At 38.9% G+C, this 70,020-nt stretch overlaps 6 protein-coding genes across 8 annotated transcripts in view; 3 read left to right on the top strand and 3 right to left on the bottom strand.

The window, feature by feature from the left end:
- Window positions 1–15,930: 15,930 nt before the first annotated feature.
- Window positions 15,931–17,322, bottom strand: LOC102792514 (gamma-crystallin M2-like). Of its 2 annotated transcripts, XM_087849325.1 has the most exons (3): window positions 17,212–17,322; window positions 16,332–16,574; window positions 15,931–16,246 (listed from the first exon to the last, which is right to left on the bottom strand). In XM_087849325.1, the coding sequence occupies exons 1-3, from the start codon at window positions 17,242–17,244 to the stop codon at window positions 15,968–15,970; spliced, it is 555 nt and encodes a 184-aa protein (XP_087705451.1). In that variant the 5' UTR covers window positions 17,245–17,322; the 3' UTR covers window positions 15,931–15,967. The 2 variants fall into 2 exon arrangements, with proteins under 2 accessions (XP_087705451.1, XP_035769317.2); XM_035913424.2 differs by lacking the exon at window positions 17,212–17,322 and having other exon boundaries at window positions 16,332–16,625.
- Window positions 17,323–19,543: 2,221 nt separating this feature from the next.
- On the top strand, window positions 19,544–25,705 carry inpp5e (inositol polyphosphate-5-phosphatase E). Its single transcript, XM_006803831.3, has 11 exons — window positions 19,544–19,639; window positions 20,147–21,019; window positions 21,691–21,814; window positions 21,903–22,000; window positions 22,103–22,227; window positions 22,800–22,919; window positions 23,048–23,155; window positions 23,622–23,783; window positions 24,090–24,205; window positions 24,329–24,465; window positions 25,411–25,705. The coding sequence occupies exons 2-11, from the start codon at window positions 20,217–20,219 to the stop codon at window positions 25,541–25,543; spliced, it is 1,926 nt and encodes a 641-aa protein (XP_006803894.2). The 5' UTR covers window positions 19,544–19,639; window positions 20,147–20,216; the 3' UTR covers window positions 25,544–25,705.
- A 2,890-nt stretch (window positions 25,706–28,595) lies between these two features.
- Window positions 28,596–34,259, bottom strand: pmpca (peptidase, mitochondrial processing subunit alpha). Its single transcript, XM_006803829.3, has 13 exons — window positions 34,180–34,259; window positions 32,513–32,715; window positions 32,336–32,415; window positions 32,168–32,250; window positions 31,971–32,065; window positions 31,787–31,887; window positions 30,960–31,223; window positions 30,730–30,822; window positions 30,532–30,650; window positions 30,360–30,450; window positions 29,810–29,872; window positions 29,580–29,724; window positions 28,596–29,497 (listed from the first exon to the last, which is right to left on the bottom strand). The coding sequence occupies exons 1-13, from the start codon at window positions 34,224–34,226 to the stop codon at window positions 29,328–29,330; spliced, it is 1,554 nt and encodes a 517-aa protein (XP_006803892.2). The 5' UTR covers window positions 34,227–34,259; the 3' UTR covers window positions 28,596–29,327.
- Window positions 34,260–35,325: 1,066 nt separating this feature from the next.
- LOC148100281 (uncharacterized) lies at window positions 35,326–35,962 on the top strand. The gene is made up of 3 exons (XM_087848764.1): window positions 35,326–35,573; window positions 35,660–35,719; window positions 35,813–35,962. The coding sequence occupies exons 1-3, from the start codon at window positions 35,384–35,386 to the stop codon at window positions 35,947–35,949; spliced, it is 387 nt and encodes a 128-aa protein (XP_087704890.1). The 5' UTR covers window positions 35,326–35,383; the 3' UTR covers window positions 35,950–35,962.
- Window positions 35,963–42,839: 6,877 nt separating this feature from the next.
- Window positions 42,840–55,166, top strand: LOC102782773 (uncharacterized). Of its 2 annotated transcripts, XM_087848763.1 has the most exons (19): window positions 42,840–42,984; window positions 43,799–43,950; window positions 44,667–44,820; window positions 45,021–45,213; window positions 45,620–45,714; window positions 45,872–46,058; window positions 46,312–46,409; window positions 46,523–46,676; window positions 46,760–46,878; window positions 47,842–48,009; window positions 48,413–48,526; window positions 48,966–49,012; window positions 49,267–49,381; window positions 50,245–51,289; window positions 51,399–51,553; window positions 52,097–52,150; window positions 52,289–52,358; window positions 52,448–52,649; window positions 53,964–55,166. In XM_087848763.1, the coding sequence occupies exons 1-19, from the start codon at window positions 42,840–42,842 to the stop codon at window positions 54,453–54,455; spliced, it is 3,759 nt and encodes a 1,252-aa protein (XP_087704889.1). In that variant the 3' UTR covers window positions 54,456–55,166. The 2 variants fall into 2 exon arrangements, with proteins under 2 accessions (XP_087704889.1, XP_035769307.2); XM_035913414.2 differs by lacking the exon at window positions 52,097–52,150.
- Window positions 55,167–60,857: 5,691 nt separating this feature from the next.
- The window catches only part of ptgs1 (prostaglandin-endoperoxide synthase 1), a 9,721-nt gene continuing 558 nt past the window's right edge, over window positions 60,858–70,020 (bottom strand). Inside the window, exons 3-11 of the mRNA XM_006803828.3 lie at window positions 67,910–68,026; window positions 67,128–67,268; window positions 66,718–66,861; window positions 66,465–66,646; window positions 66,272–66,355; window positions 64,236–64,482; window positions 62,927–63,213; window positions 62,433–62,580; window positions 60,858–61,416 (exon numbers count right to left, since the gene is read on the bottom strand). Of these exons, the coding sequence (XP_006803891.1) occupies window positions 61,067–61,416; window positions 62,433–62,580; window positions 62,927–63,213; window positions 64,236–64,482; window positions 66,272–66,355; window positions 66,465–66,646; window positions 66,718–66,861; window positions 67,128–67,268; window positions 67,910–68,026 (1,700 nt within the window). The 3' untranslated portion in view covers window positions 60,858–61,066. The remainder of the gene's footprint in view (window positions 61,417–62,432; window positions 62,581–62,926; window positions 63,214–64,235; window positions 64,483–66,271; window positions 66,356–66,464; window positions 66,647–66,717; window positions 66,862–67,127; window positions 67,269–67,909; window positions 68,027–70,020) is intronic.

Below are 70,020 nucleotides of genomic sequence, written 5' to 3'. Positions count from 1 at the left end.
GTTTGAACACATGCGTATTGAGTTTCAGATAACGCTATAGTTGTGTTTACAGCTGAACATTAAATCTAAAAGGAGGCCCTTGAACCTGATACAGTGATTTCAAATTCAGTGAAACCAGTAAGAATGAGATCATATGTAACTGTGTATTTATGGAAAGACTGCACTCAGTGTATGCTTGGATTGTGTACAAGCATCCTTGATGCCATGACATCTGCAGAGGGTGGTGGAGTCACATAGAGAAAGACAGAAAAAGACAATGATTAGGAAGCAGGAAGAATATAAAAAGCAAAGACTGTAGCGTGATGGAGTTAGGGAAATGAGTGGGAGAAGCAGGGGTTCCAGTCAGCCGCAGAGAGTCCATGTTCAGTGGCGGGACCAGAGTTGGGGGAGGGTTGGGTGGAGATGTGTGAAGTTCCCATGCCCTGTAGTTCCCTGGGGAGTAGCGGTGGCAGATGTGACGTCTGGAGCCCGGCCTCCCTCCCTTCATCTGTGTCGCTCTTCCTCCCTAGCCTAGATGTTCTGGTTTCTCTGCTGCAAGTCTACTGAAGATAATCAGAATCGGTCACTCTGCCTTCGTTTACTATTTAATTTTTAAAAAGGCTAGGCGAGAATTCTTTTTGTGCATTGCTACATGTCCAGTCAGAGATGTTGTGCCAAAGGAATGGACCACAAACTTCTTTTTAATGGTCTTACTGACTTAAATTTGTTGATGATGAAGTACTTAGATTATTATTTTAAGCACTAAATTCCCAAGAAAGAGATTGGATTCCCATACAAAATAAATGTTCCTTTTAATTTACAATTTAAGGGATATTTTCAATAAAGTTTGAATTAAGGGGACTGTTTTCATACTGGGATGTGTTACAGAGAGGACCCAAATGCAAAGATGGAGCGAGTTGGAGTGCAGACAAAATCAAGCTGTTTGTTTAACCTGATATTGATCCATAGATAAGAAAAGGAAACAAAAGGATAACTATGACAAAAGCAATACTGGGAGACCACTTGGAAGGAGCTTGGGACACACAGGCTGAGTACACAGAGAAGGCAGACACACATCACAACAACGAACAGACAAAAAACGATGGTTTAAATACACACAGATACAAAGGCAATCAGCGAGGAGTGGAAACAGAAGGGTAACACATCTGAAACTAATCAGAGACTGAACAAATACAACTAAATATAAAAGCACAAAACACAAAAAGACTTAAAGACAAAATAAAACAGGACCATAAAGACATCAAACAGGAGATGGAAATAAAAAACACAGGAGAGGCAGCCATAAACGGTAACTCCAGGAATAAAATATAAATTAAACTATAACCATGAATAGAAACTATTTTGTAGATAACAGCAAAGTGAAAATGTAAGAAAACTGAGAGACTAAACTGGTTAAAAAAGGTTTTAATTATTGTTTTTTGTAAAAGAGGTGATGAATGTTAAGGGTTTTTCCCAGTGAACAAAGATAGCCAGTGAAGACAAACTGAGATGTCAAAACAGGAAGTAACCAAATAGGGACTCATCACTTATCATTGTACATACAGTTTTTATAACTAAGTTCTGTGTCAAAGGTCTTCTAATCTTAGTAACGTAGTTCTTCTAATTCATACTACAGTACCAATACAACCTACTACCCAAAATGCTATTTATCATTAATCTAAAATGAATGTCAGTTTACATTTTAAAGTAGAAATCCCTGCGTACATGCTCCACTGAATTGTAGCACAGAGATTGTGGTTTCACTGTTTGTTAAATCATGCGTCTGAGAAAAACAGACAAAATGTCTGAGGCTTTGCAGTGAAGTGAACAGTGTTATGAACCACAGCCACAAGGAGACCAATAATAAGAGAGATTTATGGGTAAAAAGAAGGCCAAGCTTAAGTTTGAAAGGAATTGCAAAGGCTGCAAGGCAGAGACCTGAAGAGGAGATACAGCAGAAAAGAATGAAAAGATCAGTTTCTCCAAGAGTCTGTCAGCATGAGACAGCTGTGAGGAGAGGCCTTTATCTCACTAATGCACTGTATTACAGCAGGCCTCTTGGAAAAAGCCCTGTGCTCTGTGCGGCTTGATGAAAAAGATCCGGATTGGATGCCTCCTTTCTCTGAACAGATTAGGACCCTGTGAGTAGTCACACATCTGTAGCCACCACGTTGCTCTTTGAAGTCCCGCGAGTGGCTGTCGACGCCCATCAAACATGGCAGCAGGAGCATGACCTCTGACGCCTCACCGAGGGACCAAATCTCTGGGTTTGAATACCAGCGGGCAGCTCTCTTTGAGCCTTCTGAAAATAAACATGTTTTAAGACCCTGAGTGATAAGAGAGCGCTCGCTTTGGGCCAGTTTTGCAATGGGAATTAGAAAGAAAAGGAGCAGAGATGACGGAGGCGTAACAAATTAAGCGGGGACTTCCTGGATGGTTGGAAAACAAATGCCGGGCCATTCAAGATGAGAGTTTCGGGAATAACAAACAGGATATGACCTCAGATCCTCTGTGAAAGAACGGACACGTTCATGTCCTGAGGGAAACCATCCTTCTAGGACATGAACGTTTTTTTTTATAATCAAACAGAAACATATCCAACGTTTTTCACACTAATTGATAAGATTTACATAATAGTGTGATGAAATGTTACAACATAATACAGTTACAGTTCAGGGAGCTCATAGACTTGAGCTGGTGGCTCATTGTTTACCAACCTTTGCTTTTCACCTCATCAGATAATCTTCATTAGGTTCAAAAGGATCAGTTAAGCTCAAGGGAAGTCCTAGAAGGGCTCACAGTAAAGTTGCCTGATTTATTTTTAAATATCTTGATATCTGATTACATTTATACCTCTAACTGATTGTCAAGTGATGGTTAAAATAACTGAAACAAAGCAACTAAGATGACCTTTAATGGAGATTGTTCTGCCAAAGGATTTCTGTAAATACCAAAATTACAATCACGGAAGTTTATTGAGTAATACTGCACGAAGATGAGTTCATTTTCTTTTGGAGTCAGACCACACATAAAGACATGTTAAATGCCATTTCCCCCTTGACCTTACCAGCTGGCAATTAATGATGAACTGTGAGAATATTAATTGTAGGGGAAGAAGTGAGAGGAGAAAGTGGGGCTGGACAACCTTGACCTTATTTGATTCTTAACAGACTTGCGATGTTAAGTGTAAGTTAGTATCATTTGGCCAAAAAGGTCAATTCATGTTACCGCCACTAATTACTGCCATTTTCCTGTCTGGCAGATAATCAGTATCACACAGCTGCACAGTCAAGCTATGAGCAGCTGTACAAGGAAGTGATCTTTGTATTACTTTTGATATGAATTTACACAAACACACAAATTAAATTTTAACAGCTACGAAGGAAATAAAATGTTGCTGATTACTTTTAGATAATACACATGTTCTCCATACTACACGTTCCTCGTGTACCCCCCCCCCCCCCCCCCCCCCCCCCCCATGTTCTTTATTCAACTGTGCACCACACAGGGAGAGCTCTTCCCTATTGATCCTTGGGGAAATCCCATCTGTGTGGCACCTGTTACATTTTTCAGAGAGGAGGATGTCCTCTCATCTACCAGCCCCTCACCAGCACATACAATACAGACAACCCTATACTCCTCCGAAACACAACACATGGATATACAGAGTTAAATATAGATCTCTCAACATTTGTCCCCGAGGAGCACCAATCTGATACCATTGTCTCTGGGTACATTACACCCCACACTCACACAAAGCTGAATCTATGAGCTCAGCTGGAGGACAAGGTAAAGAGCTAGACAAAGGGCAGTTTATACACCACAGTGCCTTCCTCTCTCCCTATCTGCCTACAGGGCAGAGCTTTCCTGGCACCTGAAGATACCAGAGGAAAGGGGAAAAATCCCGGCGGGGTCTCTGATCTGTTATCAACCAAAGGTCAGAGTTGACTCACGAGTCAGGTTTTGTTTCAGATGTTTCAAGCTTCATGAAAGAGATCTGGGCAGAGTGCTCTGCAGCGTTGCGCAAAGCCAGTAATGGTGCCACTGCCCCCTCCTGGCCAAGTCAATATTGACTCAGAAGAGGCAGTTTGACTTCTTGATGCAGTGCCTGCTGTGTCTGGAGATGCAGGGGTGGAAGCTTTACTGAAGTTAAAGTTATGATACAGCAAAGATCAGGCATTTTGAGTAGAAAGTACATTATATGACAAAAGTAAAGGCACTTTCTGCCGTGGATGATTTTATACTAATGGATCAGTGTATAAGTAGAATTATAAATGGAATCAGTGTATAATAGAAGTAGACAACTGTCACAGCTCTCATAGCTGTCAAGCTGCAAAAGCTCCTTTCTGTTGAAAACTAAGAGCTCATTTTAAGATGTTATGAAAATTGTTCCACCGCTGACAAAAGAGCGACCGTAAAGTCACTGACATTTTCCTTTTCAGGTCAAAGAAAGTTACAGAGACTGGTTTCACACCCTGGGCATGTGCGAGATAATCTTTCCAGTCTCTGTTTAATTTTTTGTGTGAAGCTGCCGGGCTGGCGGGCAGCGACGAGGTGCATCCTGAACACGTTAGTTTACGCCCAGACTGCAGCTGTGTCAACAGCATTGCCCACGCAAGATAGTGATAATCCGTCAGTGTATGACTGAGGGCACAGATAAGATGCATAACAAGTTTGCAAACTCTCTTAGACTTTAAAATGTAGAGTTTGACATTTGTGACATTAAAAAAGTGTTAATCTTGATCTTGATCTTTCTCCCACACACTTATGATGACGAATTATACCATCATCATTTACAGCAAAATAAATTCCTATCACAACCATAAGGTTTGGTATGTTCCACTTATCCAGACTTAAGTAGAGCTCTGAATACATTACTGTAAGTGGCATCTCTCTCTGAATCACCATATGGAACTGATCTGCTGGTTATATTAAAGGGCCTGGGCTCAGGTCAAAGGTCGCTGCAGGTCATTAGGGGTGAGTATCTTCACACCACAACTGCCTGAAGCCAAATCAGCAGCATCTGCCATACAACATGGATGTTGATTTACTGGTTAAAGAGGAGCTTTCTGCATAGAAAACAAAAGCCTGGCCAAAGTCAAAGGTCTGCTTTGTGTTATTAGAGGTCATATGAGGTCATTGAAAGTCTTACAGGGAACTCTAAAGCACACTTAACCCTTAACTGGAGTTCACTGCTGTGGAAAACTTGCAGTGAATTGGAATTTCATTTGTTTTTTTTTTATTCCAATGACTGAAACATTTTCTCAACAAATGAACTTGAGTGCTGATGTAAAAAGTGTTTACCTCATCAAAGGTCGTAAAGGCCAGAGGTTAATCAGATGAGGGAGTCTCTCAGCTCATAATGAGGCCCTCATTTAAACAAAACAAACATGCAGGTTGAGGTCAAAAGTAAAAAGTAATGGACACATAAAGAGCTGATATAGCAAAACCTGAATTTCTATTTACACAAATGGTGTTCCTTGTAGAGACAAACTCACGAAGAATGATCACCTCACTCAGTTTGCCCAGCATTTTATAGCATCTGTTTTGTATGGAAAAAAAAAAAAATAGCCACCACAGACAGTCAGAGTATAGGTGGTGAATGATGTTAAGGAGAAAAAGAAACAGATAGTAGCTGATGACATGAATGAAGGTATAAATAGTGCTGAACTTGGATTCAAATTGTTGCCTGAATCTTAAATCAATTATAGTTTAGCTATAAGACATTTAGAGTATTTAATATTAAATAAATGTAACCATTCATAAGGTAAAACCACAGTAAATATTTGAAAACTATCTAATGGGAAGCAAGTTAATTTGCCTTTATATGGCCTTCATAAAAAATAATTTATGATGATTAAAAAATAACTCATCACAAAAACAAAACAAACACATAAGAAACCTCAAGCTTATTAAATAACTTTCTCTTGAAGTTTTAACTAACCTGTGGCTCCATTAAAAGGTCAGAGGGCAGAGTTCAATGTTTGACCCAAATACTGCTAACCAGTGCAGCAGGGTATGTGTGTGTGTGTGTGTGTGTGTGTGTGTGTGTGTGTGTGTGTGTGTGTGTGTGTGTGTGTGGAGGGATGTAGTATATGCATTAGAACACAATAGTGCATTAGAACACAATGGTCTCAGCTCTCTCTCCCATTACTGCCACATCCACTCTCCATTCACCACTTCCTGGGCATCTGGTTTTACAACAGACTGGAGCGCAGTGTTTGTTTCTCTCCCAAGCCTTCCAACTGCAACAAACACGCAGTCAAAGCTGACCTGGACAAATACTCAGAGGGAAACACACAGCGCCAGAGCCCACATTCCTGCTGCAGATCTGGACCGTTATCAGCGATGCCTGGAAACAGAGGAGGGGAGGCCCAGGAAGTGAGGACAGCGTTGGCACCTTATATATATCTGAGCAAAGTCAGATCCAAGAGAAAGGCAAGAAAATATTCAGACTGTAGTTTTTATAGACGTTCATAGAGCTATCCCAGAGTGATCCAGCGGGAAAAACCTTTAGAAGTATAGTTTATTGTTCATCAGTTGATTAGAACCATATTATCACCATGTTTCACCATCTCTGCATGTAAACTATTGTAATTGTTATTGTTAGACATCACTTCAACACTCCAGTCATTATAACTGCCTCTTTTTCTTTAAAGATGCTTTATTGTGATTATGCAGTCACACAACAAAATTCTGTGCAGTAGTTCGCAGCTTAAAACAGACAGTATTTAAAACACAAACACAATGAATAAATATATACAATAGGGAAATATTTAACTGCTGATTTAGTATTTTTGGTAATACTAAAGTTTCAGTTATATTTTCCCCCTGGTGATGCATGCCCAACCCACAGTGGCTTGTACCCAACCAATGAGCAGGTGGTGGAGGAGGTTGAGGTCAGAATTCTGTTTTTCTTCATCTTTTTCCCCTTTTTTGTGGTCCTGGCTTTTGCACAAGTTGTAACAGGAAACATTCCTCCCCAAACACCTTTGAAATGTTTGAAAAAATCCTGCTTAGAAGGTGAAAAGCCAAATTTAACAACAAACTAATGACAGATCCAGCTGTTGCAAGTTGCAAGGGACTATAAAAGTGTGCCGCAAGATGAATATTCTTATAATTATGATGTGATTGAGTGTGAAGTCACTTGCAGATGTGTCTAAAATACATTTTTTACCATAGTATAAGGGAACTATGTATCAAAGCCCTATGTATAAGAAGCATCTCTTTGATACATGTGGGAAATACAATGATTCTGTCCCCCAGCCTCCTCTTACAACGGCTAAACAAAGTTGTCTCCATCTATGTTGGTGACATAAACACTCCATAGCGTGTTCATAGGGGAACTTTACAGATTACAGAAATCTTGACCCTTTTACTGTCCATATAAACTATAGAGAAACACAGAACTCAAAGACATTCATAAGGAGTTAACAAAGAGTTCTCCCAACTCTTTTAACTGCTTCGTTGTAGAAAGTTAAACCATCCACTCAACTTTTGACTATTTTCCAGAAGTTCCACTGTGGTGTTTTTACTTTTACTTGTTCTTTTACATTAAACACATTAATGTTTAAGTGCAGGCAAACTCTGATCCCTTCTGTATAACAGGTGGGTCCATGATCACACCTGCAGTAATATGCCTGAGGCCTGTAACCTGTGCCTGCTGTCTGTTAGCTGGAGATGCTATTATGCGTGATTAATGAACAGCATGTTTGTTGGCACATGTTCTCTCTCTCTTTCCCCCTCTCTCTCTCTCTCTCTCTCTCTCTCTCTCTCTCTCTCTCTCTCTCTCTGTGTGTGTGTGTGTGTGTGTGTTATAGCAGTTGGAGTTGTCACAGCTGCATACTGGCCTGAGGACAAAACCCCTGCACCTGCCTCTGTTTCTTATGGGCTAAACAAAAAGTGTGAGGAGGAGTAAATGGAGTTATTTGTACAGATGAGCTCAAGCTGTCAGGATGTGATGAGGCCATCATACATATGGAGGAAAAATTACACAGTACACCCCCCTCGGCCCCGCCCCCTGGCCCTTTTCTTTTTCTTGTCCTTCTCCTTCTTCACTTTATGCCGTTATTCCAACTCCTCTCTTTTGCCAACCTGACCTCCACCTCCTGTCGACATTGTATAACCACACAAATAATAATGTTAATAATAAAGAATGAAAAGAAAAAGACTAACCAGTGGAGCCTGTAGTATATAGCGCTCACCTTTGCAAAGCTAATGTACAACAGACCATGATTCTACTTAATAAAATTGCGACACAGTACAGGTTAAATAAATACAAATAAAATAAATACATAAACACTAAACATTGTTCTTAGAATATATCTAATGGGGTCATTTAGGAGAAGACCTGGAAGAGCTGATGCAGAAGATGTGCAGTGAAGAAGATGTGAAGTTCACCTTGCATGTTGGGGCAAAACATCACCTCAGGAAAAGTTTCAAACTCTGACTCACTGTTCACTTCATATTCTCAAGACAAGCTAAAGTTTTATATTAACATCAATTCAGCATGATTTTTTTAAAAATATATGACTCACAAAAACAGCAAGAAAAAGTATGAAAAAAGCAGAGGGGCCTTGAGCTAAATCGTAAAATACTCACAAAATCAATGCTGACATGAACATGTAACAGTGACTGCCACTGTTTAATGTGTTAACATACTAACATTTACTATTTAATACCACTAAAACCACAAAAGTAAGAAAAATCTAGGTGTCTTCATCTATGTTATTTGGTTAGCTGTAAAATCGTTACATTATTTGGTGTTTGTTTTTTTTTAAATTCCCTCCAAATCCAGGTTGAGTTTCCAGGTGCCTGTGAGTTGAGTTTAAGATTCCTGATCTTTACCTGTCACATCTTTTACTTGTGAATCTCATCTTTCGCTTTTACTTAAGGACCAGCTCCAACGTTCGCTCTCCAATAGATTCTCTGCCTCTTTATAGTGGTAATCAGGCTCCTCTATGATTCTCCTGTTGTTTTAAGTTTTCTTGTTTCAGAGAGTTCCCTGTGTGGGGAACTCTCGTTCCTGTCCCTGTTGAGCTGGTCTGTACCTTCTTGAATTCTTTCTCAAAAAACTGACAGCTCACCTGCCTGTTGACTTCCCCACTGTGGCAAACAGACCAGTGGCCCACTTCAAGTATGTTTCCCAGAATGATCAAGTAAGCAATCTCATATAACACTATCTGGAACAATTCTGTGGAGCTGATGTCAGTGGGCTAACCAAGGCTAGCCCATCTCTCCCCTCTTCTCAGGGTCTCCAGTCCTCATAATCTGAACTGTCCCCAGGAATTCCCATGACAGAGTTCACCTCCAGTGTTTGTTCACCATTACTTAAGAAACCTTTTGAACTTGTCTGCACGAGTCCTGCTTTAGAGCACATTTATCATTTTGACACATTTAGACATAACAATAGCACCAGATGAAGAATCAGAGGCTCTTTATGTTACCTTTAAGGCAATCCATGCAAATGTCTCACCAAGAAGATGGCTAAAGAGTCCTTTTATTTGAGCTAAATGCTTGCATTATCATACTCACAATGATCTTCTAACCTTTGAGTATACTCAAAGTCTATAGCTTTAAAGAGGCCCTGATTCCAGTAAAAGTCTGTGTTTTCCTATAGATTCAAACTCCAGTACAGCTTGGATGAAACAGAACTCTTCTGCACAAAAAGATTAGATATACTAACAGCCTCATTAACTTTCTATGCTGGTAAAATGCTGCCTGTCCTGCTGATCCTTCTCACTTGGGTCCGTGTAACCTTTAGCAGTTTTCACGTTACGGCTGTGCTCGACCCAGGACTCATACCACTCATACAACATGTGGTCAACTTCTCACAGTACATGAAGCCATTAGGAATTGATAGATGTCTTTAAATAAATAAATAAATAAAACATATACACATCTTCCACGAGACAATAACTAAATACATTTTGGCCGATCCTCTGAAAACATAAAAGGTTAGAACCAAGTTTCGGGGTAATCCAAACTGGTGAAACTTTTCTTGAAGCTCCACAGGTCAGAAATGTGTGAAAAATCAGGCCCGTGGCTCCTTGATGCTGACGTTGTCACTGTACATGAAAACAACTTTCCTTGAGGATTTAGCTAGTTTCTTTTACACAACTACAAAGAGTCCTCATCTGTTTTGCATCATCAAAAATTAACTCCATTCTTTAACATAACAAAATGCCATGGGTGCATTGTTGGAGAAATCATTTGGATTTTTTTTCATCTCAGGATTTGCTATGCAGAGTGATTTTCTGGGTCTCCACAGGCTTTAATCAGAGAGTAAAAAATGGAAACCTGCCAAACAAGGGGCTCTGATTTTGAGAATGCCGCCTCAGGTTAAGAGGCAACGAACTATGCAAGGCTTTGATCTGAGTTCATACCTAGGCAGAATAACGATGATACCTCTGACCAGAGCTATTGACGTCTGCGGAGTGTTAGCATGCTGCAGAGGGGAATTTGTAGCCACACAGGCCCCTTTAATGAGTTTTATTTGTTTTGTTTTATCCCCCTCCACCTCCTATCACCTCAGCACACAGAGTAATGATGAGGGAGGGGTAATACTAGTTAGGAATCAGCCCTCTCCACACCTTCACGGGGCTAATTATCTGACCCTCTTGAGGATCATCTCCTAGCTAAAGGAAGTGAGATTTCTCCTTTTCTCTTGACACATAAGTCCACATTAACCCCCTTTGTTAGAGTAAATTGGAAGACTGCATGTTTGTCTCCATGCATATTGTTAGTGTGGAGGGGGCAAATAGTGCCTGGCATTTTCATGATAACTATTCGCATCCACGGGAGTCATAGCATGATGTTTTGCTGTACAAACAAAAAGGTAAGATCTCAACAAATGAAACTATTATGAGCAATGTTGCATTTGTTTTACTTATTATTAATTATATTTCCTAATTTTGTGGAATAGGTATAGTTTTCAAAGATTATTTCGCTCTTGAAAATAACTTTTTGTAACCCTGCGATAACGTAGAGAAGTAAATTCAGATAACAGAAAGATACCCTGGGTATGTTGAACTCTATTTGTAGCTCAGGGTCCGGAGAGATTTGAATAAAAAACAGTTTTCCCATTTGGACCAGCCGGACAAACTGTGATGGTCCCTGTTTTTTGGACCCTTGGGTAATGTTTCTTTTTAGATTATGAGAATGTTTTTAAGTTTTGTTCCTTGTCTCTCTGATGAATGGGGTTGTTAGCTTCTTTGTTATTTGTCATTTACCTTGGGGTTGAGTTTTCATATTCCTTGGTTAGCCAATATTTATTTTCCAGGTTTATTGTTGTGTTATCCATTACATTATCTTATAGCCTTCCGGGTTTTTCCCAGCATATTTGTATCTCTCTGTGATTCAGTATGTCCTGGTGATATCTAGTGCTTTGATCACTTTGCTCTGTTCCTTTTTTAATTCTGAGTTGTGGACAATCCGAATGAAATGCTTTTGTGTAATATAGCACCATACCAAGCCCAATCGAGATCTTCACTGGGAGGCAGAGCCTTCTGTGAAACCAGTTTGGATTTTGGAAACGGACACCCTCTTTCCTTTTATGATTGATGGTTCAATTCAGTTCAGTTTTATTTATACAGTGCCAAATCACAAGGTACTTTATATGAAAAAGACCCTTCAACAATACAAGGAAAACAGAAAAAACCCCAACAATCATATGACCCCCTATGAGCAACTGCTTTGGTGACAGTGGGAAGGAAAAACACCCACAGGAAGAAACCTTCAGCAGAACCAGGCCATATTTAAAAAATGAATCCAAAGTATTATAATTTATTTTTCTAATAATTCTATAGAAAAGTTATTAATTCTAATAACTTTTCTTCTAATTCTAATGGCTAGCAGAGGGAAATATCTCTTGTTGTCTCTTGTTAAACCCTTGACTCCACTGAACTATGATCACAGTAAAAGCTTTTCTCATGAGTTCACAGTCTCAGTTGATAGGTTTGACTTTTTATTTAATATATATGATGTTATTTATGTAAATTAGGGTTTTCATTTGAGTCACAAAGGAGGATAAAGTGGAGCATGCTAATAAGTCACTATCATAAGAATATGCAGTGTTCTCCATTTTTCAATCAGATCCACCCATTGTTTATAATGTTTCAAAAATTCTAACATGATGACTGTGAAAATGTCCAATTTGAGGAGTTAACAGAGGACCTCAATAAAAAGTAGAGGATGTTTGGGTGGCTATGTCTTTACACATTTAGACAGCATTGCTCTCCATTCACTTTACAAAGAGGATTACTGTATTATTATTTCTGCATTGATCAGGCCATGCTAAAGGCTATCACTGATATCTAACATGGATAATATGAGTATGACTCTTTCCAGGTTTTGTGGGCAGAAGTTAGAGTACTTAGAGCTCTTTCAGGTATTCCTTTGTTAGAAACTTTATCTTTACTTAAGTTTTTTTTGTCATTGTATTTAGTCATACAATCATAATAATATTATGTTTCACATGCTTTTGTTTATTTTTGTGTTACGTACACAATACGTTTGTGTATTTCTAAGGTGAAACCAGCTTTCCATAGCACGAAGTATATGTAAAACTCCAGTAACTTTTTTGTTAATGCTGCACAAAAGTAAAAACCTCGACTCCGAGTGTCTCCAGGGCTCAGCATGAAACGTTAATCCATCTGTCTCACTTCACAGTAATTTTCACATTCTCAGAAGTCATAATTACTGACACGGATGTTGCCTAGAAAGTGTGTCCTTTAACAGTATCGGTCACAGCACTTCCTCCACACAATACGCTTCCTATCTCGCTGTCAGACGGCAGGTCCCAGTCCATCCTCTCCTCATTAAGCATATGTCTCATTTTCCATTTCAGACAAGAGATAGCATAGAAGTGCTCACAAAAGCACTATTTTCAGGCCCTCGTCTGAAAGTCTAATGAGAGCAGATCAAATATAACTGACACCGAAGGGAGACAAAGGGAGACGTAGCCCTGGGTGAGAGATGAGGCGAAGCAGAACAATGGACCAGAATGTGCTGTCACTGCGGCGGTACGGAGCAGGACGAGAGAATGCAGATGATTCTGTAATGAGGGATTAAGTGGTGGATTATGGGTCTTTATTAAGATGTTTCTGATCCTCATTAGGCTGAATCTTGTATCAGGGCATCGATTCCCTGCTTGCTCACTGGATTGGCTGTTCTCTGGAGGAAGAGTGGAAAGGAAAGAAAGAAGAGTGAGAAAGAATGATAGAAAGACACGCACTGCTAATATGCTCCTCGGAGGAATGGGAACTAAAAAAATTACGAGACAGGCAGTGAATTGTGCATATTTCTTTTGTCGTTATTGTTGAGACTTTTATATCACTAATTTAAACGAGGACCCACGCAGGACAATTAACGAAAACAAACCAAAATCTAAATTTTAATATGTCATCCTCATACAACAGACATTACTTCTCATCACTTTCACAGGATTAAGAGTCTACAGCCATACTGACGGCTCGTTGTGGCTGTCTGTAGTTTGAGTTCTGTAATGGTACACGTACACGTTTTTTAACAGAGGCTATAATAGGGCATCATGGAGGGTGACATTTTTTCTGTAGTATGCAGGTTATGTGCACATTACATCAATATTAAAACAGTCAAAAATTGTTTTCTCTCTCGTCTAAATTAAAACGGTGTCAGAGTTAAAAGTGAAAACTGCTCCGTGAACAGAACCACGAATTAAAAAAAAGAAGATTAATATTAAAAATCTCAAGGTGACTTTAAGTCAAACAATAATTTAAGAATCACTTAAAGGGACCAGCTAACTTGTTTTCCAGCTCCATGTTATATCAGGCCTTGGTGCCCCCCTTAGTTTATTCAGTATTCGAATAAACAAGACATCCCTTCATACTGATATCACAAGAGCAGAAATAAACTGTGTTATTCAGAGCTGCCTGAACCCTGAGCGTTTGGCTCATAAAGATTTCTTCAACATGCTGGCCTCATTATTTGAAGGTTTGAGCATATTTAATAGGAGCATCCACCATTGTAACAGAATACACTCACCAGCTACTTTGATCAGCTGTTTGTTAACACAAACATTTAATTAGCTAGACACATTTAGGCATCTAGAGTTAAAATGACCAAGCAACAGATTTAAGTGACTATGAAAGTGGTGTAGCTGTTGGTGCCAAATGGTCTTAATATTTGAGAAACTCGTGATCTACTGGGACCATGAAATACAGACTAGACTGCTTTACAACCACAATATGCAGAAGAGCATCTCTGAATGTGCTACACATCAAACTTTGAAGCAGATGGGCCACAGCAAAACTTGACAACAGAAAATTGGAAAAATGTTGCCTGGACCTGATGAATCTTGGTGTCTTGTAATTAATTTCTTTGTACTGACATGATAGAATCAACTGCTGTTAGGCCATGTGAAAATTCAGAAAACATGCATGCCATCACCAAATGTCATGGTTGTTGAGATATATCAATATGTCAGAACAACAAATAGAGAATAAAAACAGACCGTGTGCATATTGTTATTATGTAGCTGCTGTATATACACTGTGCTTTCAGGGTGCTTACCTGTATGCCTGCTCTATTCTTTTGCTCTAATGAGAACAGGACTGAGGGAAACAGTCTTGCAGAAACAAACCTAGGTGGTCCGACAATAACATTTGGATCTAATAACAACTCACGCTGAAACCTAACTGGTACAATGTAAATATAATCAGAGAATTTCAGCTATGCAAGTATTTATATGCCATTGTCCAAGTTTACTATAGAAGATTCTAGACACAACTGTTTTAGTTCTACTCAGAGTGAGACTAAACTTCCTTTATTTCAACAATTGCAACTATTGTTTTATAAACAACAAAGCTGCAGATCAGCATAGTGTATTATGATTTCTCTGCTATTAAACAAAAGGCTTTACACACAGTTACAGGCCCAGAAATTTACAGTGACTCTAAATGAAGGCCTCCTTCTTACAGCATGCTCAGAAACACTTACTGCTCTTTACAAGCACAAGTACTCAGTGTGTGTTTTGGTACTGTGGAAAGATAGTCTTCACAAAGGGTGAAGTCTACAAAGACTGTAAAAAACTAAAGTATCCTTCTAGAAGAAATCAAAAATGTCATACCAGTAACCCAGTAAGTTAAATCTGTATTCTTTCTAATGGCCAGCAGAGGGCGACTCTTCTGGTTACAAACAAGACTGTTTACAACCAGAAGAGTCAGAAAATGAATGTTCTTACCCTCAATAAACACTTTTCCAAAGTGCTCATGCTCTCAGTCTCTAGCTTGAAGCCTTAATGAATAGAATATGATGTTCATTTTTTTTTTTATTTGAGTCCCACTTAGAGTAGAGGGGTCAAAAAAGCAAACTATGCTTTGGGTCTCTGTTGTATCAAACTGAAATGTCCCAGGGTTTCTCTTATTTATCCCCCCTTGTGAAAAGGCTAGGCTCAAGACCAGAATAAAACTAAACAATAAATGTCTACCTCCATCTTTAATGTACAGTCTATGTTTTGGTTTTTTGGGGTTTGTTTTGCCTTTTATTTTTTTATTTTTTGATAGATGCAGTGAAGAGTGACAGGAAAGCAGAGGGAGAGAGAGGGGAAGACATGTGGCAATGGTCATATTTGAACCTGGGCCTGCCGATTTCAGCCATTTGTCATATACCCACCTGCTCATCCCAGTGAGCTAAATTTGGGCCCCACAGTCTATGGCTTTTAATGTAAAAAGATATGAACAGAAGATTATAAGAGGTTCACTTGTGACAGTGAAGTTGTGGTACATATAAGTGAACATTGTGCTAAAAGGTTGCACAAATTTCACTTGTAGTTGATTTTTGAAAGAATGTGGTTTGAAAATAAGAATAAAAAGCAAATGACTTGCTTCTTCTGAATTACTGAAACGTTAGAACTTCTGAATGAACATAAGTACTCAAAATCTACTCAAAATAATCCATGAAACACACCAGTAGTTCAGTTCATGACAGCTTTATTTAGTGCAAAGACAGCCTAGTAGCAGGAGTCAGTGATGCGCCTCATGCTCATGAACCTCATGCCGCTGAATCCCATGTTCATGAAGCTCCTGTACTCTCCAGGCCTCATGTACATCATTCTGCCTCTGTAGTGGGGCTGCTCGTACATCAGCCAGTGGCCATCCATCACATTGCAGGACATGCAGTTGGACATGCGGTAACGGTCCATGATGTTATCACAGTCGTCCATCAGCTCATACATCTGACCACCGAAGTTCTCTCTCTCGTAGATCCTCATCCTGTAGGATCCCCTGTACTGTGAGGCAGAAGACAAATGGATTTAACTCAGAGTATTTTAATGATGTCATCCAGGGTAAATGAAGACTGGCGTAAAATCTTACCATGGGGATCATACGGCAGGACCTGATGCAGTCGTTCATCCCCATCATGCTCATGTAGTCAGAATATTCACCCCTCCTCAGGAAGTACTGGTTGCCCATGTAGTTGGTGCGGTCGTACACCATGAAGCAGCCTCTCTCAACCCTGCAGGAGTGGCACCTGCTCAGGTAGGAGGACATGTCAGGGCAGTCGTTCATGACCTCATAGGAACGACCCAGGAAGTTCCTGTCCTCGTAGAAGATGATCTGAGGAGAGAGAGGAAACGAGCACATGTGAGGCATTTAATTTTTGAAGCTGAAAGAGTTGGTGAGTTCAGTAGTAGTGCTGTTACTTCTAATGAGGAATAAATCAATTTAGACATTTATTCCTTTCTGTTAACTCTTAATGTGTCAGCTCCATGTCTGAATGAGCAGTCTATGATTTTTCTATAAAGGTAACTAATCTAGTTTTATCAGGTCAGACCCAGCAGCAGTATAAATCACGTATACAAGAAGTGCACACATTTGAATCCACAGAGTCAGATGGGCACTCACAGTAGCACAGCAAAGTTCTCTTTCTGAGCTGTTCAGCTCATGAGAGAAGCTCTTAACAGAAGCTAATATGTACATAGTGACATTTTATCTCGCAAAGTCTGTTTCTATTTTGTTGGCTTAGAATTTTAGAGCTTTTTTACTAGAAGAAATAACTGCAAGCTGTAGTTACCGAACCAAACAAGCACAGGCTCTGGCTGGAAAGCAAAAATAGGACTCAGAGATGCTTTAAAGCGGAGGAAAATTATACAATACACCATTCGTGCCACACCTCATGATTGGTTGCTGTTGCAAATATAAATATTATATTTTTATAAACACATGTTTAAGACCTTAAAGGCAATTCTCTTACCCTGCTCATCATGTTCATTCCAGTGGTAGTCATATTGCTGATTATTGGGCTGCTGGCTGAGCTGCTGGTTGAGCTGCTGGTTGCTGCTGATGTTTCTGCTCTTGCACCGAACTGTATCCTACCTGGTTTAACCCTTTCCTTTTATACTAGACCCGACCGCACCAGCCCATTGTCCAAACCTCCTGAGTCAGCAGCTGTGTCATAGAAATGCACTGAATATGGAGGGTTTTGTCCACATTTCCAGGGGCCAGCGAGCTTAGAAAATCCATTCAGCTGCGGTTCTCGTACATCACAGGGTCAGGGAATGGGTGAAAGGGTTAACAATCGGAGGTCACACCTTGACATTGTTTATTCAGTGTGACTTACACTGTTTTGTCAGCAGCAGCGTTTTTCTGCCGTTTCTTTGTGCTATTTGTAAAGTGACTGACTTTAACGTGTTGTAGTGAATGGAAAAGCTTTTGTCTTTTCATGAAAACACCCAGACAAGCATTTTTTTTCCAATCAACTGAGCTAAACTAATGACGGCAAAATAAGTTACTTAATGAACAGAGGAACTTGGATATTAGCAATGTAGTGCACAATAATATTGAGCGATTGAGTAAATAAAAGTCAGAAGTTCAGAGTCCATAAACGTAATTTGGGAGCAAAAGGTATGGTTGTGGGAAATATGATATTATGTAACCAGGCAGAGGGAAATAAGTTACAGATTTTACAGTACTTATGTAGAGTACAGCCAATATATTTGTGAGCGCTATCTATCTATCTATCTATTTATCTATCTAAATACACAGCAGAACTTTTTCTTGACGTGATTTTTACTTGTAATAAAGGCTGGACTGAATACAGTCATCCAAAGATTTAAAAGATGTGTGGTATTAAAAAAAAACACATAACATTATATAATGTATTTACTTATAAATGTAAAGTATGATTGCCTTAATTAAAAGCAAAGTTGATATTTATGTTACATTTATGAATTTTGGTGCTGGATACATATGACATTTGTCATCAGATTGTTTGTGGGCTGACACATCCATTTGCAAATATTTTTTCTTTTTTTGTTAGCAAAACTGTTTAATTTAAAGCAGGAAATAAACCAAAAGTTTAAGAAGGTAAAACAGATAACATAATACGCTTTGGTACAGCTTTTGTTTTATGAATCAGATATTTTGGGGAGCAAATCCAAAATCTATTTTCTGATTATAATTGTAGGTGTTCATATTCTGAGCCTCCAGTATTAATGATGTGCTGAATAAATGGAAAAATAAACCTTGGAGTCATTTTCTCATTAACAGGAAAAAGTACAATTTTACTTTTACTATTGGCAGTAAAAGTAAAAAACAAAACAAAAAACTTGTTTTATCAAAAACTAGTAAATGTATCTGACTGGATTATAATTTAAAGCATTATAATTTATAGCCCCATGTATGTTTCTTTAAAAAAAATCTTTGTAAGCTGACTAATGCTTTTAAATACATCATTCAAAAATATACTGGATAGTAATATATATATATATATATATATATATATATATATATATATATATATATATATATATATATATATATATATATATATCTGAGCAGATCTGAGCTTAGATCATCTTTAGGTCTACTCGCTGAGAACAAAGGCTATGCTCTTGATTGTGATGTAAGACAATGTAGACAAATTGTAAGAGAATTAGAAATTAAAAAGTAGAAGCAAATATCTACTCAATCGTATTACACTACACTGATTAAAATAGGCATGTTTTATGACATTTTGATGAGGGGTGGGCATGTTACTTCCTGACCTTTGTTCTCTGTCATTTTTATAAAACACCCATGAGTCTTTTGATATCAATTATATAACATTTTTTTATTGGCATTTTAAATGATATATTTAGTGAGCCAAAGCAAAAAAGTGGTGCTCAAAAGAGGAAGGAAACAGGAGCGCAGGATGGACTTTGGATTTGAGCAGTGCTGTCAATAAGTTTTTGGTGATGTTCTGATAGGTGAGTTGCCTTGTCTTTTTGTTTTTTAAGTATTACTAATGCTTATATGTTGAAAATGTGCACTCACAGTGTTACACAATTCTTATGCCAGTGCATTGAGCTACAGTGTAAGTTTAGTAAAAATTAGCCTCTTAGTAGGCTAATTTAGGTCAGATGTCTGTTGCCTGGAGTCCTCTCTCCTCGTATAAGAAGAAGCTCCCTGGAAATTATTCGAAGATGTGTAAGCTGCAGAAATGAGAAAGCAGTTGGTTATCCTAGTAGTTGACGCACAGGTATGGAAGTAATACCCCTTCTTAGCACACAGGGGCGCTGTGATACATGCTGAGTTCAGACTGCGACTCTCTTGGTAACAAAAATCTGTGTTGTCAAGCGTTGCTAAGGAAGTCACGGAGCTACTTTTTAGTCAGTCACCCAGACACCAACAGTGCACAAAAGGTAGCTTTACTTTAAGCCTGATAAAAGAGACATAAATTGTTAGTGCAAACGACAGAAACTACCAAAGTTATCCGTTTGTTAATGTGGTCACAGAAACGTACGCTTTAGGCATTAGTTAGCACAGCTTTAGCATTTTAGCTTTGTTAGCTGCAGCTGCAGGTTGTTATCCAGTGAAGAGAAAAGCTTAACAGATGATATTGTTGTGTATGTGAACGTGATTTAGGTGATGGCTTAAGTAGAATTGTTAAAGTGGACTTTAACGGGACTTTCCGCTCAGCATTAAAGTTGTTGAAACAAGCAGTAATTGCGTTAGCTCATGTGCTTTGTCGTTGTTAGCTACAGCACTTGCTTTTAATTGCTTGAAATCAAAATGTTTGCTGTTTCCACTGATTGGGTATTTGATGCAGTAACCCTCTGCCGTGGCTGATATCACAAAGTATATCAGACAGTAAAGTGGTCGTTTGAAGGCCATGTCACTAAAACAAACTCCGCCGTGTGTCTGAACAGGTCTTGTGCCACTTGAAAATGAGAGCGCTTCATCCACCTCACCACAGCTGGACTCAGACATGAGAAGAGGATGACTGAGGATGGAGAGGACGGCCCCCTCCATCACTCCTGTGAGGCTCCTGGTAAAGGAGACTCAATTGCCAATGACAGCAGCAAACTCAATACCTCCATAGTAGATGTAAAATCCACCAACGGGCACAAGGATGACCTTAGGCTTAGAAACACAGGGGAAGGGATCAGTCCGTATCAGCCCCGCCCCCCCTTGCTACCCAGACTGTCGAAGTCCAGGAAAAGCATTTCACTGGAGGAGACTGTGAGAACCAGGAGGCTGAGAAACAGCCAAGAGAGTCTGAGCGACCCAGCTGAGACCGGCTCCTCCACAGACTCGCTTAAAGAGGATGAAACTGTTGTAGCTCCGAGTGGGTTTGTTCTCCAGGGTACAGCTGCAGTGAGGAATGAGCGGGATCCCAGTGCAAGACCCCATTCTGCTGTTCCAACTGGATCCCCAGCCTTCCGGGACAGAGGGAGTAGTCTTTCTGACTATGAAAGGAGACCCTGCAGCCAGCAGAGCGACCTTACAGTCCAGCAGTGGAGGGCCGCCAAGGTGCGCCTGTCTCCGGTGCAACCCACCGGTACACTGCCTGCTCTGGAGAAGAGCTTTGCGTCAGCCACTTTGAGGGCAGCTAATAGGATTGACAGGGATTGTTTGGATTATGCCATGCCGGCCAGAGAGAAGCTTGGAGAAAGGCTCCACAGGAACCTGAGCGACAGCCGGCTTTTGGAGAACATGGGGTCGGATAGTGCCTCTGTCAACTCCATGAGGTCCACCTACAGCGTACTCAGCCCCATCAGACCGCAGGATATGAGGAACAGGTAGGTTTAGCAGGTAATATAAAGATGCACCTGTAGTCATCATCCTTGTGCTGGATTTGAAGGCTCTATTGTAAGATGTCCTGTAGAGTAACTGCACTTAGCTTCCTGTTAAACGATAGTTACTTACCAGTCTTTTTCAAGGGTATTAAGCTAGTGACACTTAAAAACAAAAGAAGTAAGATGGGGTGTGCTTTTGTTTTGTTTTTGTTTTTTTGTCTGGATGAGTCCTTTCTAAGCTCACCCACTTTATACTCATATTACCTTTCTATCTTTCCTTTATCACAGTAGACTTTAGCTCCAAAACCCCCACACTCCCCTGCAAGCTGTGTTAGATTTAATTCATCTTTCATCATTCATTCCTCTTTCCAAGCTAAATTTGAAATGTTTACACGTTAGTCTGCGATACTTTGTGGTAAAGAAATCAACATCTGAGCTGCTTTAGCTAAAAATGCATAAATAAGAATAAACAGCCTCCATTACTGGAGCAAAGAAGAACATAGGTGTGAGGAGATTCAGCAGGGTTTTTGACAGGATGAGTGGTAAAATGGTTCTTAGTCCACTGCTTTAATACTTATACAGATGAATTATTGACCTGACCTCAGAGATAGCAGCCTTACAGTCAGCTGTGATTAAACTGGATATATGTGCTGATTTTACTTTTCGTCATCCAGGAGTTTTATGGAGGGCAGCGTGCTGGGTAGTGGTGCCTTGCTTGGGGCTGAGGAGCTGGACCGCCTCTTCCCCGACAGGAGAGTTGGCATCTACATCGCCACTTGGAACATGCAAGGAGAGAAGGTGGGAGGATGTTGGGACCTGCAGCATCTCTCACAAAGGTTTTTCTGATGGAGAAACTGAATCATAACCAAATTCCTGCCATTTTCAGGGCCTTCCAGTCAACTTAGATGATCTCCTCCTTCCGACAGACTCTGAATTTGCACAAGACTTTTATGTTATTGGGGTCCAGGAGGGCTGTCCTGACAGGTGGATCATTTAATGTTTTAAATAAAACTGGTTATTATGATGAATTACTCGGTAATGGCTCTCATTTTCCGCATTCTAATATGTAACTTTGTTTGTGTGCAGGAGGGAGTGGGAGACCAGACTTCAGGAGAGTCTGGGACCTTACTACGTCATGTTATATGCAGCTTCACATGGTGTTTTATATCTCACTGTATTTGTCAGAAGAGACCTCATCTGGTTCTGCTCAGGTCTGTCCTACTCTACGTATTAGTTCAGGAGGGATGGTGATTATGAAATGATATTTCTAAATTGCTCATATTTCTGTGGTGACTTGTGTATTATTAAATAATTGTTAAATTAAATGTTGTCTTAAAGACAGGGTTTCTGGAGGTATTAAGTGATTAAAATAATTTCTTGTTCCTCAAAACAGGCTTTAAAAGGTTTAAATAGCCTTTAATTCAGATAGGTCTTTTATACTGTTGAATTAATTTTCTTAACTAATCAATTATTTGAGCTTTAAAATCAGAAAAAAAAATCAAAGCTAAGCTGTGAATGTTTAGTTTTCTAGATTAAACCTTTCTATAATATACTTAAAATGCTGTTTACAAGTCAATACAGATGATATGAATACCAAAACACTTGAAAAGATCCTTTAGTTTCAACTTACAACTCTCTACTGATATCCTTGTTGCTTCGGATGAAATGCTCCACCTACTATAACTGGCCAGAGGATTGTGACAAGGATTTTGTTGTAGTTACATGTTGATTTGTGTGCACAGACATGAACCACCTTTCTTCTTTTTTATTTTTTTTTGCACAGAGGCGGAGCACGCCACAGTCACAACGAGGATCATCTCGCAGATCAAGACCAAAGGCGCAGTGGGGATTGCCTTCACCTTTTTTGGCACTTCTTTCCTTTTCGTTACTTCCCATTTTACCTGTTAGTAGCAGCTTTTTCAAGTCAGAGAAGCTTTTTTTTTTTCTTTTACACTGCACATTAGTCGTGTATTGCATTTAAAGCCGGCCAATGTTGCATATTTCTAATGTGTTTTTCTGTTTTTCTCCCAGCCGGTGATGCCAAAGTCTACGAGAGAATACTTGATTACAACAAGATTGTCGAGGCTCTAGCTCTTCCAAAAGGCCTTCCAGATACCAACCCGTACCGCTCCACACCATGTAAGACTCTGAAGCTACTTTGTGTGAATGATGTAAAATGTTAAAGCTAATTGGATGGTTTATGCATCAGAATACTTAATCTTTTAAAGATGTAACAGTATAAAAGTGGCATGCATTCATTCTGGTAAGACAAATAATCTTAAAACATTGCATTCATTTTCTAATTGTCCTTCTTTTTCAATCAAATCACAACATGATTGATTGCAACAACTGTAATTAGATTAAACATTCCTAGACACCTAGGTTTAGGATTATTTGCAGGAGGAATAAGCGGTCTGGCTAATGTACAGGAAGGTTTTTCTCTATAAATATAACAATCTATTTTTGTATTTGTTTCCATGGCATCTTTGTACCAGCAGTTACTGATGATCTATATATGGTTAAAATTGTGGTTAAAATCTTAGTGCTTATAACACTAATTGCCAGAATTCAGTGAAAATCAATGGAATATCATTTTTCACTGCAGCTGACGTCACTACAAGATTCGATCAGGTCTTCTGGTTTGGAGACTTTAACTTTCGGCTGGATAAAGACCGGAGTGAGGTGGAGGCCGTCATAAGCTCCACAGTAGGTGGCGAAATGAGCCCTCTGCTGGAGCACGATCAGCTCTCCAAGGAAATGAAGGAAGGTATGCACATAGGAAGCCAAAGCGTCAACATTTGCAAAAACTCAGAAAGTTGATTTTGTTCATCTGGACGTCGCGCTTTCAGTGGGAGAAACATTTTGTCACTTCAGACTGAAAAAGTGGCTTGGCTGAGTGCTGAAAATGATTTTCCCACAGGAAATGCAACGACTGGATGAGCAGAACCAACTTTCTTGGATTTTCTTCCCTAGATGATTTTTTTATGCATCTAAACAGTTGCAAAAGTTTTGTATAGAAATAGGTTGTTGTTTTCCATTGATTCTTATCCTTTGAGTTTTTTTGTCCCTCCAGGGTCAATCTTTAAAGGTTTCCAAGAGGCATCAATACACTTCTTACCCACGTACAAATTCGACATTGGTCGCGATGTCTATGACACCACTTCTAAACAGAGAACACCTTCATACACAGTAAGTAGAACAAAGACGTTGTGTCGCACATGACAAAAGATAAACGCCTTAAGTTTTTTAAAAACACTTTATCATTTCTATTAAAGTGGCTCTCAAACGCATAGAACCTCTCTGTGTTCACAGGACAGGATCCTATTCAGGAGCAGGCAGGCTAATGACATAAAAACACTCATGTATACCAGCTGCTCGAACATCAAGACCTCGGACCACCGGCCTGTCATTGGTGTCTTTCAGGTCAAACTCAGGCCAGGAAGAGACAAGTGAGTCCCGCTAACATTCACACATACACCTTAGTGCTGTAGTCCTTTTCAATTAAATTTAATTTCACATAAAGTTGGAACTTAATAGCTTTTACTATGACCTATTTGACTGAGAGCCTTCACTCTCAGCGGTGTCACGTTTGGGCCTAGCACTTGTTTCTAGAGAGGCACTGGTGTAGGCTTTCTGGCATGTGTGGAGACTTATTGAGATTAGGCACTGGCACAGGTTCTAGGGAAAAGATAAGAGATTTTGTCATCCCATTCAAGTTTTCAACAAGTAACATAATTTATGAAGTAATATGTTAGATCAGATTCAGATGGGTTTTTTAATGACACCAAATCACAGTAGTAGTCAGTCTCAAGCTCTTTGTATTGTAAGGTTAAGAACTCTGCATCAGTAGAAACCCAAGAATCTCCTTTGACTAAGCATTTAGAAAATAAAGGAAGAAAAAGGCATCCCCAAGCAGAAGCAGCCTCGAGAAGACAGAACAGAGTAGAATAGAGAGAGAACGAAACACAAACAGGATGAAACTACGTGCAGCAGTGACATATAAAGGGGGAGAGGAAGAGAGTCCCCCAGAGGCTCCAGGCTTTAGTGATGTAATAAACTGTGCTGTCGTGGATTTTCGTAGGTAGTGCAAAGGTCACCATTGTGAAAGAATCCTGACAATCTTTAGCTATGGTCACAAAACAGTAGCTCTGTGTCATACAGTCTACATGATTCAAATTTGATGGCCTACCCAGGTTTATTAAGTCCATGTTGCACTGTGTGGGTTGCAGTTAACTTAAAATGTTGCTGAAATATTACAATGCAAAAAAACATGCCTTAAATGATGGTTCTTTTTCACTGAACTGCAATTGATCATTTGGTAAACGATCAGTTGTGCTTTATGCATTTTGACTTTCTAACACCTGTAATGTTGTATTTGCTTGTATTTTTGTCAGCATTCCTCTGTGTGCCGGACAGTTTGACCGAAGCTTGTACTTGGAAGGTATCAGGAGGAGGCGGATCACCAGAGAAATAAAGACAAAGGAGGCCATGAAGAACCAAAGCAGCACAATCTGCACCATCTCTTGAAACCCATTAAGGAACACTCTGGACCAGATCAGGCTGGATTGGATCAGACCTGTGCCAGAAACAGGAAGGCCAGAAAGGACAAAAAGGAAAAACCAAAGTTGTCTTAACTACACAAATCCCAGCTTTGGTCGAGGTAACTGAGGTGCAGCTGTGTCCAGAAGAAGCTGGCTAGACTCGAGGGCAGGGATCTCGAGGTCATGCAGACATCAGCGTTCTGGCCTTTATTTATTCTGCCCCCTGTACTCAAACATGACTAGGGAAGGGGGGTCTCCCTTTGTGGCTTAAAGTTCAGTCACATGCTCCAGTGTGGACTGATAAGACCTTACAGAGAGTAACAATACCTATTTTCTCTCTATTTTTTGTAGCCGTTTAAGAAGCATCATATACTATAATACTCTGTTTTTCTGAATGCTACACCAGTGTTCAAATGCCTTGTGATTTTTGTCATGAAGTAATGTACTAAACATAACTACAGCACACTTTTAGGTGTCCGTTTTGTTGGAGAGTTTTGAGGATCAGGTCAAATATAGACTCTGAAGAGCATGTTGCACCTTGTTAAGAGCTACTGTTAAATTCAGGGAAATTACAATTATTTGATGCTTTTATTCAATATTTCTTAAAGAGACTCACTTGCTATAAAAAAAAAAGTTTGAGCATTTTAATGATATTACTACTATATTACTACCATTATTGCTACCTTTTGTGTGATTAGGCCAAGTGAACCTTTGCAACACTCAACGCAATGCCTTACCTCTCATCTTATTACTGAGTAAACTGTTCATGTACTGTATGTAGCAGCACATTAATCATCTGCATTCCCAGCATGAAGAGCATTCTGTTTTTAAAAAAAGTGCCTGTGGGTATTGTTTTTACATCATCAGGACCTCTTATCCATAACTGTATCTTTTTATGTCACCTGATGTAACATCCCATAATAAAGGTTTGAAAACACCTTTGTTTGTTGGATACATTTTGCCCATAACAGATGTATTTAAGTGTGGGGGAGTACAATATGTTGCAATGTTATCAACTTAATATAGTAGTTATAATACTGTGTTAAATCTAAGGTGTACCTGAGCACCAGCTTCCAGAGCTTAAAGATGAAGCCTGTGTGGGAATCCCCAAAACTGCAGTTTCTCCAATGGCCACTTGAGGGTGCTTCTTAAACTGAGTCAAAAATAGTTGTCCCTTTGTCACTACCAAAGGTTAAAGTTAGGGGCATGATTTACAGGCTTACAGCCTCTTGTCAACAATCATGTAGTAAACAAAAAGTGTGAAATAACTCATGTTTTATAGTCTAGATTCTTCAAAATAGCTACTCTTTTCTTTGATTACTGCTCTGCACACTCTTGGCATTCTCTCGACGAGCTTCATGTGGTAGTCAGCTGAAATGGTTTTCCACTCCATCAGATCCCAACCCATCTAGACTGGGTTTGGGTCAGGTGACTGTAAAGGCCAAGCCATTTGGTGCGGCACTTTCCTTCTTGGTAAAATAGCCCTTACACAGCCCGGAGGTGTGTTTGGGGTGATTGTCCTGTTGAAAAATAAATGATGGTCCAACTAAACGCAAACCTGAGATGGGATAGCATGTTGCTACAAGATGCTGTGGTAGCCAATCTGGTTTAGCGTGCCTTCAGTTTTGAAAAAATCCCCAAAGTACAAGCGACCGTGGCTCAAGAGTTGGGAGTTCGCCTTGTAATCGGAAGGTTGCCGGTTCGAGCCCCGGCTCGGACAGTCTTGGTCGTTGTGTCCTTGGGCAAGACACTTCATCTACTGCCTACTGGTGTTTGCCAGAAGGGCCTCGCTTCTGTCAGTCTGCCATCTCCTGTCAGTCCCCAGGGCAGCTGTGGCTACAACTGTAGCTTGCCTCCACCAGTGTGTGGATGACTGGGTGTGTAAAGCGCTTTGGGGTCCCTAGTAAAGCGCTATACAAATACAGGCCATTTACCATTTACCAGCAAAGCACCTCCAAACCTCCTCCACGCTTCCCAGTGGGAACCATGCATGTGTCGCAGAAAGACACAGCAGGTGGAACCAAAGATCTCAGATTTGGACTCGAGCCGTCTCCTCTGAACAGTTGATGTAGAGATGTGAGGCATTAATCTGGGCTCTAATTTGAGGTGCTGTTAACGTGATTTTCTGAGGCTGGTGACGCAAATGAATTTATCCTCAGCCGCAGAGGTGACTCTTGGTCTTCCTTCCCTGGGGTGGTCCTCGTGAGTTTCATCGTAGTGCTTGATGGTTTTTGCGACTGCACTTGGGGACACATTCAAAGTTTTTGCAATTTTTCGTACTCACTGACCTTCAGTTCTTAAAGTAATGATGGACTGTTGTTTCCCTTTACTTAGCTGACTGGTTCTTGCCATATTATGAATTTTAACAGTTGTCACAGCTGTTAACTGTGTACAAACCTTACTTCTGCACAACACAAATGATGGTGCCAACCCCATTGAGAAGGCAAGAAATTCCACAAATGAACCCTGACAAGGCACACCTGTGAAGTGAAAACCATTTCAGGTGGCTACATCATGAAGCTTATTGAGAGAAGGCCAAGGTTTGCAGTGTTGTCAACAAAGAAAAGGGTGACTACTTTGAGGATTTAGGGTGACCAACCATCCTCCTTTTTTGCACTTGTTGATGACTAAAAGCCTATATATTTTTTATTTTACCATTCATTAACGGCACAAAGAAGGCATTGTTTGAATATGTTAACGTTTTCTTTAAGCAAACAGTATTATTAAAGTTCTTCATGACTGGGCCAAGTGTCCACTTTTTGGGAAACCAAAAAACGGTCACCATACTAAAATATAAAACATATTTAGAGTTAATTATCCGTTTTTTTCTTTGCTTCATAATTCCATATATTTTGCTTTATATATTTGATGTCTTCAATGTGTATCTACAATATAGAAAGTAGTAAGAATTAAAAACAACATTAAATGAGAGGTTGTGTTCAAAGTTTTGACTCTTAGTTTGTGTGTTTCTGTGAGAATATACATGAAACAGACAAAAAATAATCAAGTCAACATATGTAGACAATCGCTGCAAGTCAGACACTCAGACTATAGACTGCTTTTTCTATTCTTTGCCCTTACGTGGTCGTCACACAGCTGTGGCTCCTCATAACTAATGTGATTTGCAAAGCCTTCAGCGTAACAGTAAAAACAAACACCACACTTGTTTAACCATCTTTTTACTGTACAATACACAAACCACAATTTCAATCTGGAGGACAAGCAGTCAAGTCAGTGACTGATCCAAAAATCTCCATTTTGTTTTTAATCATATATTATGTAACTTTCTGCTTTCTCTGTACCTGTAAAAGGACATTATGAAGTCTTGTTGTATAAATAACAGCTTAATCCACTGACTCTGGAATAAAGACAATTTTTAGAGAGCTGAGATCTGCAAAGAAAGTAATGGTGGAATAAAAAAAATGAAAGAGTTTGAGGGGCATCCAGGACACAGTCTACTCTGAGTGGCTCTGTGACACTGGTGGGGTTTTTAAATGGGAACCTTACATGATAATTTTGTGTTTCTTTAAAAGCAAACTCCTGCAAACCTCCCATAAAAATAATGAATTATTGACTTCCTGGCAACAAAACAAAAATACAGTGGTATACAGACTAGGATTACTGTAGAGTACAATGTGTCATTTCTTTAAAATCACCCCTTCTCTCAGAGGTATTTGTCACCCTTCACAGTAAGCTGTGGTGATTTCCGTGTTCGGAGGGAACACTAGTGTAATCTTCAAGTCCAGTTTATGTAAAGTGATGATGCGGGTCTATCTGAAGAGGCGGTATGTGCGGGGCAGACGTCCGTCCTTGCTGGACAAGGCGGCCTGGATGTGTTCATACGAGGGCAGCTCCATGAGGTCTCCAAGCGCTGCGACAGCTGGCTTACTGCGCAGCATCTTGGTGGTCACTCTTTTAATGTCACCAGGTGTCACGCTGCCTGAAAATTATTTGAATATTATCGTCACGCAAATTTAGATGACTTGCAAAGAAAAGAACACAAAAATCCTTCCAATACTCACTTATTAGATGACAGAGCTCATGTGGCAGCTTTCTCTTTCCTGTGGAGAGAACCTGACGACCAACGTCTTCAAAAATAACCGGCCGTGATTCAAGGTTCATCATCAACATGGACTTCAGCTGAGTCTTTGCCCTCTCCAGCTCCACCTGGGCACACAAGGAAATTTATTAAAAGAACTGTGTAATTTTTATTCCGCTAAATGACGACGACAAAGCTTGTGGCGATCATTACCTCTCCTGCACTGCTGCCCATCTGAATGAACTCTCTGGTGATTATTTCCACCATTTCTCTCACCTGGAAATGAATAAATGAAATAAGAAATAAGAAAAAGAACCACAAAAAACATGACAAACTATTCACTGGAGGTGAACTTTTCCCAAATATACACTCAGCTCCTTACAGGGACAAAAAAGCGAGAGCACATTACCCATTTATCCTCTCTTTACTGGCTTCCTGCCACTTTTAGAATTTAGTTTTAGATTAGTTTTTATTGCTTGTTCTTAAGTCTTTGACCTTTGCCCCCTTTTTTATCTAAGCTTTTAACCATCAACCCTCAAGTTAGGGCACTAAGGTTTTCTAATCAGAGGATTCTGGATGTTCCCAGGACAAGGTCAAAAACAGAGGGGATCAGGCCTTTCCAGTTGTAGGCCGTGTCCTGTGAAACCACCTACCCCAGAGCAGCCAAAGCCTCATCAGAAATAGTTTCAAAATTTAAATGAGAAATTTGTTACAGAATCCTAACAGATACTCTGCAGCTGTCCTGTGTTGAGTCTGTACCAACCTGTCTGGGGTCTGCACTAGCATGGATACACAGTAGGCCGCTGTCCTCGTAGCTATGATGGTAGGAGGTGGCGTTGTACATCCAATGATGCCTACAACAGATAACAAAAATTTAACAGTTGGTGACGACTAATTGGAATTGTTTTAGTACAATTTGCTTGTGAGACGCTCACCTGTTAAGGACATTCAGGTACAGTCGGGTGAACATGCCTTTCCCGGGTCCTCCTGCAGAGAAGGAGCCGCCTCCACCCATCATCATGTTGAGCACAGCGAATGGGATAAAGTCATCCTCCTGTAAAGGGAACATTTTTACCCTTTAACATGTCTCAGGCCCCTGATTGGAGACTTTCCAAGACACTGCAAACACCCACCAGGTAGGAGCAGCTCTCCAGGCCGATCATGATGTGGGTAAGTTCTGGGATGGGGGTGGGGCCGAGGCTCACGTCTGACATATCCTTCTCCATCTAACAGAATAAAAGACAATGTCCAACTTTTAAAGATCCGTTAAAAAGATCATTTGCTTTCTCCAGCAGAAAGGAGGAATAATAACAAAAACAGGTATCTGCCAAACTGTGATTTTAAACAGAGCCTGGTTAATCACCTTGACGATGCCACCAGTGTACTGTGCTACAGAGAGGTCCACGTTGGGCGCTGAACTCGTTCCCCACACTGGCTTTACGTCCAGCAGGTATTTCCTGGCACTTTCGACCAGCTGCTCGTGCTCGATGCCCACTCCTGCCAGCACCATGCGCTCTGGACGGTAATAGTTACGCAGGTAACTGTGAAGCACATTCTTGTCAATCTTATCCACATTTTCTGCAGGACAAAAACGAGGCAGTCCGACTGTGTTGCCTCGATACGCAGCCTGGAAACAAAACAACAAAGAAGGGTCACATATAGATTTAAAGATGAAAACAAACTAGGACTACTCACCATTGAGTTTGACATTAATGAGGCCAGAATATCTACAAGTAATCCCTCTGACCCAATCAGACTTCAGATTACTCCAAACACTCATTTTCATAATTTTTGCCACTCCTGACTCGGTATGATATCAACAAAAGCGAAGCTCCTTAATGTGATTAACCCTGACATACAGAAGCCTCTTTCATTCCTTGTTCAAATCTTCTGTTTGCACGAGGCCTCCAATAAGAAGAAATTTGGCTTAAAGGAAGGGTGGACTCAAAGAGGGAAGAAGCAAAACAGCTTGGTTCAGACTGTGAGTGAATGGAGAAGCTGCACAAAAGCTCAGCTAAGGCAAATAGATCATTTTGGACTGTGAATCATGCAAAGTTACTCTATCAAAGTAGAAATGAGCATTGAAATTTTAGACAATGGATTTTGGTTTCATTAGTAATTCACTGATTAATAATAAAATGGGATGAATGGCTGGATGGACTAGCTAAGGAATAATGAGGCATAACTCACACCATGGATCATCTCAGTGAGTAATGGCTCAGGATCTGGCCTCATGTTGAGATCTTCTAACTCAAAGCGCACCGCCATTCTGGTCATCTCGAGCTCTTCATCTGCACACAAAGAAACAGTTTGCATTACCGGTGGAAACTCTTGGACAGTTTGTGAGGAATGACCCTAAATTATATGTCCTTACCCAGCAGGCGAGGCTGCAGAACAGCATCAGACAGAAGACTGACCACTGTGTCCAAACCTTTCACTTCAGCAGACACTGCATACATTGTGGTGTCTCTGCAAAGCAAAACAACCAATCGACACACCTCAAATCAGCTGTGTGTTGTTTGTGTTTATCATTACATCATTCCACACTGAGACGGGAACTGTGTTAAATACCTGGATGTCTGGCAGTCACAGATCCCCCCGTGTTTCTCTAACGTAAGAAGGATTTCATCTTTACTCCCATACTGTGCTGTGGACTAAAGACATAAATGTTGTTCTCAGGTTTATTGCTCGCACCTCCACCTTTTTGGTCTTTTTCATTGGACTTTATTTAATACTTACAGAAAATGCAAGTTTTTCTAAGAAGTGTGCAATCCCACTTGGATACTTTGCTTCATGTCTGGATCCCGAATTAACCAAAACTAACAAAAGGAAGAAAGAGAGAGAATCTCACTTTTTCCAGTTCTTGCAGGTGACAAAGAACAGTGAATATATCAGCACATCAAAGGCACAACTTACCTCCAACTGTGCAGAATTCACCAAACTTGTTTTGGGAAGCAACTTTGAGGCCATTTTCTAGAGTGGTAATCTTGGTCTCATATTTTTCCTGACCATCCACTGAAGCGAACACTGGTTTGGGGATCCCAGGCAACGGTGTAGAGAGGGAGATATTTGGGTATCCGCCACCACTGCTGTATTTCCGGTAAGCTGCTATCCCATACCTTGGATGACAATAAAACAACTGCTATTAAAAAAACAAACTCATCAACTTTTAAAAGCTGAATTTCAAAAGCCAACTTTTGAAAAAACTGCAGCTTATACAACATGACCAATAAATATTAACATTGCTGGGTTTAATTTTAGTACAACTTTTACATTGTACATAGCCCTTCTAGCCACAGCTACTTTAAAGACCTCACCAATTAGTCTTCTGACAAACAATGTGCCAATACAAAAATAAAAACAAACAGTACAACAAACAGCAATGGAGACAACGGTGACTAACACAAATACTGACAAACTTCATAGAACAGCTAAGAAGACATATTTTAGAGATTTGGCCTTAAAGTTTAAAATCAGTTCATGTTTTTATCTATGGTGGCAGAATGTTCAACACCTGCGGGCCTTTAAATGTTAAAGATGACTGACCATTTTATTACCTTCTTACTTTGCATTCTGCATCAATTCACTTAAATTCAATTCAAATGGTGCCAATCCACAACAGTAACCTCAGGACATATTATACTGTAAGTTAAAGACCCTAAAGTATTAAAAAGAAACCCCAAGAATCACATGACCCCCTATGAGCAAGCACTTGGCAACAGTGAGAAAGAAAAAATTTCCTTTAATAATACGGTATAGATACCAAATGGATATGCTATCTATAAAATTCGCAAAGCTTAAATATCAAATGTCTTCAGAATTTTACAATAATGATACTACTACTAATAATAATTGTACTGGCATCTTGTCCAGTACTCTAAAGCCTTGTTTGTCATATGCTCTCTCATAGGCAATATGTTACTGTTACACAACAGAAAAGCTGAGACAAAATAATATCGTGACATGCAGAGCACCAAAAGTACGTAAAAACTCACTGAAGATGACTATTTTCACCTTTTGACTCAAATAGATTAGGTGCACATAGATACTATTATCGACTTTATTGTCCAAACGTGTTTGGAGTTTAAAAGTTTAACATTCCTCTTTTAGCACTTCTATAATATCAAAATCTCAGCCACACAGTGATAAATTCAAAGTCAGCACGTATTATCCTCCACCACCCTCAGGCAAACGCACATTAAGTCCAGGAATCTATTCTCTTTTATCCTAATATGTCTCTTCATCTTCAAATTCTGAACAAAAACAGCCTAACTAGCACGTCTATTTCAAAAATATTAAAACAAAGTAGAACAATTCTTTATCTCGGAGATTACAGAAAGCCGCTAAAATAATGCCAAAGCTTAAGCAAGAGGAGCATTTTTAGCATCATTAACGGGTTATGATGCAACTTAGCATCATGCTAGCTGCTAATTAACGGTGACGAGGACGTAGAGAATTTCTAAACCCGCAGGGATGAGCGGAAACGTCACGTGGGAGACAGTGGGTGTATCGGTGCTGCTGCAGTCTGTTCGCGTTAAACTCCACATTAGCGACACTGTATGCGTTTATTTAAAACGTGTTACCTCTGAACCCGACTCCAGGTTCTGCACCTCGACATGTGAGTCGCCATCCTGGATCCTCTGTGACGGAGTTCAACCCGGATGACGACGAAAGCTACTCGAAACACTTCCGCTTTCAACCAGCTCATGGTTGTTGAACATGCAGCCCAGGGGCCAAAACCACACGATGTTACTGAATAATAAGAACATCACAGTGAAGTCATTAATAATTATTTAATAATCAGTTATAATTGTTGAATAAAAAACACTGCAATTTCAGCTATGGGGGGCTATGTTCCGCTTGGCCTGTTGGTATATATCGGCTGCTTGCGAAGTTCTGCAGGCTAACCAAGCCCAATAGGACTCATTCTTCAACCTGATGGTTCCCTTTACCTCTGGTGTCCACCATCTGGTTTGGGGGTTACCCCCAGGACAGGCATCAACCACCTTGTGGCCACAGCTCAGTGTAGCTTACCCAAATAGCAAAAGTAAATGATGAAAGTATTTTATTTATTTACAGGAAACCAAAAGCAACAAATACATAAATAAATAATCATTTGAGAACCAGTTTAGTTTTAGGCAAGCAAAGTAATAAAGAATTGTGAAAGAATTGTCTTTTTGGGGTGAAGGGACAGTTAAAATCAGTTAAAGTTAAAATTAAGTTTATGTTGGGGTAAGATAAAGGGTTGGGCACTTAGCTGTAAACTTTACAATTATAGTTAATGAGAATCCACAAATCTCACAAAGATAGCCAAATAAAGGAAAACACATTTAAAAGACCCCAAGAATACACTTGCCAAGTTTAAAGTGGATGGGACGAACTGTCATATAGACACAGAGATTTGTCTGACTATTAGTAGGATTAAGGAGATAACTACTTACTGACTTAATTTTCTTCAGTGCACTGCTCAAATTCACAGGTGCTTTTTGTTTAGTTTTTTTGTTTGTTTGTTTTTTGTTTGTTTTAGGATGAAGGTTTATTAACTCCAAACCAGCTCTATCTGTGTCTGTAATTTGGGCTCTAAGATCCAAAACAGAACAATTGATCCATTTGAGTGGGTAAGCGGGCCAAGAGCATTTAACTACCCATCAGTGAATCAATTCTGACACAGAAACAAGTCAGCTCCTCAATAACATTAACACTTCCACCTGACTTTAAAGCACTCTGCAGCTGAAGAGAGATTCAGCAGGACTGTGACCAGCAGCAGCACATTTATTATTTGCCACAATGTTCTCCATTATGCATGTCACCGCGGTGCTTTGGATGATTTCTCTGTTTTCACACTCCGGCTCAGCTTACGAGCTCCAGGATACCATCCACACTCTGAAAGAAGAAAACCTCCACCTGCAGCACCAACTGGAGAACCTCACCAGGGCTCTCAGGGATTTGAAACATCTTCTGATTGAGCACTCCAAAGGTAAAAACAGAGCTTTCTTGTTACAAGTGGATAGAGTTTCATAAATACAAAGTCTTAATAGATACTTTTATCAAATTTGAATATAGCTACTGGTGGGGAGCATGACCCTGAATATCTGCACGCCTGGAAGGAGTGGTCCCAACATGGTGAGCTCTCCAATTCTGGTTTTCAGAGCAGACTTTGTTGTAGCACTTAGTTGTCTCTATCCCAACAAAAAAACTTTGTACTGTATCCTTTAGGGATAAGTGCTGAGACCCACCAAATGCTGGAGCAGGCCCTGTGTTTAAACGAGCTCCATGATGCAGCGGATCACATCTTCATCACTCCAGTTTTCCTCCTCCTCTCACCTGTTATGTTTCTGGCACTGCTGTCATGACTTTGACCAACAACCCAACAAACTTATTAAACTTTCACACAGATATGACACCTTATAATAAGAGAAATTGTCCTACATTAAAGTTCAGGATCAAAAATCAGATTGACTTTTACCTCTTCAGTAAATGTTTTTCCCTTCATGTTGTCTAATGAATTCTGATGTAAAATCATCAGTTAAAAATAAACATGGAATTCATCTTGTAGCTCTGTGTGATTTAATTTTCTCTGTTTTTCACTCTAATGAAACTCTGGATCACAGTCAAGATGTTTGATAATAAAAGACATCATCTTCTGTGAGATATTTTTGCATGAATTATTCTTTAAGAACTTGGCTTTCAGATCTAAAATTGGATATAAATGAAATAAAGGTAGCCCTTGAGGATATATATGAATGCCTTGTACTAAGATGAATGGACAAATGACCATCTTATTCAACAACCTACACACATCTGCAGATTTACTCAGCTCAGGCTTTAACGACCAAAACGAAAGTCAAATGACGAAAAAAGGGATACCATGGTAACACAGTTAAAGCAGCATAAAAATGATAAGATAAATTTTGATAGATCTAATTTTAGATCTATCTACTGGGTCACACCCCTTTTGGCTTTAGATAAATCTAAAGATTTTAGTTTTAAGCTCATATTTCATCCTCCTGTATTTTTATATAGAAGCAGATAAAGGGTACTGCACAGGTTGTATTTATTTATTGGTATATTTATTGTGTTTACAAACAGAAAATTACTTAAGAATGATGTGGAAATTTGTTTGGATAACATTTTAGACTAGATACAATCCCCTGCAATGAGTGGTATTTATTTTCTTACCAATCGAACTGTCATTTGTTTGTGCTATTGTGCCCTTTTGTGTTTTGCAAAACAGTAACTTATGCACTGAAACAATATGGTTTATTATGCAGGTAATATGTGTTGTGAAATGCAATGTGATGTTCTATAGTTGTACTAAATGTAAAAAATATATTAAAAAAATATTAGAATTAATATGTATACAATACAAATTCTATATCTCGTTTGTGCAGACATGCAGTTTGGAAAGAAGAAATCCATCATCCTTCAGTCCTAAGGAAATACAATATCTACAATACTTAAGTCAATAGCTCATGTATCAATATGTCATCACTTCAACTGTTATCAACATTTTTGCTCAGTGTTGAGCAAAGTCAGAGTGTCTTACATCAAACGCAGTTCTACCACAGTGGGAAAACTGGGACTATGAGAGTCTTTGGTGGATTTATGTGTTTGATGTTGTCCTGAATCCAACAGTGTTACATTTCACCCGCTACGTCTGCTTTGTCTGCTTAATTAAAATGACCCCTCCTGCATAGATTATAAATCGGTGCATTTGTACTTTCATTTCCATTTGATTATGCTGAATGGATTGCCAATTTACATTTGCAAGGACTTCATCTGGACCCAGTATTTGGCTGTAGACATGTCCTTGTGAATAAATGAGACAGAAGCCACCATATGGACAGTTTCTGTGTTGTTCTTTCCTTTTTTAATAAAAAATATTGGTCGCTTTGTGGATTAGGCAACATTAATAGTCTAAAGCTATGTTAGCAACTCTTAAGACATAAGTATCCTTTAAGTCTACTTATTCTTTTAAGTTTGAGATTTAGCTGTTTACCACCCTAGTTTGGCCTGTTAGCATGCTAATTAGCAACAAATTTAAAGCTAAAGGGGGTTAAAAAATGCATTTCCTGACATATACCACTAAAAACATCAGGCAAACTCAAGGGATTACACACATAGTTAGGACTCAATTCCTTCCAGCTCCAAAATTTGTCTTTAAATCTTGCATCCATCAAACAATCTGAGCATGTCTCACCAAATGACAGAACTAATCATTTTAAAGCCATTTTTTGCATATAATATATGGTTGACTAAAATCAAAGAGAATTCTTTCCTAAGTACTCAGACCCTCTACATAGGTTGATTGTATTCTGTTGCAACAGTCATTATCATTCCCATTAACCTACATTTAAGAGGGAGCAGTTCAAGCACCTCTTGCATGTTAAACAAGCTAAATTGTGCTCTTTATTAAGTGTTGCTGTGACGTCAGCTTAGACAACATTGTGCCAGCAATGCTCAAAACTCAGACAGCAGCAAACTGATTTCAGCAGGTATCTGAGAAGTACCACATAAAAGTGATTTACACATTTACAAAACAAGTGAAAGGCCCCTAGTTAATCTAAGAAGGAGATTAGCTACTGCGGAGTCCCACTGAAGTAGCTTTAGTGAATCATTGACCTCTTTCTGCATCCCTCCTGGTATTTGGTGTGGATGGTAGCCACATGTGAAGCAAGGTGTTCATTCATTAGAATCAGTTGCTGTATTATACAGACACTGCTATAAGAAGTCAAACCTTTATAGGTGCAACTGATGTTTTATCACTTCAATTCTCTTTGAAGTGTTTTGAAGACAAAGTTGGAGAAGTGAGGTTGAAATAGTTTAGAGGAGGAATAGTAGATATATTGGACAAATGATGTTGAATTATGGAGCTACTGGGCAGGAAGAAAATTTAATGGATGGAGAGAAGGAGAACATGCAGAGGGTTGGTGTGAGCAAAGACGATGCAAGTGACAGGGTGAGATGGAGGCAGATAATCCAATGTAGTGACTCTTAAAGAGAGCAGCTGAAAGAAGAAATGGAAGAACAGAGATATAGAGTATTTAAGCTTATTTGGGAATCGACAGGATATTATAGTGGAACAACTTTTATTTGTGCTCTACTCATACAAAGTCTTTAAATCTATCCATCTGCTCCTATTTTTTATAATGTGTGGATATTTTTGCTTGACATTGTTCCTTGCACTAGTGTCCTTTTATGATCATTTACCTACTAATAATTTAAATAACTGGGGTTTTTGTCTCATTATAGCTGATGGCTTTGAATTAGAACAGAGTATGTGTGTGTGTGTGCCAGATTGTGTGTGTTAAGTGGGTGTGGAGGGTGTCCAGAATATGTGAGCTGTTGCTTGCTGTTCACTCCCAGCTTGAAGCTCAGCAAATGCATCAGGAGAGAAAGGAGCAGAGGCACACAGAAACTGACTGAGAGCAAATTAATGGGCACCAGCGCAGAGAAAATTGTTCAGTAAGTATCAGTTCTCTATATGAGCTTTCATTAACCCTGTGGTGGATACATTTTAATAGAAATCTTGTGAAAACAGCATGTGTGGGTATCCGAGGTTTATTTTTTACAACATGTACCTTTAAACTATCAAACTAGCTTTTAATATCAAAGCACGTTAAAAGCTGCAATTTTGTAGTTTCTGAAAGTGCTTGTGCTGCACAACAGGTCCTGAATTTGTATGTCTATTGTATATCTACTGAAGGCATGGTCTTAAGTGTCAATAAGGAAAGAAAAAGATGAGATGTAGGCAGCAGGTAATAAAATAAATTGAATCATAACAATGAAAAAAGTAGGAATAGTGAATTGACTCATGGTATCATATTAAATCTGCTGTATTTATTACATGTAATATGTAATTGTTGCTTTTCATAAACAATGCAAAGCTGTTTGTGCATTGCTTGTATGTCTCAAAAAATGTGAATTAATGTTAAAAGATGAGCAAAAATGATCATCTTGGAAGCTGATCATGTGATTTAACTTATGTCCATTTAAAAACATACTACAGTCACAGCTCCTCATACAAACCTGAGCTATAACATCTTATTTTACCAACTGTGAACTTAGCATTTTTCGACTGCTACATCATCACCTGGATCATTAATGTTTCTATGTAGTGCCACACAGTGCGGGGCCAAAAATCTCACTCTGGTGTCACTCAGTGGTGGTGACAGAAATTCAGTGTTTGTGCCAAATGTTGTCTGTAGAAAGGAAGCTTACAAGTGAGTGTGTGGGCTAGAAACATCTTAATGACATGCTAAACAGTGTAAATGATCTATTGTGAGCCTTGTGAGTCAAACAAATACACACCCCCGGGCTCTTAGCATTATGTGAGTATAAGCAGCCCGTAGCCCTGCTGAACTCACCAGCAGTGATGGCTAATGTGTGTCTGTTTTGTCATTGCTTTAAGCACATATTCACTCATCACTGGTGATTACTTTTGTTCTTTAGAAGCAATTGAGGTGATAATTATAAAACTAAATTTACTGATAGTTTTTTTTAATTTTTTTTGGCACGTAGTTCTGTTTGTCCATTCACACCGCTTTTGGTTTAAATTGTCGAGTATGGAGATATCAACTGTAGAGTGTAATGGAACCAGAAAGCACTCGCCTGGTTACTTACTGGTGAGCAGTTTCACTTAGTTTTCTTTCTAAGAAACGGGGAAGTAAGTCTGTGGCACAAAGCTGAGCTGCAATTGCTAGTTTCCCATTTTTTTTCTCTTTTTTTGCGGTTGGTGGATCAGTTCGTAAAAATAAGCTCACTGACCACTTTATTAGGTACATTTTGCTTATACGGGGTCACATCCCTTTTGGCTTTAGAGCAGCCTTAACTCTTTGTTGCACAGATTCAATGAGGGGTTTAGAAACATTCCTTAAACATGCTGATGTAGATTGATTCATTCATAGATTCACCCTTGATTCATTCCAAGGGTGCTCTGTATGGTTCCAGATACAATTACTTCTTGAATCTTGAATCTTGAATCTACTGTGCAGGCCATTTGAGTACAGTGAGTCAATGTCATGTTCAAAGCAGTGTGACATGGTGTGTTATCCTACTGAAAGCAGCCATCAAAACATGGCTGCTTTCAGACATGGTCAGTAACAATTCTCAGACAGGCTGTGGTGTTTGAACGATGCTCAGTTTGTGCACCAGGAAATCTCCCCCGCGCCATTACACCACCAGCCTGAACTGTTGATACAAGGCTTTCATATTTCTTATCCCAAATTCTGTCCCTACCATCCAAATGTCACAGAAGAAAATGAGATTCATCAGGTCAGGATAATCTTCTATTGTCCAAATTTGGATAGCTCGAATAAATTGTACCGTCATTTTCCTGTTGTGCGTTTTCCTGTGTTGTGCGTTCAGAGATGCTCTTCTGCATCCTGTCATTTTACAGTAAGTGGTTATTTGAGTCACTATTGTCTTACTATCAGCGTCAAGCAGTCTGGCCATTCTGCTCTGACTTCTGGCATCAAAAAGGCATTTTCACCCAAGCAACTGCTGCTCATTGGATATTTTCTCTTTTTTCTCTGCAAACCCTAGAGATGGTTGTGTGGGAGTTCAACAGTTTCTGAAATAAGTAGACCAATCCATCTGCTTAGAACTATTTTTTTGTGCAGCTAGATCAGTGGTGGAAAGAAACATTGTGGCTGAGTCTTCTTTTGTGGTGATTCTAGGAAAAATCCTAGAATACGATTTTCTGTGAACTCTCTCCAATGTCTCATCTGCTACTTTTTCATTGCATTGTGTTCTTGACAAATTCGCAAAATCGGGCACTGTCAATATTAACATAGAACTGTTTTGATTTTTATTTCACTTTTTAAAATATCAAAGTTAGTTGCTTCCTGATGCTTGTTCGCCGTTTGGTTTTCTTATGGCTCACTCTTCTGCAATAATTTAATGGCAGTAGACCAGACATCAAGCTCCGCTTAATCATTTGTATTTTTTTAAATGTATTTTCTGATCTTTTTTAATATATTCATGAGCAGTCTGCTTTTTATATACAGAGGTTGTCTTAAAAAATCATCCCAAAAATACTAATAAATGTATCCATTATTAGCTTTTTGACTTTGTCACTGTCTGGCTTTAACTATATACCATAATTGTTCACTCGTGGAACTTCATCTTCACATTCAAATAATAAAGGGTGAGCCCTTACATGGCCATACTGAGGATCATGAAAGCCTATACGATCAGACGGGTAGCTGTCCTCGCAGGGACCAATAACTGATCTTTACAGTACAAAGCTCCGCAGCCTCTTTTCATGTCACTTTCATTGAGTGGAGGGCCACGGTGCGAGCTCTATAAAGTGGCTGGGCCCATTCAAGGGACTAAAGAGGACAAAGCTGAGCTCACTGCGGCACCACAGACTCACAACCAAAATAGGAATGAAGCAGAGGGGGAAAGGGAGGGGAGGCTGTTAACAGAAAGAGAGGGAGAGAGGGAGGGATTTTAAATTAATCTGCTGAATATATTTACTGGAAACGGTTCTCTGCAACACCAGGTTCACTCTTTGTGGTGTGTAGTGTATGAAAATAAAAGTCATATCACTGTGGAGAATCTCTGGAACACTATCATATATTTTTACATCAGATTGAACACTTAAAATCTGAGAATTACAGCCTTAAAATATGAATAAATATCCTGGTTATTTAAAAGTTGGAAGTATATGATGCTATGTACTACTGCCTGTTAATGGTAAGTGATGTCTTGGGTATGAGCTAACCCACTGTGTCTAACAATGGGTCATTATTTTAATACTAAATCAAAAGGACAACATTAATATAAAAGTTACACCATGTTAATATAACTGAGTAGGTTTACTCAGTTTTGTGTCAGTATATTTATCCAAACTGAACCTCATCCCTCATCCCCCCAAATTGTTTACTGGTTGATAACTTTGAGTTATAAAAACCTATTTGATTGCTTTCTTATGTGTCTGCATGTGGCTTAACAACAGCACTACAGAGCTGATAAAAACCCCTTCAGAACAACATAACCGTTTATAGTCACGTTTTGCTTCTGTCTCCTCCTTAAACTTAACCCTTTGCAGTTCGCGATACACAGCATGCATCGCCTCTGCTGCAGAGATGCTTTGAAGATCCTTTTTAGCGTGTCCGTTGCCAAACGAAGATCACACACCTCAGTGCTGCCAGTAAATGTGCAGTCTCCATCAGTGATAGTAAGTAAAGAGAAATAAGAGCTCCTTTATGTGTGCACACTCTTCCAGCTGATACCATGGATGAAGCTGCAGGCTGGTCTCCGAGTGGCTCCCATGGAGCTCGGCAGTAGGATGCAAGTGTGTGTCTCCATCTGTTTGCTCCCACAGATGACTTCCCATCTTTGCTTACTCATCCTGTCTGGCTTGGCAGTCTCATCCAAATTTGGTGAGTCCATCTACTCTTTTGTTTTTATTGAGTTCGGCCACGAGATAAGTCAAAAGAAGCGTTGTTGGTCAATAAAAATGCCACTAAATTTAAAAAATGACCATTTTTTTATTAAAATGTTGAAATGTGGTAGCACTGTGCTTAAGTAAAGCTTAGATGTACTTGTGCTGTAGCCTGTTATGGCACTTTACACTTATGCTTCTTCCAGAGGATTATTTGTATGTTTTATTACACTACATTTATAATGGCTTTTAAACTTTTAAACAAAAAAAGGAAACAATCATACAACTGACATATTCTCTCATGAGAATATACTCTTAAATGTATATACTAATAATAAAACTACTACTACTAATAATAATAATTATAGTTCTGGTTTCTTAAAGAAGATGCCTTTACCATCCTGTTCAAATATTGAAATTGCTAATAAACTAAAGCTTTAACTTCTGGTTCAGCAACAGTGATACTATCAGCTGTGGGTAAAATTGATAAGTTGCTCACATATTATCATCTGTATTTGCTGATTGAAGAAATATATCAGCAAATTATCAATTTATTACTATTCAAGTAAGAAAATAACCATTAGTTGGTGTCTCCTGCAAAACAACATGAACACATCATTTATATCAAACTGATGATACAGGCTTAACAGTTTTAGTTTAAGTTAAGTTTTAGTTTTAACATTCACCTGACCATATCTGTAATATCAATACTTTTACTTAAGTAAATATTTTGAATACTTCCACTAGTGCTGGATAAAATATTGAATAACATATTCAAAGCACACTGAATGGATACACTGTGTGTGTTCCAGGTTTGGAGGATGTTTTCTTCAGTCCGCAGGACCAGACAGTCAGAGAAGGAGAGGGAGTTTTCCTCCGGTGTGTATCAGGGGAGAGTTCCCCTCCTGCAAGCATCACATGGCTCAAAGATGGAAAGGTGGTCACAAGAGGTAGACAGATTCAGGTAAAAAAAACAACTTCAGATTTTAGAAGGGCATCAAAGACTACTTTCTTGCAGAGTAGGACAAAAAGCAGTAAATATATCTGGTAGATATTAATGTAGTAACAGTCTCCATTAGACTCCAAGACAATAATCAGGCATAGCATGGAGAACAGTTTTTACACTTTGCATTTCTTCTGCAGTTTAGAGAAATCCAAGCTAAAGAAAGGCCAATTTCATTCTCAAATTCATGTTTTTAACAGTTTCCAGTCATTGTTTGAGCCTCAACTTGATGGTTGGAAATAAATTTCATGTGTAAGGCATCCACCTGCACTGCTGGAAACTACTATAATCAGATCAGGCTGTAGTTTCTCTCTTGGGTGTCTTCATTATATAAAAAACCCCAATTGATTAGGAGTTTGATTACCCTGATTTTTCTTTTTCTTTTTTTTAAAACAGCATTTATTGAAACTGCTATAGCAACTTTTTTGTAGAGGCAAAATTTTCTGTCTGGAGAGCTTGTACACAGAACACAGTGCTGACTTAAATGCTGGGCAACCTTACAAATAGAAATTGATTTGAAGAACTCACAAACCTCAAGGAGACTCTGAAAGCCTCATGAGAAAAAAAAACCACTTTTTATTTCACTCAGGGCAAAAATAAAACAGAAAAATACACGTTGTTTCTTTTAACTTTGATATTGGACATATTTTCCATACTATATGTGTCATCCTGCTCAGGGTGAATATGGAGGTGGCCACCAGAAGAAAACGTCAGGCACTCTTCATCTTTTCAACGTAACATTAGAAGACGAAGGGGTTTACGTTTGTGTCACACACAATCCTTCACTGAACATCAGCAAGAAGAGCAGACAAGCCAGACTTACTGTGCAGGGTGAGGCTTTTTCTTTAATTCACATTGACAAATTTTCAAATTGCAGCTGATCCAAGAGAGTTTATTAAATATAAATCCTGAGCTCTCTGGTTTTAACAAAAATACTGCTTTAATTAAAAAAAAACAAAACTAAACTAATTTATCATACTTGTGTGTGTTTGCAGAGGGTTAGTATCTTACTGTGACTGTCCGCCTTGCAGGGGTCCCTCGGAGGCTGCAGTTCATCCAGGGCCCTGACAACATCACTGTTGCTATAGGAACTGAAGTCTCCATGCACTGCAGTGTTCTCGGCTTCCCTGTTCCCATGGTGCACTGGTTCAAAGACGGGTGCCTCCTGATAAACTGCTCCGGCTCGTTCAGCCTCCAAAACAATGGACAGCTGCTCACATTCAGGTCCAACACTGCATGGCAGAACAGGAATATTAATTCTTTATTGTTCAACTCCAACTGTGGTTGACAGTTGATAATACAGTCAAAGATTTTGTCTTTTTTCTTCTGGTACAAATATAATAGTTTCTGGTTCTTACTGGTGCATAAAAGAAGGAAGGATAAAGATTGGGTGTTTTAGAGAAAGAAGACATTTCTATAAATATTCTGTATTCCCTGTTGTGTTTGAATCTGCCACTGGGGGGTTCCCTCCAGGAACTCTGGCTTCCTCCCACAGTTCAAATATTAATTAGTGTTTCTAAACTGGCTGCACATGAGTCTAAGAAGAAGAAAAAAAACCCAAACAAAATCAAAAAGAATCCATAAATGTTAAAATTACATTTAAAATATTTTTTGTGTTTGTCTTCTCCAGAAATGTGAGCAAGGAGCATGAGGGCTCGTATCACTGTGAAGCATCAAACCAGAAAGAGACAATCAGGTCGCAGCCAGCCTTCCTACTTCCAGCTGGTATTGTAAACTCTGAACTGTTTAACTCAACCAAGTGAATTGCTTTGTTAAAACCGTTTAGGTTTTTGCTTCAGCAGATTCCATGCTGTAAAAATCAGCAAAATCCAATAAGAGCAGGTGTCCAAAATTATTAGTGATTTACATTTTGTGTTTACAGAAATGGACTGGAGTTTCGTGCAGCAGCCCACAAATCTAACGGTGAAGAGCGGCAAAAATGTTACGGTAACCTGTAGGCCTCCGTACAGCAGACCAGCAGCGCAGGTGTCCTGGTTTAAAAACAACCGGCTTCTCACTCCCACTGAAAATGTAACAATGCTGCCCAGTGGAGACCTCTTCATCCACAGGTCTTTATTGTTCATGCCTCATTACTATATGACTAGATAAATTAAATATAACACAAGAATTGTGTATAAATTAAAACTAGTTGGGCCAAAACTTGTAAAATGGTTTACTTTAGTTCATTTGCATTGTTTACGGTATGTTTAGCGCTTAACATGAAGTCATAGAGTTATAAAATTGTGCCTGTAAATACAGCTCCAGGCAGCTGATTTTTGTTTTTAAAAGCTCTGCTGACCCTTTTCATAATTTTCTCTGTAGTGTGCAGGAGCACGATAGTGGCAGCTACTTCTGCAGGGCCTCAAACACCCATCTTCAAAGATCTCTTACCTCGAGACGAGCAACACTCACTGTTTTGGGTATGACATCTGGCAGCCCTCCTTACTATCGCACTGGAAATGTATATATACATGTATATATATATGTATAGGTGCATAATAATATTCCAGACAGTGCTTTCCCTTCCTGGCAGCCCCTCCATCCGTCAAGCTATGGCCCCAGGTGTTGACGGTGCCTTTGGGTGCTCAGGTGGTGCTGGAATGTCAGGTGTCTGGCCACCCTTTACCGTCCATCAGCTGGATGAAAAGAGGCCACACCAAGCAGACAGGAGGCAAAATTGCACTGGGGTAAGTTACAGTGTTCTGACTTTTTTAAAATTTCATACACAAGCAGTTCATAATATATGGCAGCTTTCATGTTTCCTATTCAGACAGAGAAATGCCACTCTCTACATCCAGTCAGCCCGGAGCTACGATGAGGGGGTGTATGTGTGCGAGGCGTCCAACACACTGGGACAAAGCCATGGCACAGCACTCCTGAGAGTTGCTGGTAAATTTTAAACCTTGCTCCTTTTGCAATGTATTTACTCCTCAGATCAATAGACGTGTCAAAGTCAAGTCAGGAGGATTTATACACTTTAGATGTTGGTTCAATACTAGGTATGACGACAGGTATGTTCTTGCTAATGCAAACCTTTTAGATCATAATGAAGGTGAGGATTTAGATATGAGTTTGGTCTGACCCACTGATAAGTGTACTAAAAAAAGCAAACTCTAGCCAGGAAGGCAAAGGGATTGTTGTCCCTCTGCTTTTTGCCCCTATTTAACATTGCTTTTAAGTTGCAGTGAATTTGTAATTCCCTATAAGGTATCTTCATATAGTGTACATAATATTATCAAAGCATGGGTGTGGTCCTCATTGGCAGATCAACAAGTGTGTGTGATCATTCATTTTAACATGTCAGCTGTATTGTGTTGTTTTGAGAGTGCAGGAAAACTAGGCTGCAAAAATGAAAAATCATGAATACTTATCTAATAGGTATTAAGCTGAAATGCATTAAAGAAAAGAAAAGAAAAAACCTGTTGCTATTATAGAAAAGTACATGCACGCACCCAAGCCTTTGATCCAGGGTCCTTCTAAAAGAACTGAATTATACACAGGAAAGAAAATGAGAAATTCTTCTTGTGTAGTACAAACGTCTTACAAATTTGAAATTAAAGGACATGGAGATCACCTTGAAATCCAGTCTTGCAAACGTAATCAAAGTAACAGACCATTTGAATGAAATTGTCATTTTATTTGCCATCTGCACACATTGCTAGTTTCATAAAATCATTCTAAAGAGTCATAGTCCCGGTAGCAGAACATACTGTGTCCTCAAAATTTTACATAGTTACTAAAATCTTTATAGGGGAACAGTTCTTGTATGTGTTATTTCTTTAAGGCACTTCTATGAGCTTTATGTGACTTTTTTGATATTGTCTTTTCAATTTTCCCCTCTGCTTGGGCCAGTGAGCCCTTTAATAGTGGTCTTTAAAGATCAGGTGACCTACACAATTGGGACTTTAGTGGTCCTGCCCTGCAGAGCAATGGGGATTCTCCCTATCACATACACCTGGACGAGGGGCAGAACAGAGCCACAGTCCCCTATCAGTACCACCGAAGGCAGACACATAGATGGTGAGTCTAGTTTGTCTGGAGTCATTCTGCATTACTTTTCATCATGAAAACAGAGTAATCGTTTCAGGCACAACGTCCCCTACTTCATAGGTATGTAGAAGAGAATAAAATCTGAATAAGTTAATGTAACACATAGAACAACTTTATTGCTTGATGACCCTGATTAAGGCCACAGATCCAGTCAAGCAGTAGAGTTGTTCTATATACCACAAGTGTTGCTGCAGCTTGAACTTCCTCAGCATTTATTTTAATCACCAGGTCCATCATTGTTGTTTTCAGCATTTAAAATAAGTAGCATTCTTGGCAGAGATGGAAGTATACAGAATTTTTTTTTCTAATTTCTAAACGGTATGTGAGATCTCAGCTCTTTGTGTTTTATAATGTTTGGTCTTCTGGCCTGCAGAAGATGGGTCCCTGTATATTTCCAGTGTGCAGTACTCTGATGCAGGAGAGTATTACTGCACTGCTGAGAACCGAGCAGGACGACATCAGAAACGGATGATCCTCATCATCACAGGTGTGTTGATTTACCACCTCATGTTATTTCTTCTCAGTGGCAATATTACTAAAATCATACCTGCATTTGGTATACAATGGTAAAGCTCTATGAACAAAAATGAGGATGTAAAATGTATGAACAATTTGGCAATTTAATTGAAGTGACAGACTCCAATGTGTTGAGATCAAGGCTTTGTGAGGGGTCAGACTAGTTTTTTCAGGACATTGAGATGTTTTTCATGACTATCAGTGTATTTTTGGATCAGTATAATAAATGTGGGTCACTCAGATACTTCTCTCAGGGGAATTCGCAACTGTCTTCTGGTCATTTAGAGTGGGTGAAGTTCTGCAATCACACAGTGCATACTTAAACAACAAAATACTTCTTTGACCCCATATACCCAAGTGTCATTTGCTTGTTGATTCTCTTTCATGTCATCCTTTGTCTTATGCTGAAGATCGACCTTCTGATATAGGGAGACGGACAAGACTGGTTTTGTCTGCTGTGAGTATTGAGGATGTGGAAGTCTTTGCTTGTGTATTTTGTTCTCAAATCATTTTGCTAGACCTTGGTTTTATTTTCATTAGCAGTTCCAGTGTAGAAGCTGCAAATTCTCTAAGTGCATTTTTTTCGCACAGATCATGTGATGGTCATGCATTGTTTACCCCTGTTTATTATTTGGTCTATGGACTTATTCATTTTTGACTGTGTCAAATGTGTCTCCTCTGAAAATAATCAGTGTTTTGAATATTTTTTAGAGCACCAGTGATAATGAACAACGTCCAGCTTCCAAGTGGAGCGACTCAGTAGCCGAGCAGCGCTTTAAAACAACACGTTATCCACATGTACAGGAAAAGCATAATGAGACATCATGTATGTATTAAAAAAAACAACTTAGCTCCAGTCATGTGTTGTGTAGGTCATTTAACATAACAAATATAGAGTTACAAGTTAACAAGCTAAAACACGGTGCTATAAGGTTATAAGGTAAAATGAATATGGCTGAAAGCAGTGGTAAGGTCTCAGTCATACAGGCCTAGAGACAAGTCAGTGACTACCCCTGGCAACCACAGGTCACTAAGGAAAAATGTGTATTCTCAGATCAGCTGGTGAGTGGTTTTTGGAAGTTTTTAGTGGTTGCTGGCAGTTGCTAGGTAAAATTGGTCACAAAGAGGGATTCAGATCCTCAATGAAAACCTTGTTGCAATTACTTTGGTTGCCAGCAGATTGCTGTGGTCAGCTGGAGTTTGCATGGGAGACACCAACTTTTTCACCATCACTCACCAAGCAGTACTGAAACAGTGTGACACAAATGGAGGTTACTTCCTGTTATAAGGGAGTTTTTCCTTCCCACTGTCTCCAAAGTGCTTGCTCATAGGGGTTCATAAGATTGTTAGATTTTTCTCTGTATATATTATTGTAGGGTCTACCTTACAACATAGAGTGCCTTGAGGCGACTGTAGTTGTGATTTGGTGCTATGCAAATAAAATTGAATTGAATTGAATTGAATTGAAAATAAAAGTATTGTCTTTTGAAACGTGCTGGTTGGAGCTGTAAGGCACAGCTTTGACCCCAAAGCTTTTCAAAAAACTATGGGTGAAAGCAGCAATCTACTAGCGACCAAAGTGATCACAAGGAGGTTTTTTGGCACAACCACTTACCAACTGGTCAAGAATATTGAATTTTATATTGAATATTGAAAATAAAGCATAAATTCTTTTTTTAATATTTACAGGTACCAACCCGGACAGTGCAACTACACTTCCAACATTTTTAAGAAAAGCCGGGGCTGAGCTAAATATGCCATTGAGGACGGTTGCCCATGTTTTACATCACCATTTGAAACAGCCAACAACCAATTCCACCCAGTCGTTACTCAGTCAGATCAAGCCTCCTCTTCATCTGAACCTCCAATCAGAACCTCTACACACCCAAGTACCAATGACCATTAAACCACATTTTATTTCACACAGTGAACCAGCTGCAACACAGAGCCTGGCACCTGAAGTAACCAGTGGAGTGTTGGTCGAAACCCAGCATCCATTCAGTGAAAGTCAATCCCATTTGAGACAAATGCCATCAAAATTTCAGCATTCAGCCAGTAACAAGTTGTTTATAGTGCCCAGTTCTCAGGACCATTCTGTGCCTCAAGTTAATCAAATTGCAGAGACATCAGTAACTCAGCAACCATCTCAGCTACGTGCTACTGGACCTTTTGGCTTTCTAAAATCGGACCCCTTCATGACAACTCCGACACCAAATCCTGTTACCCACGCTAAGATGAGACACTCCGATTCAGTCACCCTGACAGTTGCCTACAAAACATCATCATTTCAGCCTTTGCAACCTTCACCAACCCTCTCACAAACAACTCAAACTGATCCTCAATACTCCTCTACCTTAAGTTTTTTACCAAAGTTTCATCTTGAGCTTTCTACAATTCAGTATAATCTGCCTTCAACAGAACTTCCATCTTCTTTAATCCCCAAGCCTCCAATATCCGAAATTCATCTTTCAACAACAACACCTTCAGCCAGTTCCAAACTTTCTCAAACCCAACCTGAATCATCTCCAACACAAAATTCACAGCTTCCATTCTCCACCATCAACCCTTCCGATCAGGCACTCCATCCTTCATTGTTAGACCCTGAGGTAGTCCAACAGGTCAACGGGTCACATTGGCTGAATACTACTCATGAAAGTCATCCAGTTCAGCCAGAGCTCACAGACTGGTTGAAAAGGAACACTTCCCAGTCACCCATGACTAGCAATGATCCCAGGTAGGCAAAATAAAAAGATGATAGATTGATAAATATTTCACCCGAGTTTATTACATTTAGGGAATAAAAGTAATAAAACATCAATAAGTCACTATCTTCTCCATTTCAGAGTGAAGCAGCAATCACCATCATGGCTGCCTGTGCTGGAAAAACATGACATCCCCATTGTGGTGGGAGTGGGTGTATCTTTGGCTTTCATCTTTATCACTGTTACCTTCTATTCTGTGGTACAAAAGAATGAACCCGCACCAACAAGCCGAGCAGGTCAGCAATCCGCCCTGCATGAAATGCTAGTGTTTTGGTTTTCCTAAAATCATGACCATATTTTGGCAAAATCTAAATGATTGGGGTGGTGAGGCTGCAACAGTCTGGTGATCTGTCCAGGCAGTACCCCACCTCTCACCCTATGGTAGCTGGGATAGACTCCAGCCCACACTCGACCCTGAATTGGATAAGTGAAAGAGGATGGATCTTGATGGAATTGATAGAAAGTTATTAACCAACACTGCACTGGCTAGCAAGTGAGGTGCTAGTGTAACAAGTTGTAATTAACTGTGTATTAGAGTGCTAGGTTTGGCTAGTAAAATTAAACTATAATTAAACTATAGAGAGTAAAACCAGGAAGTGAACATTTGTATTTTGACTTTCAATACATTGGGCATTTTAACATTGACTTGTTTATGAATTAACTCGCTTAAAGAGCAATCCTCAAGTGGCCATTTAAAGAACTGCAGGTTTTCCATATATACTTGGCTCAAACAAAAATGATATAACATAATAATAACTGAGCTCTACATGTGCTTTCAGATGAATTTTTAACACTGAACACAGTCTGGTTACCTCTTATATCTTTTTGCCAAGGTAAGCTAAATTAGCTTTATTTTAAACAGGTAATTGATCCACTTGTGTCACTCTACCAGAAAGCACATATGTAGAGCATTTTAACCCAAATGTTACTTTTTATTATTACGTCAAAACCACATTACATGTCTTTGACAGCTCAGAGGAATTTAGGTGTTCCCATACGACAAGCTGAACGTCGAGCTGCAGGACGTACGTATGAAAACAGGTACTCGACTTCTCAGAATAGAAAAATAAATTAGCCTTCACAACCCATCTTTCTACATTCTAATACCAAGTGTTGTATGTCTTATGCAGAGCGTTTGAAGATGATGACTGTGTTGGAGTGATTGAACAGAGCCCCAACACATCAGAAACCAGAGCCAGACCCCCAGGGCCCAGCCTGGTTACGGTGCAGATGGAGCGCACGTTTGATGAACTACAAGAGGATACCCAGCGCTCTCTGGACAACCACTCAGTCACTGTAGAGACGTACCCTGAGCCTATTCTTGACACCAAGGTCTGGTAACACAGAAACACTTTACCATAAAAAAATGTATCCAGAGATTTTTATCCGTGTTTAAGGGGAAGTTAAGAAAGTTACAAATTTATTGAGGCAACACAATAGTATGGTCGTCAGCACCATTGTCCCAGCAAGAAGGTCCTGGGATTGAATCCACCGAGCCACATCAACAGCCTTTCTGTGTGGATCTTGGAGTGTGCATGTTCTCCGGCTTCCTTCCACAGTTCACAGACATGCGTGATAGCCTTCTGATGGACTGGTGACCTTCTGATAGACTGGTGACCTATCCAAGGTGTGCCCCACCTCTCACCCTGTGACAGCTGGGATAGGGTCCAGAACAACCACTGATGAGTCTTCTTCTTCTTTGGACTTCTTAGGCGGTCAACACAGCAGATCATCTGCCTCTATCTCAGCCCATCCCTTACATCCTCCAACCCTCTTTATGTTCTCTTTCTCTACCTCCATGAATTTTCTCTAGGGTCTTCCCCTTTTCTTCCTGCCTGGCAGCTCCATATTAACATAAAAGACTAACATATTTGCTTACTATATTGACTATCCTTCCTCTGCACATATCCAAACTATCTCACCCTACCCTCTCTAACTTTGTCTCCAAACTGGTCAACCTGAGCTGTCCCTCCAATATACTCATTTCTAATTTTGTCCTGGTCACTCTCAGTCAAAATTTGAGCATCTTCACGTCTACCACCTCTTGCTCTGCCTCTTGTCTTTTTGTCAGTGCTTTCCCTCTTGGCAATGATAATTTTCATTTAAATAGCACATGTGCTTTACATAGAAGATAAAAAACCTGATTGCTGCCCCTTGCTGCGATCCTTCTGTCACAAATCACCCCTGAAACTCATCTCCACCCACTCCCTCCAGCCTGGATAACTGGAAGAGGATGGTTGGATGGGTCACATTGTTAATGATAAATATTAGAAATTATTATATTTAGTTATGAAAACAGCATATCCAGCTTTGTTTATTTAACTAACAACTGTGGCATAGTATATAACCTATAGGGGGAGCTAAAACCCTATATAAGTGTACAAACGGTCACAGTTTGCACAGTTTAATAAAAAGAACAAACCATTAAGATAATAAAAATAAAGTACTGCACTGAAAACAGTGCTGATGTCTCCATTTAATTTAAACGGCCACATGCAAGGACTAAACCAACAGCCTTATAGTAATAAAATGCTCAATCATCAGAGTTGTCTTTAAAGATAACAATGTAGCAACAGTGTAATGATTTCAATGCATTTTAAACATTTTTCTCTTATGTTATTAATAACAAATCCTCTCTACTTTCAGATTGATCCTTCTCTGGAGGAGGAGAAAGGGTGCAGTTTGTCCCAGCCCAGCATTCAGGTGCACTGTACAGAGGATTGGACCAGTAACAGAGGAGACAACCAAAGCCCATGCCAGGACACATTGCCTCCTCCCTCACCCTTAATCTCCCGTTCTCCTTCCCCATCACCACCATCCAGGCGGGAGGAAAGCGTGCACTCTTCTTTAACACTGCAGAGTGCTGAGCCATGCGTTGCACCTATCCACCACAGTCTCAGCATCTCACATGGCAACCCTCCACTGTTGCTGTCTCACAACGTCTCTATGGGCCTCACCACAGTAGCTGTTGATGTCCATTTTCACCCTGCAGCTACTGCTCCAATGGCAGTAGGGACTAGTACTCACATTAATTCAGTTTCAAACTCCTCAGCAGTGACTGCACCTCTTTTTAGCCCCACGTTAGCTAATAGCCAGGAGAATGATCAGTCAGCTTCCAGGCTGCATCAGTGTAAATAGCTACATTATAGGACAAATCATCTTCAGTGCTGGCACACATTAAGTGAAATGGGAACAAAGTTTTGCCTAGCTTGATGGTGTGGAGTTAGGAATGCATAGATGCTAGCTGATCCAAATCACATTTAAGAGTGTTTTACAAGCAGAATATTATATTTCTCTTGGAGTTCATTTAGAGGTTTTTTCTGTGTGAAAAAAAAAACAAATGTGAAAAAAAGTGATGCAGACCAGAGTCAAACACCTATAGGTGTGAAAATGCCGCAAGTGACAAAGTGAGCAAAGTTGCAGCAAAAGACAAAGTAACATGACACCCGAGTAATTTGCAAAAGAACACATTATAATAACTCAGTTCTCTTTGCCATTAAGTATGAAACTAGAAGCAGCAGAAAGGCCAGCTAAACTTGCTATAGATAATGATGCGCCATCATCAGTAGTTGCTGATGAAACCACAGTTTATCAGTTCAACTTACACATCTGTGCAGTGTCACAGGCGCTATTCATAGCAATTGTGCAAAACAGTTTTTTATGTTTGTGCAAAGATTTAACACACCTAGATTAAATCTATTAAATATTGACGAGTAGAGGTAAGTGTTAGCAGATTTCCCAGTTTCTAGTTGTCATAATCAAACTGCTAACGTTTTCTTGGCTTTAGCTGCATACTTGATGCATGAGTGAAATCCTCATGCACACTTTTTGCCAAGGAATACAAATACATTTCCCAAAATGAATGTAAGACAGCTGACTAAGGAAGCAAATATTCAGTATTAGCATTCACATTGTTTTTCTTATTATTTGTATAATTTGTATAATTAGCTTTAGGGCACAATTTATGTGCTATTCTTTATTGGCTACGTTTACTGTCAGGTTGTTTTGTTTTTGTTTTGTTCTTTAACCATGAAAGAGAAAATGTTTATGTAGTATGAATTTATCTGTTTTACAGGCCTAAATGGATGTAGGGTAGCTTGAGTAAAAATACTGTAATTTGTGTCTTTTTCTGTTAAACAGCCAAGGATACATGCTTTGCAATTTTTTTGTGATCCAGTCCTACAAACCTGTTTTGGTTCATGACTCATCATTATGTTGAGGTTGACTGTTACACCCTTTTTGAAACCAAAGGATGGTAGCTGGTATGTCAGTGAACATGTAGGCAGTACACCAAAAAGAGTTACACTGGAGGAACACCTTCATGCTGTTAAAATATTAGTTGCATTACTTTATTAAAAAGCTGTAACTGTCACCATGTGCTTCATGAGTCCATGTCCTGTATCCACTGTGTGTTCACTCTGACAAGATGCTAAGATGCTAGCAAGAAGCTTTCTGCACACCATGATATTGTTTTCATATCTTTCGGCAAGGAGACAGTAGTCATTCAAACTTTATCTGGAACTGTTTAGGTCAAAAATTATGCTTAAAGGGCAACAGAAAAAGAAAAACATGCAAATACATTGTTTAAAAAAAATGAAAAGACACATTATAAAGAGCATGAGGGAGAAGACAAAAAATTATTTAAAAAAAAGGAAAAGGGAAGACAAGTGGATCTCAAATGGGTGAGAACTCAACTAGGAATTACTGACATAATGACTGTGGAGTAAACTAATCTAGGCACAAGATACAGAAAAGAACAGTCAACACAATAAAATGGGAAGAGAGCCACAACTGAATAGGGAGACAAGATTAACTTGACTAGGCCCTTGCTGTGTCCATGTGTTGATTTCTTTGAGTAGTCTGATATCTATAACACATGTTAGATCTAACTGTGGGGCAGCCACTCATATGAACTATTCATAACTAAAATTCAGCTTTGTTGTTGGTTTGTATTGCAGTGTCCTTCTGAAGTGGAGCACGCCAGAATACAGTCTCATGGGTTAATCAGTAATTCCTAACTAGGAAGAGATGTTGATATGAAAGTGAATATTTGTTTCTCTGTAAAATCAAGCTGAACTCTCCACAAACTCCACAAAGTCAACAGATTCAACACAGTTAAGAAACTTCTTGAGACAGACTGTGTGGTGCAATTTTCTGGTCTTGTTCTGCAACAATGGCCACTGAGGATCTCTGCCACCTTGTAGCAGCAACACAGTGCTAATCAAGCCTCAATTCTTCCCTCTTGCTAGTGAACAATGATTTTATATGAAAAACCATACAAAAAAGTGACTTTAGATATATGCTGCAATTTTTATAGAATCAATAACTTTCAACAGCGATCAAAGGAGCTGCCAAACCAAGATGATTAAAAACAAGCCTTGACCCTTATAGCTTAACCTGTAAAATATTCATGATTTTTATATGTGAAAATGTTTATTAAACTGGTTAACAAAATATTTTCTGATCTTGTTATAATAAATAAAATCTGTGTGTCTTTGATAGCTAACTCATCCCACAGGGTCAGGACTGGAGCAACCAAAAGTACATCCAAAAAGGCCTCTGAAGGTTCTTATCTATTGCAGATAGTATGACATCAAAATGTTGCCTCGCAGCCAATCAGCAATGAGGAAAAATGATCAGTATTGAGCATTTATCCTTTATACTATTATTATTTCGTGACAGTAACATTTAATTTGTATTCACAGAAGTTGAATTATGCATGCTGTATTATGATGTCATCTCATTGCCCTGCAGCCACCTAACAACAGATGAAAATTACTTGTTTTTAGCCTTTATGCACCTTTAACACCTTATTGTACATATTGTACTATTTTCATTTTACGACAAAAACATCTCCTTTATATCCACATCTAATTTATGTCATCAACGGGCAAATGTTTAAAAACATATTATTAAAATCTACCGCTCCTATTCATCAGTGCAAAAAGGCCCAACACTAATGTAGTATGGGCATGTGCTAGCAATAATAATATACAGAAAATATCCATCCATCCAGCCTCTTATGCTTATCCTTGTAAGGGTCACAGGGTGGGGCTGGAGCCTATCCCAGCTGCCAGAAAGTGAGAGGCAGGGTACACCCTGGACAGGTCGCCAGCCTGTCGCAGGGCTAACACATAGAGAGATGCACATCCACACCTATTGCTACTTTAGAATTACCAATTAACCTAACCTCACTAACTGCAGGTCTTTGGACTGTGGGAGGAAGCCGGCGACAACCCACGCAAACACGTGGAGAACCTGCAAACTCCCCACAGAAAGGCCCCGGCCAGGTGGTGGAATCGAGCTTACAGAAGATATATATACAGAAATATCCTATCTAATATAAATAACTTGTTAATTGTTAAGCAGCTGTTCACTCTAGAGAAATCTAACCATCTGACATGTTAAAAGTACCATCAAAGTAATACGTAATGTGTGGAAAAATATAGCATGTCTGAAAGGTTACATAAGCCATATGGAGCTTTTCATTCAGTAAGTTCAGGTTGATACACAGAAGTAGCAGCGTCCTATTACTATAAATAACTTTGAATTCAAAGTTAGTTATAGTAATATAAATAACTATTTATAATTATTTATCATATTGTTTGAACCTCAGTTATTGCTCAGTTATTCAGCTTGGGTACTGTTATGATACAGCAGTTCTTTTCTCAGAGCAAATAACTATTAAATCTAACCACTAAATTCACACATGAAACAGAAGTAACTCTGGACAGCTTTTATGGGGTAAAAACCACAGCAGAGTGGAAGTACGTTTCTCACACGACAAGACACTACCCTCTGCATCCTGTCAGCCATCGTATGCGAACAGAACAGCTTGGACCTGCGGCGATAGCATACAAGACTGCAATGTAAAAGCTCATTTAGACAGTAGCAACTTGTAATGTGTTACTGCATGTCATGAGGGGTTTTGTGGTATGTTCATCGACGCTTTAGATGTGTTTATTATCGTTACGTTTTGACTTCTGTTTTCTTTTACTGCTGTTGGAATCATTTTAATTTTAAATTATTGCTAGGATTGAGGTTTTTGGTTGATTCTAGTTTTAATTTACTTAATTTTACTTTACTAATATTTACTTTAATTTACTTATTAGACTCACGATTTCGTTTCTGTGGAGTATGCAGCCCCTATCAGTTCTTCCTTCTGCCTTTCTGTATCAGTTTTACTGTCCTCCTGTTCTATCTCAGTGAGTCTGTTTTAATCTTCATGTTTTAATACTTCACTTTGATGCTCTGTGTTAGTTTTACTTCCTCCTTTGTGATTGTCCTAATTATCTTCATCTGTGTTTAACTTCTTTCCCTTGTTTCTCGTTCTCCAAGTTATCTATCCACCTGAGTTTCTCTGAGAAATCAGCCACACAGGGAACAACACTGTTGATCATCTGTTAATCTGTTTCCCTCTGGTTAAAGTGTCAAAGTGAATGTCATTGCCTCTTTTCATGACACGTTGGCTGCTGCTGTGACCCTTAATGACTCACATGATTGCAGTTGACCTGCTGTTGGTGATTTTCAGTCTGATGGATAGACTGTTGGTGGAGTGGTGAGTGAAGGAAGCTTCTGGATGAAATCGCAGTGTGGACGTTCTGTGGGGAGTTTGCATGTTCCTGTTCGCCTGCTTTCTTCGGGTACTTTAGCCTCTTTGCAGAGTCCAAAGTCACGCATGTTAGGTTAACTATTGAGTCTAAATTAGCTATGGATAGTTTATGAAGTGCTGTATGAAGATACGGTTAGAATGTGATTTATAGTCTAAATTTCTTTGAGTGGTCAGTATAACAAGAAAAAAGTCACAGCAAGCAAAATTTAAACTCCTATTAAAACGAGCCAAGATCACCCAGCCTCTGGTTTTCAGGAAGTGTGTGCCACAGGTGGAGGGTTGCTTTCTTTTGAATCCTGGCAACACTGACTAACACTGACCTGTCTGTCATTACCTACGGGGTCTGGTGCTACTATACCTATTGTAGGATTCACCTCTATGAAGTAAGAAAGCTTGACTTAATTAAACCCTGAGTAAAAGCTGATTTAACTCTTTTCAAAGGCCAAGATTAATGGGTTACATTTTATAAATGTATTTCCTGATAATGCAAAGTAATTTCTATTACTTCTGTTTTCGATTCTCTGTGGCAATAAATAGTATAAACTGACAGACAGCATCAACCATAATTTGAGTTAAATTAAGTTTTATCACCATGACATTTTATTCCTCTTTCTCAAGATTTAAAGACATCCTCAGTACATTTAGGCACATAAAATCTGCTCTGAAGCAGTTTGTGCAAATTGATACTTGGGGTGTAACTTCATTCTGTGGTTCTCTGTGCAAGTCCTTAGATGTTTTTGTTTAAAATGAACACATAGATTGTATCATGTTCCAGTTTGTTCAGATAAACACGTGATGTTGCAGGCGCTCACAAACAAAAGTAGTTTTACCGAATCAAATTGCATTTCTGGCATCAAACAGTAACAATGAAAGCCTGTAAATAAATCATTTAAATAAAAATGCTTTCGATTAGCTACAGTACTGTGCAAAGGTCACAGGCCACCCCTCAGTTGTTTATATTTTGCCTCCAAGAAGCCAGACTTTCTTGTATCATTTTGAAACAGAAAACCTTGAGGCTAGGTGGGGTTTTTTTTGTTGTTGTTGTTTTTTTGCTGAAAGCTTAACACTGACCTATGAACCATTCAAGCATAAAAAAGGAACCTAACCCAAGTGATGAAACAGTCGTGTGTCTTATACATACTTATACAGACAACTCGGAAAAGAAACAATTTTAAATGGTATCTTCAGGCACTTCATTATTAGCAGCCCAATACCGTTTCATTGCATAAAATTTTTGTATTTTTCCCAAAGGACTATTGCCTGAAAACTTGTGAAATCTCTCAATTAGAGGACAAAGGAAGAAACCAGCTGGCCTAAAAATATATATAGCAGATTAACAGTTTAAAATAGTCTTTAAAAATGAAAAAACAAAATCTAGCAAAGACCTGACCCCTGAGAGATGCACCTGGCCCTGCAGTCCTAATTAGATTAAATTTAGACTATAAATCACATTCTAACCGTATCTTCATACAGCACTTCATAAACCATCCATAGCTAATTTAGACTCAATAGTTAACCTAACGTGCGTGACTTTGGACTCTGCAAAGAGGCTAAAGTACCCGAAGAAAGCAGACGAACAGGAACATGCAAACTCCCCACAGAACGTCCACATTGCAATTTTATCCAGAAGCTTCCTTCACTCACCACTCCACCAACACGCAGCCTGTGATTTTTAATCTACTCAAGAAAGAAACACACGTAGTTTGCCAAAACACTTTGATTTATTCGTAAATCTCCTGTTATTATTGAATGACAGTGTTTCTCAGAGATTAAAAGCTCATTTTGATCAAAAATAACACATCAATCTTTGGTGTCTCTCACATTAATTTCTTGCACTTTAAAAATACACAAGTTTTCCTTCTTTTTAAAATGTAAAAAATATAATCTTATTCAAAAGCCTGCAAATTAAAGCAAGTAAAAAAAAAAAGAAATCAAGGTTTAGAGGAACTGTGGTGCTGAGTATCAAGTAATATATGGGTTACCAGATCCGATTCGATGGTTTGTCATCTTTATTTCTATGAGGTAGACCTCCCTAAATTTTTGGCACATCATTCACACTTACTGAGTATTAAAATCATCCTTTCTCAGTAAAAGCCAAAAAACTCTGCCTGAGTAGGATAATAATTCAGATCGGAATTCAAAGTTCAGTGGACGGTTTCCTCGGTTTTGCCTCGTCCTCATTGCGCGGCACATGGAAGTCCACATATGGACACCATTTGCTGTTGAGACACACCAGTTTTTTCAGAGTGGCCATCTTGACGATATTAAAGCCGGTTTCTCCTCCAAAGGTGCTGGGCTTCCAGTATTCAGGCGAGCAGATTGGGTTTCCAAGCAGGCCTTTCAGTGAAAAGGGAGCACCCATCTCCACCATGCTCTCTCCAAAAATGGCATTAGGACGGATTTTCTCTAGCATTATGCCTGGGTAAAACTCCAGGGCGTCTATGTCACCATAGAGCTCTTCTAAACCTCGGGCGATTTCAGTGTTGTCTGTTTGGAAAAGAAAAATGGCTGGAAATTACTGCAGAGGTTTCATTTAATTCTTGTGTTGCTATAAATGTAAAATAAAAAGAGTGATTTTCTGTTGCTGAACCAATTTTATGTACACTTACCATAGTCTTAATGCCAACAGTTAGAAACTAGTCAAACACTGATTTCATTAACTACTGGTGCGTTCATTTAATTGTATATAAACATTCATACTGCACGAAACCCTCAAAATCCACTGATTCTCCAGCAACTCCTCAAATTACTCAACATACGCTAAATGGTTGTACTGTAAAATTTCAGGCACACATTTAAGTCACCATCTGGATAAATTATAATAATAATTTTTTAATTAAATAATTTTTTCATCCAGCACTATCAGCTGAATATTTCTGCTGCTTTGGTTTATAATTGATATTTTTCTTGTCAAAAAGTGTATCCTGCCTCTCACTCAGCTGGGACTACTGCAAAAAGTTTTATTAAAGAAGTTTCAAAAGTGAGTATTTGCTTATATAACACTTTTCTACTCTATTTGAGCACTATATCCTTTTATAAGTACTTTCTTCTAAAGTGTTTTCTATCTAACACCCACATTTACACTTCAGTGAATGCAGGTTTCTTTCCCAAGGACACTTTGGCATGCAAAGTGGAGACTGGAGCAGCCAGGGATCAAACAACCAACCTTCTAATTATTAGATGAGCTGCTCTACCTCCTGAGGTACAGCCACCCCAACTACTAAGTATCACAATAGAATCAAATTATCATTCTATATGGGACGTGTGAATTTGCTGATCATATGTTCAACACAGGGAAAATAAATATATCTAGTAATGCTGTGTGAAAATGCAGACAGTGCCTTGAAAAGCACAGTCAAAAACACTAAGCCCAGTGCTGTTTACACACATGTGCTATGCTGCTGTGCGGTTGAGGAAAATGCATGCATACATTGCATTTTGTGTCACATATGTGTAATGAGTAACAAAGGGGGCATGCATGTGTTCATATTTCTTTAACTTACCAGTTAATTCACCAAAGGATGTGTAAGGCTTCAGGTTAAACCTCTTCCTATATTCATTGAAAGGCTGCACACGTGTAGCTCTGGATTCTCTGATGACCATTTCTGCAACCTTAAGCACCACTTGATGAGAGTTGTGACCTCCTCCTACCTAAAAGTGTGAATATAAGCCACAAAAATGTTTTTTCATGAGCAGTGAGTGACAAACTCTGCTGTTCCATGACAGCTTGCAACACGTTCTCAGCCTTACAACACACAGAAGTACTATACCACTTTGCATTAATCTAATGCTGCTAAAAGACATAACTTGATAGCATTATCACTAATCTCAATTTAGGAAGTAATTGTGAGTTATGAAATGTAGACATGTAAAACGATAAAGTGTACGAGGCTCATGGTGCTGCTTTCTGTTAACTGATTGACAGCATTGCCGTTATGCAATGATAAAAGTATACATGTCCCTGTTTCCTGTTTTCTGACTTCTATAATTCTGTTACCTGTCCTGCAATCTGTCGAGAGAATGCATCCACCAGCCTTTCCACCCCGTAATGCATCAGGAGGGAGGTGTTGTATAAAAACTGAGAGTATGGTATTTCTTCTCCCTCTATGACAATGCTGTCGGGCATCAGAGGGTGCCAGTGGTAGAGGTGGCAGAACTCCAGGGCGATTCGATTGCTGTACTGGAAACGCGTATTGAAGAGCAGCTCTGGGTCAAACTTCAAGTCCAGCATGTAGCCACTCAGGTGCTGCACATACTCTTCTATTATAATGTTGATGATCTCACCTGTGGAAGAAATACAAAAATTAGCTTAGATTCGTGGAAAAATAATATTATTTATCTTCATGTTTAGTAATTAACGAAACACTGAAACAGTGAACAGTGTCAAATTCATAAGTGGTTTGTTGGTGAATAAATGGCGTCTTCTGTGGTTTGAACAACAAAACAGCGATCGGCAGACACATCAAACAAAGCCAGAAAAAGAACAGCAACCGTGCACATGTAGTGATCGTGGCATCACCTTCTCAAAGCAGAGCACAAACCTTTAAATTTACAACCTCAAACTTCAAATCTCACAGCTCTAAGGCTGAAGCACTGCCATAAACAGGACACAGCAAATGACTTTAATAAACATTAAAATAACTCTTAAACCTGCCTTTTGTTGTATACTGAGAGGATATGGACATTTTTCTGATTTATGCCTCAGAATTGAATCAGAAAACACCCAAGCTCATATGTGGCCTTTTATCTTAATACATGTGTATCATATGAAAAATGTACTGGCCAAGAGCCTGAAATATGTTTTGTGCTGAGTAACTGTTTTGGTGTGTGGCCCTTTCACTCAAGTAAAATCATAATCCTGCTCAAGTAATAAAATTGATGACACAATAATATTTATATACATAAATTAAGGTATAAATTAGGTTTGACTTAACATTTTGACTTAACGTAGACAAGTGATAATTACTTTGCATAGTCCCTAAAATGACAAGCTAAAATATAACCTTTCATTCAAGTGCTTCATCCAGCCTGTACAGAATTGCATACTATTCAACTGATGCTATGAATGTCTGCAGAAAACTTCATATCAGTCTGTTTTACCAGCGGCAGTTCACCACTAGTCACAAACTGTAGCCAATTAACCGCTGTAGCCAAAATTGAAACAAAAAAACAAAAGATATCAACTCACAGACAAGTAGCTGATAAAGATGTACAAAAAGTGAAAAGACTAGAGTTTTGAATTTACTGTGTTTCACTTACTTTGTGTGTTTCAATCATTTTCTGATTAAATATTTACTTTTACTCACCAATAATGATGAGTCTGGCTGTCTGGAAAAGCTGCTCATCATCCCAGGTGGGATGCTCTGCCTTTAGGATGTCACAGACTCTGTTATGTTCCCGCAGCCATATGGTGGCATACATGGTTAGACCCGGCAGGATGCCAAATACCTCCTGACCGATGGCCAGACGCCTGTCTGCTGGGATGTTTTCAGGATACACCATGTGCACTGGGACCTCAGACACTGTAGGAGGGTACACCTCACCATTTACCAGCTGTGGAAGAAGAGTTAATTTCAGTGATTTCTTTACTATGTTTACCGACTATATTAAAGAAATTAACATAAACTAGTGGAATTAATGTAAAATAAAATTAAAAAACAAAAACAAAAATTTGATGGACTATATTTGTAAAGCAACAACATCAAGCTGTTAGATTAAGATGGGTAAAATAAAGAGGCTTCTTAAACTGTTCTGAAGACATGCTGATAAGGTAGCAGTGAAAAAATAGTCACCGATTGAAGTTTTGTTTTAACCACTTACCACAGGCATCTAGAAAATCCAACACGATGTTCTCACAAGTTAACATGCTAAAGGAAGTGCAAGCAATCTATATCTGACTCAGTGAACATATACAACACAGAGCTCTGGAGTTTTCTTAAAGATGAGGAGGTAAATTTGAATGTAGTATGATACCCGTATTAGGTACAAACCTTACAAGATATTGCTTAAACTTACAGGTATTACTTTTTTAAACTTTTTACTTGAAAAATAAATATGACTGACTGGAGTTAATAAGTTCAGCATTTGGAAGAAATTTTTTGCTTGTCTGGTACATTAGATCAGTTTAACTTCCAAGACTGTCGGTGGTCATGGTTCTCACAGTGACAGTGTAAATCTCATCTTTGATGTTATGCTAACCACCTAAATTCAAAAGTGTAAGACTCAAAACCCACTGTCTAATTTTCTAACATATAAGGCTGACAGATTTTCACCTTAAAAAGGACGAGACTCAGAAATCTAAAAAAATGTCTGAAAGACCTAAAGACATAAAAAGATATAGCTTGACATGTTAGACAGCTCTCAGCTAATTTAGGTTAGGCCAACATTTCGGTTATATTGCCATCTGTTGCTGTGGCATGGTCTTAATAGCACTTATAATTTTTCTGCTTTTTCATGTGGGTGAAGAAATTTTCTTTAAAAAAAATACACGTGCATGTGTGGACAAAGCTTAATTTTCTGGTGAGGACACCAAGTGAGCATTATATTCCTCATGCTTTCTGAAGGTCATTATCCTTAACAATCTGAGGAAACTGGGCAAGTGGAACACAGAAGAAGTGTCATGCTCAAAAAACAAAAGTCATGTCCTTTAAAAACTAGGGGAAAAAAAGAAAGGAAAAAAAATCCAACAAAGACCTAATACAGGACTATCCACTGTTTGCTGAAGCCTCATCGGAACTAGTCTCAGTGTGTGGCTGTCAATAAGCCATTCTTAAAGGGAGGAAGGGCTGATCTATGCCAAACTGCCAAAGAACTGGATGGAATATCTGTGGCGACAGGTTGTATGGATCAGTTACTGCTAATTAGAAGTTTTTGGTTCAAACCTTCGCCAATATGTATGGAGGAGGTCAGATGAGAGATACAACAAGTATCTACACCCCTCTGTAAAGCATGGTGGATGCTCTTTCATGGTCTGGGGCTCAACCAGTGGTTTTGGAGATTTCATGAAAATTGATGAAACTATGAACACAGAGATGTTCCATAATATGGAAACAATGGTATTCCTGTTCAAGTATTATTGGAAGTTGATTAAAAAACTAAGCTAAATAGAAAACTTGAATGAAAACAAAAACCTATTTTTTTCTAAATGAAATTAAGTATTTAACTGTGAGTATATAACTATGAATGTATATGGCAGTGTTTACAGGTTTGCAGATAGGTATATGCGTTTAGCTAGTCATACTAATTATGTATGCAAGAAAGCTCAAGCACTTTCTTTTTTCTCTCTAACTTTTTATAATAAGGTTCTCCCTTTAGTGTTTATATGCAGCTATGTCAGACACACCTGATACTTCAGCTTTCCATCTTTATGAAGTCGAAGTTGATGTTGTCTCACAAGATCTTCTCCATAGATGTTGCTTGCGTCTACCTGTGTGGTAAAAAAAAAAAAAAAAAAAAAAAGGAAAAAAGGCTTACATTTGGTGTAATGAAATGATGTACAACACACATCTTTGTTATGCAGAATGTCAGAAACTCACACCATGCCCCAAACCCTTGGTGAAGCCCCCCTGAACTTTATGGTCTGTCTTGAAGAACTGGTGCGTGAAGTGTTGAGCCATAAAAGCAAACATCAAATTGGTTCCCTGAGGATCTGGCCTAAACTTCTGTCTCTTGAAAAACGTCTCAACTAAGACTTTGGCATCAGGAAGAACAGGTTTACCTGCAGAGAAAGAAACTCTTGAAGCTTTCCACAGAAACACAGTTATGTCTCTTTAGCTGTGTAGGTCTCACCTTTAGCACCCATGGGCAAAGGACAGTCTTCAGGTATAGGAGGAAGGATCCGGGTGTAGTAGGAGATATTAGAGTAGGACTCCCAGTTAATGTATCCATATTTGGTATTGTAGGTGGGAGGGCTTGGAATAAGGTCACTCCTGACTTTAGGAATAAATGTCAAAGTCATAGGTAAAATATCTTTACTAGATACATAAATTTAGCTTTATGAACTCTTATATCTTGCGGGCTCTGTTATTTGCAGCTGTTTATCTGGAAATAGGAAATTGTCAAATCCCTATAACGTGAATTTTAAATGAGTTTTATGTGTCATGAGATTTTCTGGGACCTTCTCATTGGTAAATGAATTATCTAAACATTTTATAGTCTGCTGACTGAGTAACTCATTTAAGAACGTTTATTTCACCTACCTGTTAACACTAATCTCATGAAGGTGTCTCGTAGGAAAGAGTTGTTTATCAGGCTCCAAAACCACGGGAAGTGAGTAAGGATGAAGTGAGTCACAGAAGGACTGGGCTTCAGCATGAGTCGAATTCTGGTCCAAAACTCCGCTACACATAAAAAAGTAAAAATTAAAAAAAAAAAATCAAGAAAAAACTGTTTTTCATCCTTTAAATGCCAATTGTAAGCCATTTATACATACATCACTAATGCCTGTATTAATGGGAAACAAATAAATGTATATGTATAACTGAACATAACGGTTTTGTTTTCTTTATTCATCACATGTAGCAGGTTTAGCCAAAAATTTATCTCTAAAACAACTTTCATAAAATCTAAGCATTGGGGTTGATATTTTGAAAATTGTGCTAAAACCTAGTATGAAATAACTTAATTAGGTAATATTGAATTGATGTTTCCGAATGTGACACATGCATGCCAACTAAAAACTGATAAATATCAGTAAGAATCGCTTAGCAAACAGGTTTTGCATTTTGTTTTTTTCAGTGACTCTGACCTCCTCCCTTCATACAAAACCTAAATCTACTCATCTCAACCATAAACAAATATTGAGAGGATGGTTTCTAAATGCAAAACATCAGCTCTTTTATCTAGTTACTCATGAGTGCTTCCTTTTGACTTATCTATCATAGCTGTGCACAGATAGGATTATGCAAACAAAACTAAGATAAAGGGTTAGCTTGGTGTTCCAGATCAACTTGCTCAGTTTGTAAAAAAATGTTGTACTCACGAATAGTGCAGTTGTCTCCATAAAAGCCAGTGCGAGTGCAGTCACATTTGAAACCGTCTGTACCAAATCGCACACACACTCCTGCATGTTGACAAGGGTAGTAGCAACAGGGATTCACTGCAAACAAGAAAAAAAAATCAATGAATAACTGTTGAAATAAAAAAAAAAAGCTAAGCTAAATGATTCATGGTGTAAGAGTGTGAGGGATACTTGGCTTATTAACACGAGGATATCTATATGAAGCAACGGTTGACATTCAAACAACTAAATGCATATACAGTGTTGTGAAAAATAAAGTTTTTGCATGACTCTATACAGACGGGGAAAATTAAATGCATCCTTATTGCTTAGACAGGAATTAAGAGGGTAAGTAACAGTAAGGTGCTACTAATTACTGTAATTACTTCACTGTAGAGTAAAAATACCACTGAAACTTACAAATAAACCAGCAATTAATATCAGGGTTGGTGCGTCTCTGATCTTAGTAGTGAGCAGTTTTGTACATGTACTGTAGGTATGTCTGTAGAAGACATGGAGTTACAATATTTGGATGTTTTTTTATTACACTAAACAAAAGTCTTTAAATTACGGTTAATTAATTCTGAGAAACGGAACTAGACTTGAGCTTTATCTGCACCTACATTCAAATAGCTACAGAAAACCCACTGAATATGATTTTAAAAGCCCATTTTAATTAGGCACAGACAGTGTGAAAGTGCAGGATGAACTCAAATACAGCTGCATTTGGGCTTGTTAATGTATGCATGTCTCACTAAGCTTTTCACAGTCCTTAAGCTAAACATTTGCTGAACTCACTTCCCCAAAAATGTAACCAGAGGCATATAGCAAAAGAACCAAAAACAAAACATTAGTGAATTGGGGTGTCCTAGACTCTGTGCACTTTGTGAAACTACAATGGATTAATAAAGGACAGAGTTTGCATTTAGCTTTTAACATAGAAAACAGTCCATGTATGAACTGTGAAACTAAAATTTGACTTAATGGTTTCTAAGCATATAATGTCTACAAATAAACCCAGCAACCTCACTGTGACTTTAACGCTTGCTGTAATATCGCTTCCTCCCCCCCTTCCTGCTTGCAGAAGTTCAATGAGATAATGTGACACTGAAGCATTTTTTTCCTCATTAGTTGGAAATGAGTGGATAGTTAAGCATGTCTACCCTTGAATGAACAACAGGCGTATCAGTGAGAATTTGTCAAAAAAAAAAAGTGTGAGGTGGCTCTACACTATTTTTAACTATAAAGTTATTAAAATACTTTAACAATTTACAAAAATACTGCACAGGAAGTATAAAGCATTACTCCCGCACAAGTTTGGCAGCACAAAGAACTTCCCCTTAGATCACAAGGAGGTTGTACCATGTAAATTCTAATGCTATAAGTTGTAAAAATCTACACAGTGGCAACAACATTAAATGTGCACACAATGATAGCGAAATGCGTTTTGTTAGTGCCATCGCTCTAAATGTCACCCTTTTCCCCAGTGTACTGGAGGAAAAAGCAAGCTCTTCCCACAATCAATAAATTCATGTCAGAATAGTCAGTAATTTGCCCTGTGTACGTCTGTAAAGAAAATGACCTTGTCTGAAACCAACAGGGGTCAACATTTGTGAGCTTGGGAAAAAGCCTTCTTTTCATCTCTCTGATCCATAGTTGACCTAATTCATGATGGGTTATTAAATAATTCATTTTTTCTTATGCATGGAAGCACATTCAAGATAAGAACCTTTGGAGATTCCCTGTTTACTGTCGCTGACTATAGTAACTATGTTGCAAGAAGTTTAAATCTGTATGCCTTTGTTGACTTCCTTCCCAAATACAAATACAAATGAATGAAAAAGGAAACAGATAATTTGCTAACCATCACGTGTGGGTAATGACTGTTACTATGCAACTGTGCTCTGCAGCACATCAATTAAAAGTCATGATAGAAGAATGGATGTTACTCAGAAATGCTGAGATACTTTCATAAATATTGTTTAGTAAGAAAACCACTGACAGAGAGAACACAATACAGGCAGCTTGAGATGTTTGTGAACAGCTGAAGTTTTGTGAAGTGTTACTTTCTGGCAGGAATACCAGGAATATCA

Source organism: Neolamprologus brichardi, chromosome 12 (genome assembly GCF_056152115.1).
Source record: "Neolamprologus brichardi isolate AB-2024 chromosome 12, ASM5615211v1, whole genome shotgun sequence".
Taxonomy (NCBI): Eukaryota; Metazoa; Chordata; class Actinopteri; order Cichliformes; family Cichlidae; genus Neolamprologus; species Neolamprologus brichardi.
This window is presented reverse-complemented; position numbering and strand designations above follow the sequence as displayed.

What these genes read in the sequence shown, in the direction of transcription:
- LOC102792514 (XM_035913424.2), bottom strand. Translation starts at nt 16,610, where the DNA reads ATGCCTCACATGTGCTCGTTTCCTCTCTCTCCTCAGATCATCTTCTAC. An exon ending in CCTGCCGTATGATCCCCATG is followed by an intron (nt 16,247 to 16,331) that starts GTAAGATTTTAC and finishes TCTGCCTCACAG; the next exon opens with TACAGGGGATCCTACAGGAT.
- inpp5e (XM_006803831.3), top strand. Translation starts at nt 20,217, where the DNA reads ATGACTGAGGATGGAGAGGACGGCCCCCTCCATCACTCCTGTGAGGCT. An exon ending in CCGCAGGATATGAGGAACAG is followed by an intron (nt 21,020 to 21,690) that starts GTAGGTTTAGCA and finishes TTCGTCATCCAG; the next exon opens with GAGTTTTATGGAGGGCAGCG. An exon ending in CCTCATCTGGTTCTGCTCAG is followed by an intron (nt 22,228 to 22,799) that starts GTCTGTCCTACT and finishes TTTTTTGCACAG; the next exon opens with AGGCGGAGCACGCCACAGTC.
- pmpca (XM_006803829.3), bottom strand. Translation starts at nt 34,226, where the DNA reads ATGGCGACTCACATGTCGAGGTGCAGAACCTGGAGTCGGGTTCAGAG. An exon ending in ACACTGGTGGCATCGTCAAG is followed by an intron (nt 30,823 to 30,959) that starts GTGATTAACCAG and finishes TTATTCTGTTAG; the next exon opens with ATGGAGAAGGATATGTCAGA. An exon ending in TACCTGAATGTCCTTAACAG is followed by an intron (nt 30,451 to 30,531) that starts GTGAGCGTCTCA and finishes TATCTGTTGTAG; the next exon opens with GCATCATTGGATGTACAACG.
- LOC148100281 (XM_087848764.1), top strand. Translation starts at nt 35,384, where the DNA reads ATGTTCTCCATTATGCATGTCACCGCGGTGCTTTGGATGATTTCTCTG. An exon ending in TCTGATTGAGCACTCCAAAG is followed by an intron (nt 35,574 to 35,659) that starts GTAAAAACAGAG and finishes ATTTGAATATAG; the next exon opens with CTACTGGTGGGGAGCATGAC. An exon ending in GAAGGAGTGGTCCCAACATG is followed by an intron (nt 35,720 to 35,812) that starts GTGAGCTCTCCA and finishes TGTATCCTTTAG; the next exon opens with GGATAAGTGCTGAGACCCAC.
- LOC102782773 (XM_087848763.1), top strand. Translation starts at nt 42,840, where the DNA reads ATGAAGCTGCAGGCTGGTCTCCGAGTGGCTCCCATGGAGCTCGGCAGT. An exon ending in CAAGACTGGTTTTGTCTGCT is followed by an intron (nt 49,013 to 49,266) that starts GTGAGTATTGAG and finishes AATATTTTTTAG; the next exon opens with AGCACCAGTGATAATGAACA. An exon ending in ATGACTAGCAATGATCCCAG is followed by an intron (nt 51,290 to 51,398) that starts GTAGGCAAAATA and finishes TCTCCATTTCAG; the next exon opens with AGTGAAGCAGCAATCACCAT.